The sequence below is a fragment of the Vigna unguiculata genome, chromosome 7 (genome assembly GCF_037176805.1).
Source record: "Vigna unguiculata cultivar grain cowpea cultivar isolate G323 ecotype 2 chromosome 7, ASM3717680v1, whole genome shotgun sequence".
Taxonomy (NCBI): Eukaryota; Viridiplantae; Streptophyta; class Magnoliopsida; order Fabales; family Fabaceae; genus Vigna; species Vigna unguiculata.
This window is the reverse complement of record NC_140798.1, coordinates 7701489-7773577: the sequence shown is the minus strand read 5'-3', so window position 1 is coordinate 7773577 and position 72089 is coordinate 7701489. Positions and strand designations below refer to the sequence as shown.

The 72089-nt window shown below is 30.6% G+C and overlaps 5 protein-coding genes and 1 long non-coding RNA gene across 8 annotated transcripts; 3 read left to right on the top strand and 3 right to left on the bottom strand.

The window, feature by feature from the left end:
• The first annotated feature begins 19635 nt into the window (after window positions 1-19635).
• On the top strand, window positions 19636-30319 carry LOC114190988 (uncharacterized). 2 transcript variants are annotated; one of them, XM_028080095.2, is made up of 4 exons: window positions 19636-20125; window positions 20404-21366; window positions 29357-29404; window positions 29496-30319. In XM_028080095.2, exons 1-4 carry the CDS (start codon window positions 19931-19933, stop codon window positions 29916-29918), a joined length of 1629 nt encoding a protein of 542 aa, XP_027935896.2. In that variant the 5' UTR covers window positions 19636-19930; the 3' UTR covers window positions 29919-30319. The 2 variants fall into 2 exon arrangements, with proteins under 2 accessions (XP_027935896.2, XP_027935897.2); XM_028080096.2 differs by having other exon boundaries at window positions 19985-20125; window positions 20396-21366.
• A 1529-nt stretch (window positions 30320-31848) lies between these two features.
• LOC114192552 (sulfite exporter TauE/SafE family protein 4-like) lies at window positions 31849-35076 on the bottom strand. The gene is made up of 12 exons (XM_028082305.2): window positions 34819-35076; window positions 34319-34478; window positions 33920-34120; window positions 33746-33807; window positions 33558-33615; window positions 33396-33451; window positions 33201-33287; window positions 33063-33113; window positions 32731-32970; window positions 32550-32643; window positions 32310-32450; window positions 31849-32203 (listed from the first exon to the last, which is right to left on the bottom strand). Exons 1-12 carry the CDS (start codon window positions 34969-34971, stop codon window positions 32121-32123), a joined length of 1386 nt encoding a protein of 461 aa, XP_027938106.1. The 5' UTR covers window positions 34972-35076; the 3' UTR covers window positions 31849-32120.
• A 10873-nt stretch (window positions 35077-45949) lies between these two features.
• On the bottom strand, window positions 45950-47958 carry LOC114189667 (uncharacterized). Of its 2 annotated transcripts, none has more exons than XM_028078297.2 (2): window positions 46488-47958; window positions 45950-46381 (listed from the first exon to the last, which is right to left on the bottom strand). In XM_028078297.2, the coding sequence occupies exons 1-2, from the start codon at window positions 47862-47864 to the stop codon at window positions 46139-46141; spliced, it is 1620 nt and encodes a 539-aa protein (XP_027934098.2). In that variant the 5' UTR covers window positions 47865-47958; the 3' UTR covers window positions 45950-46138. The 2 variants fall into 2 exon arrangements, with proteins under 2 accessions (XP_027934098.2, XP_085532376.1); XM_085676250.1 differs by having other exon boundaries at window positions 46506-47898.
• Window positions 47959-49833: 1875 nt separating this feature from the next.
• LOC114189862 (uncharacterized) lies at window positions 49834-52317 on the top strand. The gene is made up of 3 exons (XR_014996464.1): window positions 49834-50238; window positions 51459-51584; window positions 51679-52317. It is a non-coding gene; the product is annotated as an uncharacterized LOC114189862 (long non-coding RNA).
• Window positions 52318-56692: 4375 nt separating this feature from the next.
• Window positions 56693-58222, top strand: LOC146884586 (uncharacterized). Its single transcript, XM_085675932.1, has one exon. It carries the CDS (start codon window positions 56693-56695, stop codon window positions 58220-58222), a length of 1530 nt encoding a protein of 509 aa, XP_085532058.1.
• A 3795-nt stretch (window positions 58223-62017) lies between these two features.
• Window positions 62018-65124, bottom strand: LOC114190677 (putative glycosyltransferase At5g03795). Its single transcript, XM_028079653.2, has 4 exons — window positions 64878-65124; window positions 63531-63757; window positions 63052-63400; window positions 62018-62933 (listed from the first exon to the last, which is right to left on the bottom strand). Exons 1-4 carry the CDS (start codon window positions 65079-65081, stop codon window positions 62250-62252), a joined length of 1464 nt encoding a protein of 487 aa, XP_027935454.2. The 5' UTR covers window positions 65082-65124; the 3' UTR covers window positions 62018-62249.
• Window positions 65125-72089: the final 6965 nt, after the last annotated feature.

The window sequence follows — 72089 nt, the reverse complement described above, 5'->3', positions numbered from 1 at the left end:
AAGGCATACAACTCTATGATCATATCTTACAAAGGATTATAGTATGCTCATGTGATTTTTGAAAAAAAAAATGAAGAATGGGAAAAGCTTAAGGTGTGTTTTACTCGAAATCAACGAAGAATCAAAGGCATATAACTTTATGATCATATCTTACAAAGGATTATAGTATGCTCATGTGATTTTTGAAAAAAAAAAGAATGGGAATGGGATAAACAACATGAGTCAACTATATATGCGAGCTAAAATGGGAAGATGGTGAAAATGTTGTCTTGGAATAATATCTTGTAGAAGATGTTGTTGATGCACAATCAGATGAGTCTCTTGCCACTAATCAAGAAACTTTTGAAGGTCTTGTGAAAGGGAGGATTAGAAAGCAATTCGCTTAGCTAAAAGACTATGTGTACAGTGAAGGGTTATTTGGTGAAGAAGCACTACAAAAAATTGTGTAAGTTGTGCTGTTTATTTTTGTATATTACGAAATTTTTAAACGTCATTATTTACGTGTGTGGCGTTTGTTGAAATGTGTTTGGTGAAGGGTTTTCCTGCAACATAGCATTATTAAATAGAAACAACAACTTATCATATACCTTTGTCATGAGTGGTGTATAACACACATCATATCATGTAATAAAGTAGAAATGGATTTATTCAGTAAATTTTAATTTTTAATTCCATTCATTAGAATGTTATCCTAGAGTAAATGAATCCAAAATTGAGTTAATGTTACTTGTATTACAAAAATAAAATGTCTGATAAATTACCTAAACATGTGGTAAGCATAAAAATTATATTCAACTTATTTAATTAGAATTGTCCTCAACATACACTGAGAAATGTACTACTTGGCTGAAAGATTCTAAAGATTGAACTTTTCTAAAGAAACCACAATTATATGAGAACTAAAAGCCTCATTTTTTAACACTACTAATTTTGAACTAAAAACCCTAAAACCTTAAATCTTGTTCGCAGTGGAGAACTGAAAAATAGAGCAAAATAGTTTTTGAACATAGAAACCTTAAAATCCTAACACACATTACCTTGAATGAATAAGTAAAGCTAAACCAATGAAGAACACAAGAATAATGAAAGAAGAACTGGTCAATGTGTTAGGAAATGGTTGGGAGCAACACAATTTGGAAATGTATTGGGATGATAAAGAGTGATTGTGAACAGTTGGGGAAGAGGCAAACAACTATGAAACAGTTGGGGAGCGATTACAAACGACTATGAAACAATTGGGGAACAATTACAAATGATTGAAAATTGAAGTGAATTGGCTGAAGTAGACACATTGAATTTTGAAGTTGGAAGTGAATGTGACTTTGTTTTGAGAATTTCGAATGAAAAAAATATTGGAAAAAGGAATAGTGATTTTGGAAAAGGGGGGATATCCACTTTAACAAAAAAAGAAAAAGGGATACAAATATTAAAAATGGAAAACATTTCACAATATGAAAAACATATTTATTAAAAAATGACATTTCTAAATAACATATTTTTCAATAATAGTATGACATTTAATAATACAACAATTAACAACACCATATTTTACATGTAAAGTATGATAGTTTTCAAAGTATCATATTACACCGCAAAAAAACATTTTTAAAGAAGTTTCATATTAAAAATGTCATTATATACATGATTTTTTTGTAGTGAAGTTATATTTTACTCAACATTATTTGTGTTGTATATTGCTAGGGCCAACCAACTCAATTTTGAAGAAGTTGTGAAGATTGAAAAATGAAGAAATGCCATGGATGCATAGATTAAGGTGATTAAGAAAAATGACACTTAGGAATTAATTGATCGACCAAAAGGAGCTAAAGTAGTTGGAGTATGCCTGGTAGTGAAAGGATATGTTCAACATTATGGTGTAGATTACGCTAAAGTTTTTGCTCTAGTAGCTCATATGAAGAATGTGTGGTTGGTAATCACGTTCGCAACACAAAAAGGATGGGCCATACATCAACTAGAGGTGAATTCCACCATTTTTAATGGAGAATTAGCTTAAGATGTCTTTGTTGAGCAACCTTGTGGTTATGTGCAAAAGGGGAACAAAGAAAAAGTGTACAAATTAAAGAAAATTCTTTATGGGCTTAAACAAGTCCTAAATTCTTGGTACACCTGCATTAAAGCATATTTTGTCAATGAAGGTTTCAAAAAATGTGAATATAAGCATACTCTTTTTGTTAAACAAAAACAATAAGGGTAGAATGATCATTGTAAGCTTATATCTTGATGATTGATGAGCAGATAAAATATATGTGTATTCATGCATTATTTTAGGCAATTTTTATTCATTTGTGCATTATATGAATAATTTCATCATGCATTATCTTGTTTTGAATCATACATTTGGATTTGTGCATTGTTTATGCAAACAGGTTTAGAAGGAGTTAGTTAGACACAAAACAGAATGTTCCACAAGTGCCTGGTGGATTTTTCCACGACTTGTGAATTTGGCTTCAAAAGTGAAGGATTTAAAACAACATGTTCCACAAGTGCCTGATGGATTTTTTCATGACTTGTGGATTTAGCTTCAAAAGTACAGGATTCAAAACAGCTTGTTCCACAGGTGCCTAGTGGATTTTTCCACAACCTATGGATTTTGCTTCATAAGATCAAGCGCAAAACGGTGAGTTCCACACATGGCATGTGGATTTTTTCCATAACCTGTGAATTTTTCAGCGAGAAATCTTAAGATGACGTGGATTAACAAGGATTTAAATGAAAAGGAAAATAAAAGAAAGAGAAAAGGGGGGGAAACAATTAAGGGAGAGAAGTAACCACCTCAATAAGTGGAGAGAAAGTGGAAAGGATAAAAGGGGGAGGATCGTTCATGAAAAGCTTCTTCTTCCTCCTCTTCAACTTCGTCATTCTCTTCTTTCATTTTTTTTTTAGTTTTTTTTTCATTATGCAGAACTAATTTTTCTTTTTGTTGGAGGATTGATGTAAGACTCTGGATTTTAGTTTCTACTCTTTACCATTAATGTTTTGTTAATGTTATTTATCTCAGTGCTCTGTTTATGGTTTTATTGTTTATTCTATGAGCAATTTCACAATTGGGAAATTACGAATTATTTGTGATTATAAACAAGACATGTTAGGTTATGTCACAATTGGAAAATTGGGCATACCTAATTAGTTTGCAATAGAGATTATTATTGATTTTTCGTGATTGTATTGAATTTTTGTAAACCGACCTAAGGAATTGGGGGTTTGAATCCAATGAATAGATTTTACTTACTAAGGGATTAAGGGTAAAATAACTATGAGTAAACTCAAGTGGATGATTACATTGCTGACATCAATTGAAAAGGAGTGGAGTTATAGAGAAAAGGGTATGAAATCAATCTTCTGGCAGTTCTTATATTGATTGAAGTTTTTGTTATAATTTTATGTTCGCAAATCTATTGAATCACATTTGGTCAAAATTACGTAAATTAGGAATCTAGTATTCAATGAGTCAATCCCAGAGGACGATATTTTATTACTACTTTAATTATTGGTTCACTTGTCAAACGTTCATCAATGATCTTTTGTTTACAAGAAAGTGACGAGTTAATGTTTATTGAGTTTAAGAACTCAATAATGCTTGAGTTTGATATGATTGATCTTGGTAAAATGAAGTATTTTTTGGGTTTTGAAGTCTTGCATAAATCGGATGGAATCTTTATTTGTCAAAACAAGTATGTTGAGGAGATGTTGCAACATATTGGACTGAATTAGAGCAACCCAGTTCAAACTCCAATTGTTCCTAGTTTTGAGTTTTGTAAGGATGAAGGAGGAAAGTAGGTAATAAAACATATTTCGTGCAAATGGTGGGTTGTCTTATGTATCTCACTTTGACTTGTCCAAATTTGATGTTTGTTGTAAGTCTTTTGAGCATGTATATGAGGAGTCCCACTTAACTCCATTTAGAATTATCAAAGAAGGTACTGAGGTACATACAAGGAACTAATGAGGTTGGAATTTTATACAAGAAGGAAGGAAGTGATAAATTCATAGCACATGCTGAAAGTGACTATGCTAGAGATGTGGATGATAGAAAAAATACAATTGGAAATGTTTTCTTTTTTTGATCTGGAATTATATCATGGTGTTCTAAGAAACAACCAATTGTAAGTTTGTCAACCACAAAGGCATAACCATCACAGTGGCATCATGCTCCTCTCAAGCTATTTGGCTAAAGAGGTTATTCATGACACTTGATCAAACTGAACATGAGCCTATAACTATTAAGTGTGATAGTAGTTCTGCCATCAAATTATCAAGAAATCTGGTAATGCATGGACGTAACAAACATAAAATGTTTGTTTTCACTGTAAAATTGTTGTTGTGATGACAAAACATCTCAAGATGGATTTTTTTTGAAGTTACATGCAGCGCTTGGAGTGAAAACAATGTAAACTAACTTCTTTGTATTAAAGAATTTAGTTTAAAGGAGTAATTGATATAAATTAGTCTAATAAAATCTTGTTTTATTAGAAGCTCATTTTCTTAAGAATAAATAAGTTTTCAATTAAAAGTATATTTGCGGTAACTCTTTATTTATAAGCTTTTGCTTAGTTGTGTATGGTTATTTAATAGCCTAATACTTTTCATTTAATAAGACAACATATTCCTTTCAAACTCTCTCTCTCGTTATTGCTTTAGAGCTACTTTTATCGAAAAATATAGTAAAAAGATGTTTTAATTCTTAGGATTATAATAAATTAAAATTGAATGTTTGATATTTAATAACAAAATAGTTAAATAAGTCACTCATACTTTTGTTACCAACATTTTGATGTGTTTCTTTAAGTTAATTTTGTTCAAAATTTTGAAAATTTGGAAGTAACCAACAATAGTTTTTATTGTCATCCTCGTCCTTATTTCCATTATTTATACCAAACACGGATATAAAAAATATTATAACATGATAAAAAATAGATTGTATTGTTAATGGTTCCTTTTAAATATTTACTTATGGTATGAATTAATGATTATCCATTGATTTGATACATTTACTCATATGATTGATATGATTGATACTCTCTTTATGTAAATATTTGTATTAACCAGTTGATTTGTTTCCTTTATGGATTACATGTTCTATCTATAAATAGGATTCTTCCTATCAGTAATAAGATACTTAGAAAAGTTGATCCCTATTATCTCATTATCTATTCTTCTTTCTATTCTCTATTCTTTTATCTGTTATTAGTTTTATTTTATAACACGTTATCAGCATGATGCTCCAACCAGTTGAGGACTAGTGAAAGCTTTTTCTCTCTAACGACAGTGCTATGGGTGTCTCAATCCGGGCTCTTTTTAATCCTTTCTCCATTTACAATTTTACCTTATATTCTTTCTCTTGTGATAAGAATTGTTTAACTTTATCAATTTTCATCTTCATCTTCGTCTTATTATTTTTATTTTTATTATGATGGTGATTATTATTATTATTATTATTTTATGTGCTAGTTATAAATACGCGAAATGTTGCAACATTTGGATTTGTGACCTTTGATATTACAAGGAAGAATTATTTATATTAGATATTAAATGTTTAAATACATTTAGATGCAATGGGTCTTCGTGATACCATTAAAGAAAAAAATAAAGCATCTGAGCAACTAATTTGTTCGTGCGATAACAATATTGTGAATAGAGATTTCACAAATATTATGAATTTATTTCATGCCTTTGTATAACTGAATAAAGCAATGAAGCTTTTGATAAAAAAATCACGATATCCATCTAATATGCTCCATTCCCATAAGTAAATGGAACAATAAATATTATGAATTTATTTCATGCCTTTGTATGGCTAAAGCAAGTAATGAAGCTTTTGATGGAAAATCATGAGATCCATCCAATATGCTCCATTCCCAAAAGTGAATACATAAATAAATATTATGAATTTATTTCATGCCTTTTTATGATTGAACAAAGCACTGAGCTTTCGATGGAAAATCTTGAAACTTGTCCAATCGGTCTTGTTCCATTCCCAAAAGTGAATGCAACAACATTTTATTTATATTTTCATGATTGTGATATTGATTATGGACATGGTTATAAAGAAAATTTCAAAGACACATTTTGTCACCTGAAGTAGCACAATAATGTGAAAAAGGAAAGAGAAAAACGTGAAAAATTGGCAAATAAGATGAAAGTATATATTATCATTACGATGGTAAAGGCCATTTGAGTTGTACTTGTCGTACACCAAAGCATCTTACAAATAATGAGAAGAACATAGAAATACACTTTGCTTATGAAGATGCTGATTTTGATTATGACCATATAGATGTTACTCATCTTGATATTATTATTTTATTTGTTAAATCAAATGGAAGTATGAATCACCTCATTGCTTATGAGAGTGTTAAAAAATGGATTTTCTCATATTGATATTTATGTTTATATGAAGAATGAATGTTAGCATTAACACCAATGATGAGGATACATGTCTTATTAATAGTGCAACAACTTGTACAATTCTCAAGAGTAATAAAATTTCTCTTGTTTGGTAATGTGAGACATCAATGTTAGTATTATTTATAGTACTACAAATATATGTGAAGGCTATGAAAGAGTTATTATACTTATACCAAAAAGTTGAATATAAACTTATTAAGTTTCAAAGATATTTGTCTAATTGAGACAAACAATGAAAAAATATATGAAATATCTTTATATCTCTACGATTGAGTTGAAAAAAAATGTATTGGAGAAATTATCGAACTTCTCTCATGGTTTACACATATATTAGTACAATTGAGATACATGTCATGGTAAACCAAAAGTTTACGAATATATATATATATATATATATATATATATATATATATATATATATATATATATATATATATATATATATATATATATATATATATATATATGAATGCCTTGTTTGGCATGATCTGTTGGATGATTTGTACTACACATATATCAATACAATTAAAATGCATCTCATAGTAAAACCAGAAGTTTACAAATCAGAATGAATTCCTTGGTTGCCATGATCAGTTATTATGATGCGAAAAAAAAGGTTGAAAAACTCATATGGACACACATTTAAGAGTCAAAAGACTTCTTCAGACCAATGAGTTCTCATGTACTATACGTTCACAAAGGAAAGTTGATAATAGGACCATCACAAGAAAAATTAGAAATGAGTCAATCTCATTTTCAAAATGAATGCAGGGTGATATTTGTGGTCCAATACACCCACCATGTGGATCATTTCATGGTTTTGATTGATGCATCAACTAGATGGTCACATATTTGTTTATTATCTACTCGCAATCAAGTATTTACAAAGTTATTAGTACAATTAAGAGCTCACTTCCCAGATTATCCGATTAAAAAAATGTTTTGATAATATTGGTGAAATTACATCTCATGTTTTTCATGAGTATTGTATATCAATTAAAATTGAAGTTGAACATCTAGTAGCACATGTTCATACTCAAAATAGACTTGCGGAATCATTACTAGAACGTTTAAAATTGATTGCAAGACCATTACTTATGAGAGCTAATCTTTTGATGGTTATTTGGAGATATGCAATTTTGCATGTTGCATTATTGATTCGCATCAAGCCAACGAGTTATCACAAATACTTTATTATGCAGTTGGTTTTTGGTCGATGACCTAATATTCTCATGTAAGAATTTTTTAAGTGTGGTGTATATGTTTCAATTTCCCTACCAAAAGGGACTATGATGGGTCCTCAAAGATGATTGAGAATATATGTTGGATATGATTCTCCCTCAATAATAAAATATCTTGAACTACCAATAGTTTGATTTATTTATAGTTCAACTTTTCGACTGTCACTTTCATGAATAAGTTTTTCCAACATTATGGGGAGAAAGAAAACAATTGGAAAATAATAGTGGTTGGAATGAATTATCATTATCTTATCTTGATCCTCGTACAAAAGAATGCGAACTAGAAGTTCAAAGGATAATTCATTTACAAAATTAGTCAATCAATTACCAAATGTTATTACTAACAGAAAGGGTAATCAAATTATATATATCAGATGTTAATGCTTCGAGTGTATTTGATATTAATTCATAACATGCCTGAAGCGTGGTAGGCCTGTTAGTTTCAAAGACACGTTTGAAGCGTGGTAGGCCTATTGGTTCCAAAGATAAAAACTCTTGAATGAGAAAGAGAGTTAAAATGCAAGATGACCTAATCGAAAAGGTTGAAATCCCAAAAGATTCATTTGACATAATTAATGATTTGGTTCCAAAAGAACCTCAGGTACCTGAAATTGTTGAAAATGATGAGATCTAAATAAATTATGTCATGAATCATATAATATGGAACCAAAATAAAGTCAACATTGACGAAACTTTTACATATAATATAGCGATGAATGCTATGAATGATAATGAAGATCAATAATCAATGACCATTGAAGATTGTCGATAAAGAAATTATTAGCCAAAATCAAAATATGCAAAGAAACATAACTAGATTTGCTTGTTAAACGAAAGGTTTTTGGACTTATAGTTCACGCACCTGAAAGTGTCAGACCCGTTGGGTACATATGGATTTTTGCGCAAAAATCAAATTAAGAATGATAAAATTGTTAGATATAAAGCACAATTGGTTGCTCAAGGTTTTTCACAAAACCTTATATTGATTTGTGAAAAGACATATTCACTAGTATTGGATGCAACAACATTGCAATATTTGATTATCCTAGTTGCACAACAAGGTTTGCATTTACATCTAATGGATGATGTTACAACATATTTGAACGGTTCTCTTGAGAAGCATATTTATATAAAAATCCCTGAAGGATTTTATTTTTCCAACAAGACAAATTCTAAAGATGGTTATTCAATAAAATTGAATAAGCTCTTTTATTGATTAAAACAATCAGGACGTGTATGGTATAACTGTCTTATTGAGTAATTATTAAAAGAAGGATATACAAATGATCCTATTTGTTCTTGTATTTATATGAAAAGATCTGAGAATTAATTTGCCATAATTATTGTTTATGTAGATGGCATAAACATCGTTGTAACTCTTAATGAGCTCACAAAGGCAATTGATTGCTCAAAGAAAGAATTGGAGATGAAGAATCTTTCGAGGGCAAAGTCTTGTTTGAAATTAGAAATTGAGTATTTAAAAAGGGTTTTTTGTTTTATACATGAAGATGCTTATATAATTAAGGTGCATAAAAATGTTCTAAATGGACAAGTCACATCCATTATGCACTCTAATGGTTGTGAGGTCGTTAGAGGTTGATAAATGCTCTTCTTAGACCGAAAATGATGAAGATCTTTTTAATCCAGAAGCACCATATCTTATTGTCATAGAAACACTAATGTATCTTGCTAATTATACTCGACTTGATACTGCGTTTGTTATAAATTTGTTGAGCAATATATAGTTCTTCAACTACAAGAAGAAAATGGTTTGGAGTAAAACATATATTTCGTTACCTTAAGGGTACTACGAATATGAGATTATTTCATCCAAATGATTCAGAATCAGACCTAATGGGTTATGTATATGCATGTTATTTTACATATTCTCACAATGTCACAATGGTTGATCACGAACAAGATGTTTGTTCACATGTGGTAGCACAATGGTTTCATGATGATATATGAAACAAACCATAGTAGCAGCATTGTCTAATCATACAGAATTACGAGGAAAGTTGTGAATATGTTTGGTCAAGGTCTATAATTCAACATGTGCAATTGTGGCTATCTCCGACAAAGATGGAATCAATAACCATACATGAAGACAATAATGTATTGTTCAATTGAAAGAATGATATAGATATCCAAAAATTCATTCACGTGAAAATCTGACAGGTCTATTTATAAAGTCTTTGTCAAAAAGAACTTTTGAGCAAATGATTCACAAGTTCGGACTTCATCACCTTAATGATATAAGTTTACATGAGGTGGAGAAATAGAATATGTGATGAACAATATTGTATTAAAGAATACAAAATGTTGTACTTTTTTTCCTTCACTAGGTTTTTTATCCCAAAGGGTTTTTTCTAGTAAGGTTTTAATAAGGCAAATTCTCTTATCAATGGACACTCAAGGGGAGTGTTATGAATTAATTATTGTCCATTGATTTGATACATTTACTCATATGATTGATGCTCTTTTTATGTAAATATTTGTATTAACCAGTTGATTTGTTTTTTTTATGGATTAAATGTTGTATCTATAGATAGTACTCTTCGTATCAGTAATAAGATACTCAAAAAAGTTGATCCATATTCTCTCATTATCTAATCTTCTTTCTATTCTCTATTTTTTTTATCTGTTATCAGTTTTATTTTATAACAACTTACTATTTTTCAATTTCAATGAGATATATTATTTACTATCAAATATATGATATATGTTTTACATTTACATTTTATGTCTTTAATTGGTATTTTTAATATTACATCTAATATAAACGTCTCATTCTATTTAAAAAATTTGAAAATCTGTATATTCTATTGGAACTCGGTAGAGTCATAAATATTTACAAAAATTATTAAATACGAGGTAAGTTTAAGATAATAAAATCTCCTTAATTATAAATTTTGTTATAATTAATGAAAAAAATTTCAACTAGTATGTTACTAAAATTCTTCATAGGCATTCATTCACAATATTTATCTAAATAATATTATTTAATTTGTATAGTCATAATTTAATGTTGAATAGTTAGGTTTTAGTCTGTTATCAAGAAAAACAAATTTTAAATTGATCTCGAGAAATCGAATTTTAGCATAACTCTTAATGTTGAAAATGTTATTCTATATTTCATATAATTAAGTTAATAAATATATGTAACGATAAATGTTGTAAAATCATTAATTTAAATTTCCATTTTTTATCATCAAATTTGAATATTATTTACATGGAAAATTTTATTTAAATTTTTGCAAAAACAGATTTCAATTATATCTTAATTTAAATTTCAAAATCTAAACTCTAAAATTATTCTCAAATTTAATGAAAAAAAAAGTTGAGAATTTTTGTTAAAATTTAGTTCTCGGATAGCTGAATTATGATCTACTTTTGGTCATGGTGAACCAGAATGTAATTCAGAATTCAGTTCTTCATACTTGAATTGTGATCATAAACATTGATGATTCGGGAAAATACTCTTTTTTTTTTTTTATAGTTGGGAAAACAAATTCCACAGTGAATAAATCCATTTTAAAAAGTAATAAAGCGGTGGCAGGTGAACTGCTTCACCAACCAAGATCAATGATTAGTAGATTTGGCCATGACTGTTAGCTACATCATTCGAGATCTTTTTACTGTAGAATAATAAATCATAAATCATATATATATATATATATATATATATATATATATTCATGCACTGAAAAAAATAAATAGAGGAATATATAGAGAAAAGAGAAAAAGAAAGATAGTGATATTCTGAAATGAAAAATAAAAAGTTATTTTACATTACGAAAATGTACTTATAAAAGTTTTTTTGTCTCAATTGTTTAACGGATTGTAAAAAGCCTAGCAGGTTTTGCCAGAAAAGGAAGGGTTGAGTTTGAATGCAGCACAAATCTCACTTTCAGTTCAAAAAGGAAAAAAAAATCACTTATTTAATGGTTAATATTTGTTGGCGTTAAATACAAACCAAACCTAATTTATTTATTTGTTCAAGCAATAATAAAGTGTGTTTTCACGCATTTTAGGATATATATATATATATATATATATATATATATATATATATATATATATATATATATAAAAAGTTATACCAATATTTGACATATTTTAAATTTTGTATAAAAAATTAAGACGCAAACCACTATATAGACATTATTTTTCTTTAATAACTAGCATACACGCAGGCTATATAATTTTTTAAATATGAACAATAATATTTTAGTAGGTGATAAAGTGTAATGTTATTAAGTTAATATATAAAATAAATTTATATTTATTAAAAATGAAGTGAAATGTTAAAAAATAAAGTGAAATGAACAGAAAAATTAATTTTTGATGAATAAAAAAAAAGAAAAAAGATAAACAGTTTTATATAAAATAGGTAAAAATTATCATTAATTTTAAAAGCTTAATAAATAATTATATTATAAAGAGTAAATTTGGTATTATGAAATATAGACACAAAAGAATGAATCCTCTTTATATATTGTTATAGATTCACAAATATAAAAAAAAAAAAAATTAAATCAATACCCAAACAACAATTTTCTTAAAAATTACGTGATAGTTGACTTTTTTGTGAAAAGAAATCTCAGCTTCTATGAGGTTCACGGCAAAAATCTCAATTAATTTTTTTAAACTACGTCATCTTTAATTTTCTACCATTAATAAAAATAGGGAAAAATAGATTAATTCGGATCTAAAATTAAAAAACAAATTGCTTAATTTTTACATTATTTTTTTTATTTTTGAAAAAAGTTAAACATTTAAAAAAAATTATATCTTTTTTACATATTAAATTAAAGTATTTAATTAAAGGTAGTGTCTTATTAGGATGAACTTTGTAGGGTATTTTTTTCAGATCAAAAATTCGGTTTTCATAATTTTTCAAAATAAATTATGATGATAACTTCAAATATTTTTTTTATTCACTGTCTTGTCGTGAATTAAATTGTAAAAGACGATGATTCTAATGGAGTTGCTAGAGAGTTAGATGTATTAATTGAATATGTAAAATTGATGTGTTTATTTTTAGGGAATGTCTTTCTCATTGCTAAAGGTAGACGTTACTCCATTAAAACATGTGAGTCCTGACTTTTTAATCCTCCAAGCTTATGTTGTTTGACATCAATGCATATAGTAATGTTACTAAAGTAACCATTTGGAACAATTATATTCTTTAAAGTTTTGAGAAAGATATCCTTATTTACATTTGTTAATGTATGTATGGCACAGAGATATCTACCATTTTCATTAGGCCCAATATCAAGTCTAATACATCAAAGTTGCAAATCCTTTCATGCCTTTATATTGTCCTTACATTTATTTGAAATATCATTTAACAATGTAAACACCACATTATCACATACATTTTTCCAATATGCACATAACATCTAAATTGTGGTGCAATAAGTTGTCTACCCAATAAGGAAGTTAAAAAAGTATACTTTTATTCGCCATTGTTGAATGTCTAACTTGGTATGATTAACTCCTTATTGTCTTTTTGGTCATTCTTCAAGTATTTCTTCTTTCCCAAATTCAACATTAAGATTCTTAACTTGTTGTAAGCAATCATATCCTAAGATTGACAAAGGTGGAATTCTATTTTCTATAGTTCCATCAAATATGGCCTCCATCTAACCAATGATGATGACTTATGAAACAAATTTTACCACCTTTAACAAGCTTCATAAAATTTGTGTCAAAATTACATTTAGGACATGCCAACCCACTATGTGTGTTCCATCTAGATAGGGTTTCAAGACCATGAAAATCACTAATAGTCCACAATATGGCTGCATGTATATCAAACACTTCATTTTTATATGAAACAAAAGTTTTGGTGCTAGTGCTCTATAAATCTTTGAACTCTTCTATTAATGGCTATAAATATACATCAATATCATTTCTTGGAGCTCACTTTCTAGGAATGCTCATGGAGAGAATGAATGAACTTTGTTTTGTACACATCCAAGAAGGAAGGTTGTACGGTATGAGTACAACTGACAAAATATTATGACTAGTGCTTAGATTGCCATATGGATTAAATCCATCAGTACCTAAACCAAGTTGCACATTCGAGGGTTTGAGGCAAAGTGAGGATATTTAAAGTTAAATGTGTTTCATGATTTAGAATCTTTGGGATGTCTTAAAATGCCTTCATCTATACTTTCTTATGCATGTTGTGACACCCCAACTACTATATTAAATAATTATTATTTGATAAAAAGATATGGAATTTTTTTTTTACAATAAAATTTTCCTTGAGATAACATTAATAATAACATAACTTCATATATATATATATATATATATAGTTTACATCTTTGTAATTGTTCATGAAATATTACAATATATATATATATATATATATATATATATATATATGTATAATATTAAGAGTCATACATCAGAATAAAAGATTATCTATATTTTTAATATCTCCTAAAGATATTAATAGAAATTATCCATGAGTCAATCTTCAGAAGATCCACCAATAATATCCCGAACAACTTTCACTAAGCAGGTTCCTCTTTTGCTCATGCAACAGGTACATATGAAAGAAAAATATGAAATGAGTGAGGTCTTTATAAGCCTTAAATATCAATCTTAATAAACTCAACAAATAATACATACATTGGGGGCCTAGAATTGGACCAACAACCACAAAACTTGATCTTGTTTTACCAGACATATGGATCTATATTTCACTTCTGATGATCCAGTATGAACATCAAAAGTTATTTTGGGAAGTGATTAGATAGTTGAGTATTTCTCATAAAATATTGGTACAATCATAATTATTTCTTTCTTGAGAATATTAGCCATTTATCGGTCCACAAAAGAGATATATACTCACTACCTAACCTTGGCGATGTCGAGCAGGTATCGGACAGTCCCAAGTTTCGTCAATGAATATCCTAATCCAGTGCGCTATTTTGAACTATCCAGATATTCACCTACTTGGTAAAACTTCCTTAGACCCCCACCATGGTCCCTGCCTTTCATCCCGCAGTGTACCAAACTATGACTTTCCAAATACAAACACTCTGACATTGGTTTAATCTCAACTTATTAAAACAGACTTAACTTTTATTGAACTGACATACTCTTGGATATTTTCAAAGGTCATAAAATGTGATGACTATCAATCATGTCATTGTATAAACTATACACAAAGAATATAAAATAATAATAAAATGTGCATGTAATTTTCTTCTATCCAAGCTCACTGAATAAAATAATATTTACTTTTACTTTATTTTTATTATTGTTTTTTATTATAAAATAATGATAAAATAAGAATCAAAGCAAGAACTTTAAATAGATAACTAGATAAGGATTAGAATGTTATAAATAGATATAATAACAAAAATATAAATTAATCAGGACCAATGTGTAACTTGAGATAAGTTAAATGAAATAATTAAAGAGGACCAATATATAACTAGAGATTAAATAAAATAAATAAACATGATAAATGCATAACTAGAGATCAAATAAAAAAAAAAAAAAAATAGGACCAATGCATAACTGAAGATAAATAAAATAAAATAAATAAATAAGACCAATGCATGAGTGGAGGTAAATAAAATAAATAAACAGGATCTATGCATAACTGGAGATAAATTAAATAAAATAAATAAACAGAACCAGTACATAACTGGAGATTAAATAAAATAAATAAATAGAACTAGTGCATAATTGGAGATAAATTAAATAAAATAAATAAACAGGATTCATGCATAACTAAAGATAAATAAAATAAAATAAATAAATAGGATCAATGCATAACTGTAGATAAATAAAATAAAATAAATAAATAGGACCAATGCATAATTGGAGATAAACTAAATAATTGTAGATAAACTAAATAAATGAACTAAACAGGATCATCAGTGCATAATTGAAACTAAATTAAATAAAATAAAGGAACAAATCAGTGCATAAATAAAGATAAATTAAATATATATATATATATATATATATATATATATATATATAAGAGGATAATAAATGAGAATAAGTTAAAAGGAAGTAAATAGTATAATATATGATTCAAAAAGAAAGAAATGATTAATATAAAACTAATGAGTTTATCCAGATTGATATAAAAGAGCTTAATGTCACTCCCCTTACCTTATTGATTGAATGACACACTAATAATAATATTTGTACAAGACTATGATCTCTTTAAATCTTTACTCTAAACTTTATCTCTCTCTTCTTTCTCTTTCTTTTTCTCTCTCTTCTTCCTCTCTCTCTCCTTTCTTTCTCTCTCCTTTTCCTTCTCCCTCTTTCTCCTTTCTTTCTTTCTTTCTCACGTGCTCCTTTTTTTTTTTCAAATCACCATTACTTTCATTAATGAAGAGATAATGTTTATCTCTTCTTATCTTTTTCTTCTCTTATCTTCTATCTTTATCTTCTTATCTCTTTAGAATATATATATATATATATATATATATATATATATATATATATATATATTAATACATACACCTATTCAATAATATTTTAATTAATATTTTTTTACCTAATATTTTTTTAATATATATATATATACATATTTTATTAGTTTTGTTTTCTTCTTATTGTTATTTTCAATAAGTAAAAACAACATCATGATAAAATATATTTTTAATGTTTAAATTACATCATAATAAAATTCCAAACATTAGTAAAAATAGAAGATTTTCTAAGTGTTTTATTTAAAGTAAAAAATACAGTTTATTAAAAGTAGGGATGCTACACGTGTCATTGCTTATGTTTAGTTATTTTAGAGATATAAATATCCTTTGTAAACGTGACTTCAAAGGAAAGTACCTTAAAACCTTTGCATGAATTATTTTTTCGTTGTTGCATGTAACACCACCAATTGTACTTTTTTTTTTTGCTTTCCATCTACATGTTTTACATTTCTTACAAAATTCCTATTTTTGTCTTCTCCTATGTACAACCTTTGCAGGAATCTTTTTTTTTTTCGTTTTTGCTTATAACACCACCAATTGTACCGTTTCTTTTTTGCTTTCCATCTTGATGTTTTACATTTCTTACAAAATTTCCTATTTTTGTCTTATCCTATGTACAACATGAAATCATGGGGGCACGCATCAATTTTGATACAATGAAAATCAAACTTGTTAATGATTTTCTTTGCTTCATAGAATGATCGCGAAATTTTAACATGTTCAAAGACATATGCTACCAACTTTATTTTTACGAAGAACCGTGAGCACTGAAGAGTGAAACTATTTTTTTTTTATTCAAAGATGAGGGTTTGGAAATTTTTAGGTTTTACGAGCATTGAAGAGGGAAAATGAAAAAGAGTATGAATATATGAAAAAATGCAGACACCACAAAACCCTAAACACACTGCAAATGTAGAAGCAAAAGGCATATGAAAACAAAACTACCGCTAAGATTTAGGGAGTGAGAAATTGGAAAATCAAAAAGGGCAAAGAAAACCCTTTACCAATTGAATGTTGTGATTCAAAGATGCACAATCGAAAAATGGCAAAATTGATGACGAAGAACCGCAAACTAAAGAGTGAAATTGTTTTTTCTAATTCAAAGGTGAAGGTTTGAAATTTTCTAGGTTTTGCAAGCATTGAAAAGGGAAAATGAAAATGAGTAAGAGTATATTAAAAAAATGCAAAGGAGGGAAGTTGAGAACAATGAAAAAGAGGGAAATTGAAAATGGGGGAACGTGAAACTTTACTATTGTTCATTAAAAAACCATTAGCACTTATTGGGGTTTGGAATGGAAAATCCCCATTATGCGTTGGTCTTACTAGGGGTTTTTATAACCTCTTCTAAAATTCCTCGATTACACTTTTTTGTAGTGAATTATTTACATTTGATTTTATTATGGGTGAATGATATTTTGAATAAATATTGGTGACGATAATTGAATGTATGCCATTTTATAAATCACTAGCTTACCATGCTTTTCTTTTGTGGCTGTGATATTTGTTTGCTATTGTGTGTTACATGGAAGCATGAGATGATATAGGTAATCGTGTGCAACAATGAGGTATGTTGAAGTATGGGTAGAGGAGATATACGTATATAATATGTTTTAAAATCCTCAAATGATGTAGATTCTATCTTTTTTTTTTTTACTTTATAAGGAGGACTATAATACATATACACATTAGATACAAATGAGAAAGATGACTTCAATATAAGTAGAATGATTTGTAAACCTATTACTTTAATGTTTTGAGTTGGAAGTGGTATCTTGGTCTCTTTTATAGGCTTGCTCACAACTCATTGGTATCGAATCTCCTGGTGTCTCCCTCCTAAAAAACCTCACAATGGTATCAGAGCCAATGATTCATCCTACTGACGACTTAGACGAGTCTGGTATAAAGTAGGTGAAAGATCCTAAAGTTGAAGGGTTGGTTACCTTTAAGATACTCGTGTTAGAGAGGAAGATGTTCCAATGTGGAGATACTCACAGTTAAGGGAGAGATTATTAAGAGTTCAAGGTGAGCTAGAAGTCCTATATTGGAAAAATATGAGAAAGATGACTTCTATACAAGTAGAAAGAATCATAAATCTATTGTCTTAAGGTTTTAGGTTGGAAGTTGTGTCCTTATTTCTTTTATAGGTTGTTCACAACTTATTAATACCAAATCTCTCGGTTTCCAATTATGAAAAATTTGACAAATAAATGTATGTTTTTTTGTCTCTAATTAAAATATAAGAAAAATATTATCAATAATTTATCTACTAATTAAAGTCATTACACTTATAACTACTTTCAATTAGACTCCTTCACTCTTATATACTTTTTTTTGTCTATATATTGTTAATTGAATTTTGTTTCACTCATTTTTATTTAAATTCGATGCTATTTGATAATAGTTATATGATAAATAGGTAATACAACAAATACTATTTTATGCTTAAAAATTATGTAAGATTCATATATGAATGATCATATGTTTATCAGGTATATATATATATATATATATATATATATATATATATATATATATATATATATATATATATATATATATATATATCAGGTTGCTATGTATATAAAGCTGTGCATGATCACATATAACAGAAACAAATGTATTAATTATTTTAAAATATTAGCCATATAAATATATCTTGTGTATAAAATCATTATTTGCAAAATTTAGTAATAATAATATTGTTTGCAAAATTTATACAAATTATTTTTGATTATATTTTGTGGGTGTGGGAAAACCCACATAACTTGCGAGCTTTGTAGAATAGGTATGATATGTTAAAATTGAAATCTCTTTAAAAGGTGAGTTTGTTCACTTTGAACTTCGAATTTTGTTAGGATATAAAGAATTTAAATACATTTAAAATGAGGATTATAAAGTGAAAATATGAATATAAAATATAATTATAAATATTATAATTTTTAAATATAATTAAAGCAAAATAAACTGTGAAATATGTATAGGAAAATTGTTCATTATATACTATCATAATTAACAATTTTAATATTGTCAAACAATTAAAATTTACCTTCAATTTATTTTTTAAAGAACCTATAATAAAAACTTAAATAAAAAATTAGAATGAAAGCTTAATTTAATTCAAAGTAATTTTTATCAAACATTTATTTAACATTGTTTTTAATTAGTTGATACAATAATGCATAATAATTTAACTCATTATAGTATACTAATACACTTGTGATTATTGCTCCAAGTCATTTGTGGAAAAATATATTTACAAAAAGAACTTCTCAAACATTCTTGATTCTCAAACACGACATTTCTAAAATATAATTTCTAAAAATGGAATATATGATAGCATCTTAAAGCAAAAACAGAATTAAACATTTCACATTAAATAATTATGAAAAGCAAAGAAAGACAAATAAGAAAAACCAAAATGAAAGAAATGATTTAGTTTTGTGTATCTTATACTAGTGTTTGTGAGTGGTAGGACATGACCATGAGAATGTAGTAGTGGGATGCAATGAAAAAGAAAAAAAAAAAAAGGAAAGAAGAGGGAGGAATGAGAGCATACACATAATCCAAGTCATTATGAATGGATGAAGATGACACCTCACTCAAGAATTAAATTAACCGGGAAGGAAGGAAGGAACTGAAAGAAACCCTTTTCTTTTTTCTCTTCAACCAAACCCCTTCTTCTCAACTTCTATCTCTTTATTTGTTATTTTTGTATTCTTTCGAACAAATTCACAAACACATACAGTGCTTCTTTCTTCTTGCAATCCTTGTGTGGTTGATGAAATGGGGGACAAACACCATCTCGATGATAGCAGCGATTTCACCTCCGAGGACGAAGGCACCGAGGATTACCGCCGCGGTGGCTACCACGCTATCCGAATCGGCGATACCTTCAACGCCGGTCGCTACGTCGTTCAGTCTAAGCTCGGTTGGGGCCATTTCTCCACTGTCTGGCTCGCTTGGGACGTCAAACATTCTGTCTGTTCCTCTCTCTCTCTGTTTACTCTTTTTTTATTTTTTTAATTTTTTTTTTATCTTTCCCCACATATGTTTGTATTAGGTTTATTCTTGAAATGGTTTTGTTTTTGCCTTTTTGAGTTCAGTTGCGTGTTAGTCTGGTTAATTTGTAATCTAGAATCAGTGAAAGAGATTATTGGCGTTTTAGCAGCGGTTGGCAGTAAATTGGGAGAGTTTATGGTGTTTTGGATTTTGTTGACTTGTTTTGCTTTTTTTTTTTTGTGTGTGGAGATCTGCAGAGGTATGTGGCTTTGAAGGTTCAGAAGAGTGCTCAGCACTACACGGAGGCGGCCATGGATGAGATAACGATTTTGCAACAGGTTGCGGAGGGAGACCCTGACGATAAGAAATGTGTGGTGAAGCTTTTGGACCATTTCAAGCATTCTGGTCCCAATGGGCAGCATGTCTGCATGGTGTTTGAGTACCTTGGGGACAATCTTTTGACACTTATTAAGTACTCGGATTACCGTGGGTTGCCTATCGCCATGGTTAAGGAAATTTGCTTTCATATTCTTGTTGGATTGGATTACTTGCACAAACAGCTTTCCATCATACATACTGACTTGAAGCCTGAAAACATCCTGCTTTTGTCGATGATTGATCCATCTAAGGATCCTAGGAAGTCTGGGGCGCAGCTTATTCTTCCTAGTAGTAAGGATAAGATGGTGCTAGAGTCGTCAGGTGTGAAAGATACGAAGATGTTGAATGGGGATTTGGTTAAGAATCACAAGAAGAAGATTAAGAGAAAAGCTAAACAAGCAGCCCATGGTTGTTTTGAGAAGGAAGTTTCTGAAGGAGTTGAGGGTAATCCTGAAACTTCTGGGGCTGTGGAGTCATCTCCTAATGCGAGTTCTACAAGAGAACAGGCTTCCAGTTCTGCAGGAACTAGTAGGTTAACGGATGCTGATGGAACCAAGTTGAAAGAGCAGGGTAACAAAAGAGGAAGCCGATCAATGAGACAGAAGCTGCTGGCATCAGTTGATCTCAAGTGCAAGTTAGTGGACTTTGGTAATGCCTGCTGGACATATAAACAGTTTACTAATGATATCCAGACAAGACAGTATCGGTGCCCAGAGGTGATTCTTGGGTCAAAATATTCTACTTCTGCAGATCTTTGGTCCTTTGCTTGCATTTGTTTTGAGCTTGCAACTGGAGATGTGTTATTTGATCCTCACAGTGGTGACAACTTTGATAGGGATGAGGTATGTGTATTTTGTTTACTTTTTTTAGGTTCTACACCTGATCATTCTAATGAGATTGCGATCCTTACCAGTTGTGGGAATCAATCTATGTATTTTTGGTTTGTGCGTATCCTCTCCCCAAAAATAGAGAGAAAAACAGTTTTTTTCACTATGTTTACTCACAAACTTTGGGTGTTTGAAAACTGCAGACTAGATAAAACATATGCTAGTATGGTAAGGTACATTTGATTGGAGCTGGATAAGATCTATTAAAGTCCGGCATTGTTCATGAAATGGGCTGTAAAAGTTTTATGGTATTATTCATGTTGATGAACTTCACGACTCCTATATTTTTGGGTTAGAGATGTTTTTTGGTCTTTGTAAATATGGATAAATTTGGTTTTGGCCTTCCATTTTCTTGTTGCATTTAATCCTCATAAAGTATTAAAATGGTCCTTGTCACCAATTAGTACTAACATGATATGCATGTAGTCTCGGCATGTTAGCTACCATTCTAAGGTGGCATGCAATGTGTGTTGAATGCTGCCTTAACTGTGGTCACCCTTAGCTTGCCTTAATATTGGCTTATCAGAGTTTGTTGTTAGTTTTAGAAAAGGGCTAACTAAAAAGGCCAAGCTAAGCGCTGTACTGTACAATCACCAGGATGCTGACTCTCAATGGATTGAAATCCTACTTTGACTAGATATATGACCTGTGTAGTCCTTATAAATCATGAGTAGTGTTCACCTTAGAAGTAACTTTTGTGAGGTTTATTGAGGCCCTTAACCCAAATTTTAAGATAATATCAAAACCTATTCTAGATCCACTTTGAGCCACTACATGCCACGCTTTATGCCCATTGCCTTGGGCATGAAGGGGCGTGTTGGAAGAAGGCCTGTTCACGTTAGTTGTGGCCTATTACAATTAGTTGTCGGTGTTTCATAAAGGGCTACCTATTGAGAAACTGGCTAGGAAGGCTGAGTGATCATAGTGTGAAACCACTAGGATATCAACTCTTAGTGGGTTGAGATCCCACATCCACCAGAGTACTAATGTAGTTCTTATAAAATTGGGTAGTTCATTTTACAAATCAATTTTGTAGAGTTGAGTTAGGTCATTAGTCCAAATTATAAGAACATGACATGTTTAGATGCATGTCATGTTAATAAGTGGTGATGGATACCATTTTCAACAATTTCAAGATTTATGAGGACCAACAACAAAAGTCTTATCCCACTAGGAAAACTCGTGTCAATCCAAATTTACAAAAGTGATTTGGGGGATGATAACTAAATTTAGTCCTATTTACATGGAGTATATTTTACCCTTTCATGATTCCAACTTCTTCATTCCTTGGTTGAAGGGATAAATATGTGGACCTTTTTAAGTACAACTTGTTGAAGGTGTTCTGAATTCTAACACGAAATTACTTGATGAGGATCATCATCACTCACAGCTGAAGTTTTAAATCTCAAATATAAGCTCAAACATCATCAAAACCATAAATAGGACCACTGACTGAAGTAATAAAACCCCTTCGCTAATAAACCATTTTTTAAAACTACCATTAACCAAAATAAGACATTTTGACTCACGGAATGATACATTTATTGCCCAAGTCAGCATCAAAACCATTTATGGAGCTCAATGAGTGCAAGTGCAACACTTTATCTTAATTTTTGTGTAACATTCAGTATATTTTTGATTTAGAAAAGCAAATTCTTTATGCATCAATGCATGGAGCGTTGAGGGCCTGATTGTATCTTCCAGCTCTCATAACGGCTATTCGGATCACTGATCTTGGTGAGCCTTCAGTGGAACATAAACTGACTAGCTCAATGAGCAGTCTTGGTAGATGATTCTTCTGTTTGTATTTTAACTATATTCTAAGGTTTTTGTTTTGTCATAAACAAATAATTTTATAAGAGAGGATAAGTTGCGCCTTGCCTTCTAAAATATAGAGAAATGTGAAAGGAAACAAATTTACAACAAAGTTGCCCTGTTTTACTAGGCAATATAGGATTAGGAATGTAAGCATTAGGAAGAAGGTTGGGGTAGTGCATTGCTGAAAAGATGGTAGAATCTTGTCTTAGTTGGTTTGGGCATTTATGGAGAGATTTGTAAAAGGAGATTAGATAGATGGAGGGTAGTCCAGGCCTTAGAAGTAGAGGAAGACTGAAAAACTGTAGGAGAAAAATATAAAAAAGGTATTTAGAAGTCAATAATTTGCTTTTATTTGTTTCGGTAAACAAATATTTCAGTGCTTACTGAATAAGTTCTTATCATAAGTTGGTTTTATTAAAGAGTAAATGGGGTTAGCCTTTTTCTTATGTAAGTTACCTAAGCTATCATGAAGAGCTTTCTAAAATAAGCTGAGAATAACTTTTGGACGTATGAAGTGTTTGTATCATAAGATAAGCCCAGATAAGTTGTAAATAAGCTATTCAAAACACATCCATAAGTTATGATAGAATATGATGACATCATTTCATACTTTTAGTCAACCCTAAGGAAAGGCTTTGCTATTGTTTTTGTCATAATTATCTAGTCTTGTTGAATACTAGTAATAGAAAGTAAATACATTTGCAACACCATGGGTTAAACATCAAATAAAACTCAAATCCAAATTCTAGCATAGAGGTACTTCAGCTCTTACATATTCTTTTCATGAGTTTGGTTTGCCATTGAACACTAAAACACTAGAAAGGATCTTGGATGTAGACAAATATTCCCAAGATCCTTTTGTAAGATGGAAGAAACATACATTCTTCGATCAATTTCACCATCAAGGTCAATCTTCTTCGACACCCAGTGTTTCAACAACTTGTATTTCTCAATCTAAATGTCTATGGATACTTGACTTAGGTGCTTCTAGCCATATTTTTGGCAATCTCTCTTCATTCTTATTTGTCTCTTCTCCAAAAGTTTCCCATCTTGTTAATGTCACTAGTGGATCTAAAGTTACATCCGAAGGAATTGGTTAATTTATCTCCTTCCTAAATCTTAATTTTGCCTCATACATTCCACATTGTCATTATAATTTAGTCTCTTTTAGCCAATTAACTCACTATAAATTGTTCTATAACCTTTGAGTCCTTTGTCATAAGGGAACATGGTACGTGTGTTTGATTGACAAAGGACATGAATTAAAGGGACTTTATTATTTGAAGACAAGCCCACTTGGGTCTTGTTTTTTAGTGCCAAGTTGCCAACCCCAAAGCTTTTGCATGATCGTTCAGGTCACCCGAGTCTAGCCAAGTTGAAGATGATAAAGAAACTTCAAGTGTTAGACTGTCTAGCCAAGTTGAAGATAATAAAGAAACTTTTTGCAATATTTATGTCTTTCTTTAGTGAGATTAAGAGCCAATTTCGAAAAATAATTAAGGTCTTGAAAAGTGACAATGCTAAACAATATTTTTCTGTTTAACTTTCTTCCTTATCCTTATAGGGTATTTTACATTAGTACACTTGTCCTCACACACCACAAGAAAATGACATTGCAAAGAGGAAGAATAAACATCTCATTTAAACATCATACTCTCTAGCGTTAATATAAATGTTCTTGTAAATCATTGGGGAGATGCAATTCTCACTACTTGTTTTTTGATAGAGTGTCTTCTTCCTTTCTTGAAAATCAAATCTCTCCCTCCATTATTTTTCCAAATGATCCCTTATTTTGTATCTCACCTAAGGTATTTGGTTGTACTTGTTTTGTTCATATTGTCTCTCCTAGTTTAGACACTCCCTGCAAAGGCTATTAATTGTGTTTTTTGGGGATATTCTCAACTTTGAAAAGGATAAAATTGCTACTCTCCAGCTACTAGAGGATAATCTTATGTCACTTGGCGATACCTTTTTTGAGGACACACCTTTTTCTTGTCCTCCATGGAAGCTCTTCCATTCAATATCTTCTACTTGTTCCAAACTTTGGTCCTTCAGTGATTTTGGCTTCTTTTGCCTCCAACACAAATGAAAACTAGTCAAACATTGCTCCACCACCTTTCCTTACATACCAACCCAAGTCACAACCCCTCCCACTCTTCCTTAAGTCTCTTATGATTTAGATTCCCCTCCAACATCTTCCCTTGCCTTGGATCCTTCTGCATCAACTATTTCGCATGACTCCACTTCAAATTGGTCTATTGCTCATAGGGAAGGTATTTGGTCCACTTGTAATCTATATCCTATTTGTAAATTGAGTTATCATCATTTGTCTTCATTGTATTATTTTGTTTTTCTTTGTCTGCCATTATTGTTCCTAAAACTATTGAATGGGGCACTTGATAATCATGGAAGATGACAAGCCATGATTGATAAAATGTGGGCTTTCTGGTAAGCAACGACACATGGGAGGTTGTGCCTCTTCCATCTAGAAAGAAGATTGTTGATTGTAGATGGGTCTATGTTGTTAAAGTTGGGTCTAGTGGTGAAGTTGGTTGCTTCAAAACTTGATTGGTGGCTAAAGAATATACACAAATTGATGGGCTTGACTACTGTATACTTTACTCCCGTGGTCAAAATCACCACAAGTTGGCTTTTTCTTGCAACGGTTGCTATTCACTATTTGCCTCTTCACCAGCTTGATGTTAAAAATGCTTTCCTCCATGGTGATCTTGAGGGGGAAATTTACATGGAGCAACCTTTTGGATTTGTTGCTCAGGGGGAGTTTGGTTTAGTGTGTAAATCATGCTGCTCTCTCTATGGTATGAATAACATTTGCCTGAAGCTTGGTCTGGTAACTCCATTCATCTTTGTAGGCTTTTGGATTGGAATAACGTGAGGTAGATAATTCTGTTTTCTGTTGTCATACTTCTCCTAGTATGATGAGATAGTTACAAAAAATTATACAACTAGGATCTCTCAAATAAAGATGCATTTATTTAGCCATTTTCAGACTAAATATTTTGGGTTTCTAAAATATTTTTTGGTATAGGTGTGGCTTAATTAGAGGAAGGTGTTGTTATTTCACAAAGAAAATATGCTCTTGATATTGTAGAGGAGATAGGGTTGACAAATTCCAAGCCTATTGATAATCCCTCGGATGTAAATCAAATGTTGATGGTGGACCAAGGTGAAACATTTTCAAATTCAGAAAAAAATAGGAGGCTGGTGGGAAAACTCATTTATTTGAATATTATAAGCTTGATATTTCTTATGTTGTGTTGGTTAGTCAATTCACGCAAAATCCTCATATCGATCATCAGAATGTTAAAAGCTCCAAGACAAGAATTGTTGTATGAGGACAAAGTAAATGCTCAAATTATAGGGTATTTTGGTGTAGATTAGGATTTTTCCATTTACAAAAGATCCACCATGGGATACTATGTATTCATTGGAGAGAATATTGTCTCCTGGAAAAGAAAGATACAAAACCTTACTGCTAGAACTAGTGCAAAATTTGAATATAGATTTATGGCTTTGGCCCCTTGTAAACTCGTGTGAATCAAACAACCCCTTTAATGGTTGAAATTGTGACGTTGAGCAAATGAAGTTGTATTGTGGTTGTTGAAGATCCACATTGACTAGACATATGACCAAAGTTATAGTATATAATAGGGTGCAAACCAAGCTAGTTTTATTAGGCTTAAATTGTACTTTTTTAAGGTGGTATTAGAGCCATTCGGAGCTTGTCCGAGTCACGTTTGTTGGGGCCAAAAGTATCAGTGTTATCGAGTACGTGAGTTGTGTTAGAGATACCCCATCGACTAATCTATGACCAAATTATAGTATATAAGTGGGTGCAAATCTCATCTTACTAAGCTGGTTTTATAAGGTTGAGTTAGATATAAAGTTCACATTTTAAAAATGGTATCAGAGACATTTAAAGTGTATCCTAGTCAAGTTTGTTGGGTGTAACGTGTCATCCACTATCGAATTCCTCCCTAGTCCCACACTCAAGATGTCTAGTCCTTGACATGAGGGGATGTGCTGAAGATCTCACATCAACTAGAAATATAGTTAAATTTACATTATATAAGTAGGTGTAATCTTCATCTTACCAAGTTAGCTTTGTGAGGTTAAGTTTAAATTTCACTTCCTTAAGAATATTACTAGTACTTGTGTTGCTAGTGTTGTGGATCATTGTACACCATTGTCACGAATGTTAGAATAAGTTCTCTTGAATAGAATTTATTGAAAAGCTATTGTATGCATTGTGATGTGTATACATGTTTTCCTACTCTCTTACCTTCCCTCTCATACATTGTATCTAGATTGTATCTGAAATCTCCAAAGCTATTATAAATATGAGATCCCAAGAGAGGGAAGATCATCCTCGTAAATTCATTCTCCATTCTTTTGTATTTTTCTCATGTGTTGGATTGTGGAGAAAGAATAACATAAATGGAGCAATGCATGATATTGTGTATTCATTGGAGAGAATATTTTCTCATGGAAGAGCATGAAACAATGTGTTGTTGCTAGATCTAGTGCAAAAGTTGAATATTGCTTTGGCCACTTTTAAACGTGTGTGGATTAAACAACTTTTTCTAGAGTTGAAATTCTGTGAAGTTGATTAGATGAAGTTGTATTGTGATAATAAGACAACCCTTCATATTGCTTTGAATCTTGTGTTTCATGAAAAAATGGACCAAATACATAGAGATCCATTGTCATTTCATCATGGAGAAGCTGCTGTCCAATGAACTATGTACTGGATTTATCAGCTCTAATAACCAACTTGTAGACATTCTCACTAAGTTCTGAGAGGGTCTAAAATCAATTTATAGGTTCCAAGCTTGATGCCTACAATTTATATGATTTAGCTTGAGGGGGAGTGTTAAGACTATGTTCGTTATAATAGTGTACAACTTACATAAAGCTGTTTTTGGGTGTACCTATCATTAGGTTATGGAACATAGACCGTAACCTTTCTCTTTGAGACATTCTTGTCTCACCTTTTTATATATACACACATACATCAGCTGAGCATAGACTGACTGATTTTTCATCACATCGAAATCCAAGTGTAACCATAATTTTACATTTCAATTTGATTAGCATGTCATCCTTCTAGAGAGTCAAAGTGGTGCATTTTGAAAATTAATCCACGATGGATTACATTTAGTCATGATGCGTATTTTGGATAAGCATAAAATAAAGTAGATATGCATTTTGAGTTTATGACATGCCGGTAGCATAATCTTTCCTAACCAGGAATTTGTGTGCTTTCAGTTTGTTGACGTCAACTAGACATTAGGTAAAGTTAAATCTGGGAGGTCATATTCCTATGTAAAAGCATCAAGGCCTCTCTTAATCGGACTAACCTCATCACCTATTAATTTTTCTTATGAAATTTCAAAGCATTGGAATAACCCCTGCACGAGAACAAAAGCAATATACAAAACCCATGCTTCCAGAGAAGAGAGCTTGGCCCAAGCACATGTATGATAGTTGCTTTTACACAGTAAAACACCTATGTCCCCTTCCTACAATATCAAGACGTACAACAATTGGGACATGGAGAGAGTCAACCTTTATAGATACTGTAGTGATTTTCTTTAGATCAAGATACAGTAAGTTGTTTGGCGAAGACACATGAATGCTTTTACTTTATTTTTGAGTTAAATCTCTAACATGCCCCAAATGTATAAGATATTTGCGCTTTAAGCTTGGAAAATACACAAACCAGCAAGGAATAGAGCTTAGCCTCGTGGGTTGTGGCACCATATCCCTTTTGTATAATGTCTAGATAAATTTAACTTTTTTAGCCTGCCTAATCGTTTTTAGGCAAAAATTCTATAAAAAGAATATATTATTAGGCGAATTGATTGATTCAGGTAGGTTATGTTTCTGTTGGCGAAACAGTTTAGTTTGCGTGCTGTTTACTTATGCAACTTCTTGGATGTTCTTATTATTTCCATGGACGATATAGTAATTTACTTTCTTTGGAAATGATTGGTTAAATCTTTATATTATGTTAAGTTAACTTCAGTGCTGCTGACGTTTTGAAATAATTTTTACTTGCATTTGCGCTCCAGTTTTGATGTGTAATAATTTTATTTTATCTCAGGACCACTTAGCATTAATGATGGAACTTCTTGGAACGATGCCACGTAAGGTAACAATATTGTTCTATCCATTTCTTGGGTCTTAACCGTTGTGGTTCATTGGTTCATGATTAACTTGAGTGTGCGAATTATAATTCCCAGATAGCTCTAGGGGGGCGTTATTCCCGTGATTTCTTTAATAGATATGGTGATTTAAGGCACATCCGGCGATTGCGATTCTGGCCCTTGAATAAAGTCCTCATGGAGAAATATGATTTCAGTGAGAAAGATGCAAATGATTTGACGGACTTTTTGGTTCCTATTCTTAACTTTGTTCCTGAAAAGCGGCCTACAGCTGGTGAGTGTCTTCTGCATCCTTGGATGAATGGAGGTCCACGTCTTTTGGAGCCATCCGTGCCTTCTAATCACAACCCAGCTGCTGAAACTGCTGTTTTGGATCAGAAGAAAAGGGAAAAAGATGAGAGGGAGGCCATGGAGGCAGGAATGGGAAATATTGTTATCAATTCAGATTCTAAATCACTGATGCAATCACCATCAAAGAAAGCTTTCCAATCCACCCAGTAGTAGTTCATCTGGCAAGAGCTCTTTCCTGTGTGGCTGTTTCTATTTTCTAAGCATGCCCCTGCATCATTTCTCTCAATTATTGGTGCTCATGGGAATTGTTTTTGGGGGCATGTTTATTTCCTGGGTTTTCCCGAACTTCTGATTTGGATGGGGTCGGAGATGTTTGAAGCCAGGTGCCAGCTAAATCCTTTCAAGTCTTTGTCACTACTAAGAGCTCTCACTACTAAGAATACCGCTATCATATACACCCTGCCTTGTTTCTCATGCCTATAATAGTTCATAGATGAGCCTCTGTCAACTGGTTCAATTGACTTGTTTGTGAACGTTGTTCATTATCATGTGCTCTTGTGCTTTATGATATTCTTGATATTAAAACAATATAGACATTACATTTTCAGGAATTTCATTGACTAATTTTTAGTTTTATAGTGTAACTGGAATGTTGAAAAGTCAAGGAGTAAACAGTTTCGTTAAAATCAAGAATAGATTTGGTGGTTTTATTTTATTTTGTTTGGACCAATGGGAAGGGAAATTACTCTCATACAGAGGTTACGGTCTGTCATAGAATCTAGTAATGAAAGAGTGCAGAATCTTTCAATGAATGGGCACTAATTAAGTAAATTTTGTTTTTATCTGATTCTGCCTGTTAAATCAACCATTTTTATTATTTGGTTTTCGATACTGTAACTTTAAAATTGCAGTTGAGAGACCAAATCCTCTTGTTAGTTGGGTCAGCAAAACATAACATGCTCGTACTTCAAAATAATAGCCAATTACGAAAAAAAGCCAAATTCTGGTGGATGCATTTTAGTATGTTTATGGGAAGTGTTTTAACAATTGTATGTCATTTATCTCTGATTTTAATTTAATTTCAATCTTTATTGTACATATTTCAAAACGAATACACCTGCGATTAAAAGAGACATTCTTTTTGTTGTCCATGTGCATGCACATTCTTCTTCTAATTCATCTGATTCTCGTGCTGACATAGTGAAAAACGTCCCTGAAGACGAAGAGGGAGACAGAAACTAAAATATTAATAAATGAAAATGATTAGAGGGAAAAAATTGAACAAAAGATGAAACAATATTGTAATGTATGGGAATACCATTATTGGTGCTAAAAAATAATTATTAATCTAGTCAAACACGACATGAATGACAAGCTGAGAGACGTCTTTTAATTGTTTTACTCTAAGATGTGTTTCTTTTATTAATTAACGGTCATTTATTCTTAAATCTTCGGCTAAACATAAACTCAACCATCATCATTCGACGTTCAATTATTGTCTAAGAATTTTGTTTATGCATCGCGGTTTCTTTCTAAAGTTAAACACATTATTCAAAGGATCCAATGATGAGGTGAGGTTAGGCAGTACCTCTTATTACTTACGTAGAGGAACTGAGTGATGTCGTAATTCAAAAGGGACATCTTACTTACAAAAACATTTTCCAATATATAATAGTAGTCAAATTTCCTTCACACCCAAACAAAATTTTGAACTGATGTAAATAAAGTAATTTTTTTAATAGAATTTACCTTTGTAAATTTTTATCGTAAAGGGACAAATTTAAATATCATTATTATATTATTGTAGATACTACTACTGATCCCAGAACGTGGTCACGTGATGTTCTTTGACGATGACACCTCTGTATGCAGTAGCCGACAACATTCCAACGAAGCACATTCCGTATTCAATTTCCACACTCTTCACACCAAAATTTTCAGTTCATTCAATTTATTCAAAGAATCCAACTCCAAAATATAAAAAATCATTATTAAAGCATCCATACATTTATGACCAAAATCCGTGACTACGACAGCGATATTCATTTATATACCCAACAATATTTAGTATATTGGTTATCCACTCATTTTTATACCTGAATATCTGAAGAGGTATCTTCATCTTTCGAACATCCAAACATATAAAACAAACTGATATCATTTCCATTGTTTCTTTTTTCTTTACACAAAATTTAACAAATCTGAAACCACTGTGATGTATGTGTTAGCGAGGAGCTAACACTCATTCCACGTATTTATTCTCACAAGCCTTATTATTGACACCGATGTTCATGGTGGTCAACTAGGCATTGACCAACATTTGTCAGTGCCATTGTTCTTCACACTTCAACTTTATTCACACCAAATTGAATTTTTCTGTTCTTCATGCAGTCTAAGATAATATAAGACATATCACTGGCTGGAACAGAAGCCCAAGAATCCCATGAACTCGTGGTTGTTTATCATTTCAATGCTGTTCTCAATCCCAACAACACCTGAAAGAAAAAAAAAATGTCAAAATCACACACTTCCATGCAAGAATGTATTAACTGTATTAACAACAAAAAAATGTTATCAGCAACTTGGGTTGGTTTTCTTTACCCATTGTGAGAGCACTGGCAAAAATAACACCAGAGAGGATGAATACAATGATCGATGCTCTCCCAAGAAATGCAACAATTCTTCTAACAAAAAACTGCCCCCAGAAGCCAGCCAAAATAGAAACTGAGGTGAGGTATAATGCTGCAAAAAAACACAAGCAAACAGGCTATAGTTATTATATTCATGTAACTAGTAACAAGATAACATCATCACAAACTGAGAAGAGTTAATGTAAATTACCATAAGGAATGGGAAACCTCTTGAGCAGGTAGAATTCAACCACAGACAAAGATGAGGAAAACATCATCACAAATGTTGCTGTTGCACTAGCAACCTACAAGAAGAAATTATCAAACACCTTGCAAGGTGAGTATCTTGAATTGTGAGCAAAATTTAACTGTGTTAGGTCAATTGAATCTACCTGAGGAATGACACCAATCTCTAGAAGAAGAGGGCCCAAAATAAATCCACCTCCAGAACCAAGTAGGCCTCCAACAACTCCACCTACAATGCCACACAATGCACAGAATGCAAGGTTCACAGCAGTCCATTCTATAGAAGCTCCACAGATGCATTCAGAGTTCCCTGTGCTCATTCTTCTTTTGTGCTCCTTGTACAACTTCACTGCTTCATAGCCAAACACCAGAAGTGCAATTGGAAACTGCAAGAGAAAGATAGAATCACAAGTGCTAGAGAATTAGTCCAGTTGCATCAGAAGTTGAGTTTATGTGTTTATGAGTTCTATAATCTAACCTGCAAGCCAAAAAGCACCCAATACCATATACTGCAGCTTTCCACATCATTCTGCAGAACAATAATAGATATTACATTGAACACATTTTAATGGAAATGTGAGTGATAAAGAGAAGGAAAAAGGGGTGGGGCACTTGCCTTGATCACTTGAACTAGTAGGAAACATGCCCACACCACAACCAGTACCAGAATCCTCTTCCACCTAAGGTTGAGACATAAAATTTCCTGAACATTTTCATTGGAGAAAAAAAGTCAAGTATCCGAAATTTGCAGACTCATTTCTGATAAAGCAGAATGAATAATCTGTGAAATGTGTGCTACACGTTTGCATACCACAGTTGACTTCTCTTCTTTAGGAATCAAAGGCTCACATTTTGTGTCGATTCTAACTGCATAAACAAAGACAACACTCAATTCAGTCATAGAAACAGTAGCATGAATCCTTAGTGAATAGAAAATTTTCTGTACTATTTACTATTATGAAAGTGTACATGCCTGTCTTATCTCCATCATGGGAATTAATCAGAGTCGCGCGTTGCTTGGTCTTTTCTTTCTGCATAATAGCAAACAAAAATTAAACAGGGAAAGTTAGTAAGTGACTTTTCCCGGAAAGTAAAGTAAAAGACTCAGGTTGGTGGATTAAGAGAATTTAAGTTCATAGTATCAAATCATGAAAAATTGACCTTGTAAATAGTCTCTTCCTTCCACATCCCGATTCCTTTGAAGAAAGACCTTGAAGAAGTTCCTGCAGAAAGAATAAAACCAATATATTAAATGAGACAAAAACAACACTCTTCTATGACTGTGATCTAAAACTGATTCATTCAATGAAAAATGTTGGTTTCTACCGCACACACCTATGAATAGAATGATGATAAGAACAGTGATAAGCCAGTAAGGGAAGACAACACTGAGAGCAACACCAACTGTGATTCCAAGCATGAGCATAGGCTGAAACAGAAGCGCCAAATCATAGTCTAATATAGGCACCTCTTTCGTTGGATGAGGCACCCTCAAATTGAACCAAACCGATGATGCTGATGCCCCCATAATCATACCTTAACATTTACAAAAGACAAGTCAGCAACACAAAAAACCAGATTTTTACACAACTCAAAACACCAACCACAACCCACAATTATCACAGAAATGACCCAGATGTGACAACAAATTTTAACCATGTTTGATAAACCAAATCTAGAAAGTAACACAAAATATAAAATGTTGGTTCATAAGAGAAAGTGTTAACTGTGTACATTTAGAAACAGCCGCAGCAGATTTAGTATCAAAGCCAAGAAGAAGATTTAACATAGGAACGAAAATGCCTCCTCCTCCAACCCCACCAACTGTTCCACATGCAGATCCAAGAAACCCAATAACCGTCGCCAATACAAGTCTCCAACTTGGCTGCAAATCCTACATACAGAAAAGCACAGCACAAGTCAGAATGATTATTACATAAAAAAACCATCTTTCTAAGTATCAAAAATAATTAACAGTAGAAAAAAACTCAAATAACTTTTCATGATGACAGTTAAACAGCAAATTACCAGTTCTGATTTTCACTTCATAATTTTGTAAAGTGTGTAATAAATTGTAAAACATATTGTTCCGCACACAGACTTCATGAGTTGAACATCTCAGTACATACTAAATAAGACAGCACAAGTCATATGATTAAACTTTGTTACACCATGTTGGTACGCATTAACCCTTTTGTTCATAAATCACATACTGAGAAAAAGAAAGTGCTTACAGGCCAAACTCGAAGAGTTCCAGACAAACTGGAGGCTAGCAAAGGTGAATTTTGACCATGATGGAAATGGTTGGTGAGAAAAAGCACAGACAGAACAGCACAAGAGAAACCAGATACGAGATAAGCTATGAAACCTCGTGAAGACATCAGCATGGTGATAAACACAAGATGAAACGACAATGATTAATGAAAAATGGTATACTGTGTGTGTATGTTCTGTGATGTTTTAGTTGTGTTCCACATCAAACATAATAAGTGGAGGAAACAGTAGCAAATTTATAACTGCTTCTATTTGTCACACGCGGCACCTTATTACTGGAGGATGGTTCACAATATCACTTTTGTCTCCATCTCTGATTGATTGATTACTTTTTTTCCTTTTATTTTCTTTCCATTTTTATCAAGATTTGGTGTAAACCAGAATATCCTCTTAAGTATGAGGGAGGAATCATAATTTATGAGACATTGCACTGGTTGGTAAAAAGGGAAAATTTTTGTTTTTAAAACAACCTCAATATTTTTTTCTTCCTTTTTGGTTTATCATTTGAGAAAATAAAACTTATAAATTATATTTGTTAAAGAACGATTATTTGGGTAATATTTCAAAAAAATCAACATTTGAAAAGTATTTTTGAGTTTGATATGTGTTCTAAAATCATAACATTCTTGAATTATATTTATCATGACTGATCTTCGGCCAAGTTATTGGCATAAGTATATTATCGAGAAATGTAAATATAACTTTTTTTATTATTACTTTTTTTAGATAATTTAATTTAGAAATAATTAATGAAAATATAATATTATGTCGTTATTTAAAGAAAACTTATATAAATTAGTGTGTGCACTTTTTAAAATATATTAAAAAGTATAATTGAAACATTTATTATTTTAATAATTATTAAATAACAAATATTATCAAATTTACATTAAATTATGTAAATATATACATAAAATATTATATTTTATTAATTTTTAATTTTATAATTTTCATTATAATAACTAATATTTACGGTTAATAATTGTTTTACATATTATTAAATCAGTAAAATTAATTATGTTTGTAAGGATATAAATAGTAAAAAAAGTTAATTATATATATCATATAAGCAATTAAAATACAATCTGTATTAATTATGATAATAAGGAAAGGATATACAGAAAATAACAGTTACATTCTTTTATATTATATTGTTTTTAAAATTTTATTATTTAAATTAAAAAAAATAAAAATACACAGGTTCAAGTATACATGTCTACTTTTTTAATTATAATCTAATTAAAAATTAAATATTATAGTAATTATTAAATAAATGTATCATTAAATTTACATACAAATTATATAGAAAATAGGCATAAAATAGTTATCTTTTATTAAGTTTTATAATATTTTTATTTTTTTATTCTAGTATAACTAATATATAATGTGAGTAATCATCAAATCAATAAAATTATCTATGTTTATAATAATAAAAAAAGTAAAATAACATACAAAGATCAGTTAGATAATCTAATCTTTATTATTAATTATATTTATAAGGATAGAAAAGGTAAAAATAAACATAGTTTACACTCTAAGAATTACAAAATCCTATTACTTTTATATATACAGTAATTATAAATATAAATTTGTTACTATTATATATTAATATGTACAGTTAAGTTAATTAAAAATATTTTCCAATAACATCTACCAACCTAGTAGTGTAGTTATTTTTAAAAGTCATTATTCCTCAAATTTGTGACCATTGTTTATTGGTTTAAACTTTTTTTCTCCATTTTGCAACTCATTAGGTTAAATATTTGATTCTTTCATATATTAATTTTACTTATTATACTCATGCCACCTCTTTCAAAAGTTTTATTTATTTCTTATTGCACAAATTGAATACAATATTTTTTAATATATAGTCTCTATGGCACAAAAATGTCACTTCACCTTTTGATTATATCAGAGTGAGGAAGCATTATATGTACAAAAAGCTTTGTATGAAATGATTGACGGCCAGAAATAATTGGACAAAAACTTCAAGTGGAGTTTATTTGTTTTTTTAAGCATTTATTTTAAATGACCAAATCTAATAAAAGCAGAACAAATCTTTAAATAAAGAAATGTCAATAAACATATTTTTTAAATTTATTTAGATGATCTCACTATTTAAATTGGAAGTGTGTCACCTTGATTTCTATTTTTCAAAAAAATTCAATTACATTTTAATTTTTGAAAAACAATATTTTCTTAAGAAAAAATACTAATAATATTAATGACATATCACATATCAATATGTGATTTTTCTTTTATAGATGTTTTTGAGAAAATAAAACTTATAAATTACATTTGTTAAGAATGATCATTTGGGCAATATTTCAAAAATTCAAGATTGAAAAATAGTTGACATTGATTTTTGTTCTAAAATCATAACATGTTTATCATAACTGATTTGCATCCATGTTATTGGCTTAAGTATATTATCAAGAAATGCAAATATAATCTTTTTTTTTTCTATTACCTTTTTAGATAATTTAATTTAGAAATAAATTAAAAAATTAACTAAAAATAAAATATTATGCCATTATTTAAATAAAATTTTTAAAAAATATTGTGTACACTTTTTAAAGTATATTAAAAAAAATATAATTAAAGCATTTATTATTTTAATAATTATTATATGACAAATAGTATAAAATTTACATTAAATTTATAGTTAATAACTGTTTTACAGAATATTAAATCAGTAAACTTAATTATATTTGTAAGGATAAAAATGGTAAAAAAGTTAATTGTATTTATCAAATAAGCAATTAAAATAAATTTTTAATAATTATGATCATATTATATCTTTTCATAAGGGTGGGATGTACAGAAAACAACAGTTACATTCTTTCATATTATATTTTTTAAAATTTTATTATTTAAATTAAAAAAAAAATACAAATACACATGTACATGTAACGTCCCATTTAATTAATAAACCAAATTAAAAGGAAACATCACATAGAATAATATGTTAAGCAATCATGGAGTACAATCACAGCTCTGTATAGTAACCAAGGCACACCACAATGCCAAAATAAAACATAGAGGAATAACGACAAAGTTTTCAAAAAAAGAAGCCGAAAGGCTAGACAATACATGGGCCATTGCCCTAAAAGAAAGCCCAATCGGCACAAGAAGTCCAGCCCAGGAAGACTATGCAGTGGATTCATCTCTCCCTTGTTGACCACGATTTCCTCTCGTATATGCTCCCATCAATAAATTGATGATCATCGCAAAAGTAGGAGAACAACATACAAGCAATCAAACAAGCAAAGGGTAAGCTAGAGCCAAAAAGATTTTCATCATGCAATCAGGTATACTTTCAGAGTCCAATATACATACAATACCCAAACGTGTTATGACTTTCAAATCAATACACTAAGACTCGATTTGACTCATCCGGATACGTATAACCTGGTCGGATTCAGCGGATGCTTGCACTTGTGGTGGATACCTCTGCTCACCCCCGAGTTGCTCACCCCCGAGCTATGTGTTACAAGTGTTACAATGAATCAATTCCCTCACACACAAGGTTAGCCCTTAATGAGTTTCAGGCCTCCTGCTACTCTCATCACAAGAGTTAGTCCGCTCTAAGTGAGACTAACTGACTCCTTAGAGTGTCAGGATGCAACCTTACCTTGAATCTTTACCAGACTATATAGATGGGGCACCACCATGGACACCCACTAACAAAGGCTATGGAATTACGTCCCGACCACTGAAGCACGACCCTGAAATCTCACCTAGAGATTCCAAGGAATTACGCACTGACACAGACCAATCATACTCAATCAATAAAGAAAGATTTATCATGCACATAACTCTCATGTCAACCTTTATAACTAAATCCTCATTCATATTCGATGTTGAATCCATTCCAACTCATCATTCTCAATCCATGAATATAGAATTTCACCTCATACCAATACCATGCCATTTTGATACCAACCATTTCATTGAAATCACATGCCAAGATTTATCCAAGCTCATCATTCACAACTCATACACCCTCTTACTCATGCATATTCACTCATCTCATGCTTTAACATAGCAATCCAACTTAACATCACATTATGCAAACGATTTAGGGATTTTAGAAATAAAACTGCAACTTGTGTAAAGCTCGGAAAATTTTTGTATTTATATTCAAATTAAATATGATTGAATCAAGAACCAAATGAAACAAGAACCAAATGAAACAAGAACCAACTTAATTGAATAACCATAAAGAAAGTTGTAAACCAAACAAGCAACAAGGTCAATGTTGTTAACAACTAAACTACAGTGATCTTGCGATAAAAACTGCTCTCACTACAGAGCTCCGATTCAAGATCGGACCGTTCAAAGTCAAAAACTATGTGTTAAGGATAAGCTTTTAAAATATCATCACGATCCAACGGTTAACGAAGTAGTAACGTTTATTTTACGCAGTGCTGTCAACAACCAAACTACAGTAACCTTGCGATAAAAACTGCTCTCACTACAGAGCTCCGATTAAAGATCCGACCGATCAAAGTCAATAATTTTGTGTTAAGAATAAGCTGTTAAAATTTCAGCTCGATCCAACGGTTAATGCAGTAGGAATCATCATTTTACGAAAAGTGTGCAATGCAGAAAAAGAGTAGCGCCACATCAATCAAACATACTCGCACACCATACATTTTTATTCGACAAACAACCTCATTCAAGCATCACAGCCATACAAACAGACCAAAAATCGGCAAAATAACTTTAAATACATAAACCCTAGCTTCCCTTACCTGGAAAATGCTAACTCAAGCGAATGGGATCCTTAGCGGACTAGCACCTAAAGCGGAAACAATCAACGAAATTGGAGTGAATTGTTCAACGGAGAGGAAAATAGGGGAGCTCACTCAAACCCTAACAGGGCTTCTGTTAGAAGGGAAAGAGTGTAAGAGCATTGTCTTTGCAAAGTGTGGCAGAATGAGAGGGGTTAGGCTGCCTTAGGGCTTTGGACACCCTATGGGTCAGCCCAAGGTCCAACTAGTTTAGGACAGTCCCTCTTATATAAGAAGCAGATAAAGTTGAATCTTACATTACCAATATATATGTCTAATTTTTTAATAATAATCTAATTAAAAATTAAATATTATAGTAATTATTAAATAAGTGTATCATTAAATTTACACACAAGAAATATATACATAAAAGAAAGGCGATGTTGTTAGTCAAAGGAGATGACACAAATGACACCGAATGTTGCTACTCTGGTGATGAGTTTTTTTTTTTTTCCTAAATATTATATAAAAATAAAAATTCATAAATATTTTATTTTAAAATTTTAAATTAAAAATAATGTCAATATTATATCTCTCTAATTATATTCCTCCCTCTTAAACCTATCAGATACGCTAGGAGCATTGTCACTTAAGATTATCATTTTTAATCTTTACAAAACTCTACAGATCTAATTTATTATATACCTTTTTAGTTTCGGAAGAGATTTGTTCGCTTTTAAGAAAATGAATTCTGAAAAGTAAGAGACAAAATAAACAGTGCAGTTACTATTAGAAGTATATATTAAGAAAGTAAAAATAAACCCTCACAGGTAAACTTTGAAAAGTTATGATGTATGTTGTTGGAGTCTGATATCTTGTATTAGATGATATAAGGATGACAACGGGTCAGGTCGGGCATGGACAGTGTTTACTCGCAATCTGACCCGTAAAAGAAAAATTTGTCCGCTACACGCCTGTTTACTCGTCGGGTATCCGTTTAAAAAATATTCGTGGATATTTTTAAAATTCACGGGTACTCGTGGATACCCGATACTCACAAATATTCAAAAAATATATATTTTATAAATTTTTTAATATAAAATTATAAAAATAAAATATAAATTAAATTAAATTATAATTATAATTATAATTAAATTTGACATAATAAAATACACTGTTAATTTTAATTATAATTAAATTTGACATAATAAAATATACTGTTAATTTTAATTATAATTAAATTTAACTTAATAAAATATAAATTAAATTTTAATTTTAATTTTTTGTGAGTAACGGGTACCTGCGGGTACGGATAATATGATACCCGTACCCGACCTATTTATAAGCGGATATTAAAATACCCGCTATCTGCTACCCGCGGGTAATAAATACATGCGGGTAGTAACTATCTGCCGCTGATTTTATCTGCGGATATCCGCAGACGCGGATATTTTTGCCATCTGTAATATAGATCCATATCTGTTTCATAGATGAGGGACCATCTTAACCTCATAAAGAGAGGACCAGAGAGATTATATATATATATATATATATATATATATATATAATATAATATGAGTCACATTGTAATAATTAGTTTGATTTGTTCTCTGATTATTCTACTTAGTTTTACAATATTAATGTCTAAACTATAAGATTAATGAGTTTCTTCTAGTTGAATATATATATTGAGTTTGCAATTAATTTTCTCTAAACTCTTGAAAAAGGTTGTGTCGACAAACAAGTCACTGTAGTCATAGACTATTTTTAATTACCAATATTTTTCGTCTGACTTTTAATTCAATCTTTGGCTATAAAGAAAGGACAATTCAGAAGAAAGAAGGTTCAACCCTATCCTCCTAAAAACATTACAAACACTCCTTGATTTGTCTATTTAGTTTTTTTGTTTATCTGTTAGGTAATGATATTTTAACAAACAAAATTTTAAGAAAATTTGACAAATTACTTTTTTAGGTAAAAAATACTATTTTATTACTTTATTTTGATTAAAAATAAAAAATTATCTATTTAATTCTATTTATCGAAAGTTGTCAAATTTGTAAAAAAAAAAGTTTGTTAACAAGTAATTTCCCTTATCTGTTTGGTCTCTCTTTTCTCATTTCCCTTTCTGCATTCACTCATTTCTTCAACAATTTGGGCCATGGTGGTCCAGAACTTCCCTGAATTGGGCCTCCCAACTCCGAACTACGTAAAAGTCTGTCTTCTAACTACATCAAATCTCATATGAAAGAGATCACACATCAACCAATAATTTCTATAAAAACTAACATTTCTCTAAATCAAACACCACACATAATGATCAAAAGCTAAAACAATGTCGTTTTCTTACCATAATCTTTAATCAAAAAATTATTGATTAGTTTCTTAACTAATATGTTTACTGTCTTATATTGATTAACACAAATAATAAAGTAAGATTAGGAAGCATAGAATGATAGTCACATCATCTGATTAATCAAAAAATTAAATAATAAGAACTTAACTAAAAAAAAAAATTCAATATACAATAAATTAAAAAACGTTAATAAGAAGTCAATTAAAATCCACAAATAAACTTATTTTTTTTATCGGCATATACTTAAAATTTATTAATTATATTTATTATAATATATCTTCTAACATCTAAGAATTTTTAAGTGACATTTTACTATTTATGATGATACTATTATTTATTCAATAATGGTTTTCTGATGTTTGACGTTCAATTTTTATTAATTAATTTGGTGTAAGATAGGTTTGAGGCTGTTAAATATCAACATTTTGAACATGAGTTTATTCATTTCTGATAAATTAATTTTTTTTAATTGAGAAAATATATTTAAGTTGAAAGTATATTTACACGTATTTAATTATTTTCATCACATTGTTAAAACTTGTGGTTATGCATCCGTAAGTCGATATTTAATTATTTTATCTCTACACGTAATTGATCATTTTATCGTTTGATTTAGATGTGACGTAAAAAATAAATAATCATTTTAATGTGTAAAATGATTTATCAATTTTTTATTTGAACAAATTTTATTTTTAATGAACAAATCTTGAATAGATATGTAAAAATACATATCAATATATGGAAGGATTGAACATATTTTTGGACTTTTTATTTACTAATAGCAGTGTGAGGAAGAGATAGTATGTTTATGTTCGAAAGTAGGGACAATATTGTGAAATAGTGTATAACAACACTTGATTATCAAACCTTTTTCCAAAAAAATATATGGCTTCTACATGAAAAGAGAAGATGAACAAATGTGATAAATGAAATACATGTAATGCCGAAAGAAAATGATGAAATAATTCCTACTAATAATCCAATGTGTGAGTTTTTTACGTATCTAAGGGTTTTTAAAATCTTTATTAGGTTTCCTTTTTTACTAAATATTATTATAACTAGTGATGTCAACAAGATGGGTAAGGTACGAGTAATAGTTCTTTTGTACACTATTCGTTGAATAAATATTCGTCCTGTATCCGCACTCATATTCGTGCGAGTATCCGTTATGCGGGTATTTGCATAATTTTTTAATATCCATGGATATCTGCAGGTACCCATGAATATTTAGAAAAAAAATATATTTAACAACATATTTTAACCATAAATTCAAATAAAATATAATACATAATATTCATATATTTCAATATTTCAAACAAAGCTTAACTAACTCATTTAAATAGTGTTCAATGATAGTTTACAAAGAAAATGAGATTGTATTTCAAAACCAATTGATAAAAAAAAATCAATGTGTTAATATTTTAATCATGTTTATTTTTTATATTTTTTAAATTTAAATTAGAGTATAGTGGGTACATGTATCTATGGATACGAATACTATGATATCCGTATCCATCCCGTTAATAAGCGGGTATAAAAATTACCCGCAAATATCTATTTACAATATTCATTTTCTACCATTTGCAAGTTTTATTTGCTAATATCCGCATACGAATTTTTTTTACATCTCTAATTATAACCTCTAACATCTAATAATAAATCTGATTAAAATTAAATATTTTCGGTGTATAAAAAATAAAAATGAGATATTTGTTAACAGTTCTATTATCAAAGATATTTTTCTCATATGCTCTCGTTTCAGTCTATATTTCCTTTATTCCACAGTAATAAATATATAATAATCTAATAGTATTAGATTCTTTTGTATTTAACAAGGTAAACTTATTTTTAATTTTAAAGTTTAAAAATTTAATTATATGTTAAATATGTTTTTAGTTCTTTAATTTAAAATTAATTTTTTTTAAATTTTGGACCAATTTAGTCTTTCATCTTAAAAAAATATGTTGATTGATTTTTTCAATTAAATTTTGTTAAATTTATTTGATGTTTTAAACGTAATTCGAATGTGAATTTTAACTATGTAGGGAAATGTGTCAAACAATGTAAATAATGAAATGTTATCATGAAAAAAGTGTTTCAAATGTTAAATAAACTTAATGAAATTTAGCTAAAAAAATTAAATTCATACATTTTTAAAATTAAAAGATTAAATTGGACTAAAATTTTGAAAGAAAGACAATTTTTAATTTTTGACTAACCAACAAATAAATATATTTCTTTTAAAGAATTTAGAAATGAAAGTGAATGAATTTAAAAATACAATTTGTGAGTAATATATAAATAAAAAATGTTCTAGATTAAAATATAAAATTACTATTTTATACTTATAATTAAAATTAATATATTCTTTTATTTTGTTATTATTATTGAAACTATTAAAACACAAACACTGAATAGATTTCATATTCAAGGAGGGGAATCGTTTCCTACAATCCAGAACCGATTCCTTCAAAGCTGCGCCTTTCCATGTTTGCAAATGACTTAAAAGAAACAAACAATCTGCTCAGAGTAAATGAATAAAAAAGACTTCAATTGTCTTAGTGGTATGTTCGTTTGCGCTAATTTATTGCGCAGATGGATTTGCGCAAATTTATTGAGAAGATAAATTCACATGAGTCCATTTATGATGTTGGTAACTGTACCTTCTTACTAATCTATAACAAATCTCATAATTTAAAAAAATTAACGTTAGTTTTACGAACCTTTTTATAAAATTCTCTATTTTTTTATTCTCTTCTTTTTCTATTTATTATTATCATCTATTAATATAATATCATATATATTTAAACAAATCATACACACAAAATAAATAATATCTTATCAAAATAAAAAAAGTTTCAAAATGAAAAAGTTTATGAGACTAAATTAAACTTTTATTGTATCCTATAATCCTAAATTCACGTACTATATCCTAACAAATTCATGTAATATATATTTATTAGTTAAATAAACCAGTTTTCACATAATATATATATATATATATATATATATATAAATATAATGATTGTATTAAATAATAAGAATAGTATAATATATATAATAGTAATAATAATTAATAATAATTTCAAATAATAATAATAATTTATATAATACTTATTATAAAAATTATAATAATTTAATATAATTTATTTTCATTATCTTTTATTAAAATTTATTAAATAATAATTTTAAATTTAATAATTTCAACTAATTTAAAAATCATTTTATATACTTTTATCTTATCACCAAAAATATTTTAATAATTTTTAAATTTTATCTATTATAAATTTTTATTTATCTATTAATCACTCAAATCATTTATTAATTTTTACAAAATTCATTATTTTATCTTTTAAATCCATTGAAAAAACACATTCATTTAAATTTTCACAAATTCTACTTCACACCCTAAAACTTACTCATGCTGTTCGCCGTTTTGAAATTTGTGACATCCGTTGTGTTAATTTTAGTGTTTCAAAAATCATATCTTAAGACTAAAAAAATAGTGCTTCAAAAATAGCAATTTAGTATTAGTCATTGATTAAGAAATTTGAGATTGATATGAAATATAGTAGAACTTGTTTAAATAGTTGAATATTATATTTACAAATTTTAGAAGAAATTAATAGACGTAAGTGTTAGAAGATAAATTTGAGAATGGATAAACAAAGTAATAATTACTTTGATTGAAAAAAAATTATTCAACTTTCATAAACTTCATTATTACCTAATATACTCGAATAAAGTATTACTCAATTTGATGGAAAAAAAACTTCATTCAACTTATATAATTATAAACTTCATTATTCTTTATACACTTGCTAGTTAGCAGAATTATTAACTCTAGTAATTTGTAAAATTTTCATTGAATTATAATTTCGCACTAAACATGCCAAATCAGATTTGACTTTCAAAGAGTGCTAGTTGAGACCTTTTTCCTCAATTAGACCATGCCAAACCTAATTAACAGAAGGGCTTGCATTGAACTGATATTCTGACTTCTACAAAGAACGCGAACAATGTTTATTTATGTAATAATGGTTCCATGGTCACTACATGAACCTATACAGAACCAATATTCAAAACCATACACATATTTTGGAAGAGAATCAAAAGAAGAAAACCAGAATTTAAACACAACAGTACATAACATATACTCCAAAGTGATACTATACACTAAGTATCACATTAATATTTCTTTCTTACGACCCCCTCTTCATCCATGCGCCCCACATCGTTGAAGGTCTGCGCCGCCATCTGATCCGCCGCTTTCAGTGTATCCGCCATTGCCCCCGGTCGACTCTCTTCCACTTTCATCACCACCTTATCTTTATGTCCACGCCCCTCCGATAAATCTTTGAACCCTTTATCATGTAGCCTTAGCTCCTCCATTTTCCTCCTTGCATCTTCATCTCCACCTCTCACATTCTCCTGTGTCACATCATAAGGACAATTACTCACGTATACACAAACTTTACAACATTCTAAGACATGTTAGGCTCAACAAATTTAAAAGTGATGAGAATGAGAATGAGACCTTGGTTCTGTCCCTTGCCTGTGCAGTTCTCTGTTTTGCAGCCTCTGTGGTATCCGCAGCCTTGTCCTTCATCTCCCAAGCCTTGTACCTTGCCGCATCAGTTGCTTCCGAGGTCTTGTTCTTTCCTGCCTCTGCACTTTCTGCAGCCTTGTCCTTCATCTCCACCGCCTTATTCTTCGCTGCCTCAGTCGTTTCTGCAGTCTTGTTCTTCGCTGCTTCCGCAGTTTCTGCAGCCTTGTCCTTCATCTCCCAACCCTTGTTCTTTGCTGCCTCGGCCGTTTCAGCAGTCTTGTTCTTCGCTGCTTCAGCAGTTTGTGCGGTCTTGTTCTTCGCTGCCTCCGCGGTTTCTGCAGCCTTGTCCTTCATCTCCCTACCCTTGTTCTTTGCTGCTTCAGCCGTCTCAGCAGTCTTGTTCTTTGTTGCATCCGCAGTTTCAGCAGCCTTGTCCTTCGCCGCATCCTTCATCTCCGCCGCCTTATTCTTGGCCGTCTCTGCCGTTGCCGCCGCCTTGTTCTTGGCGACCTCGGCGGATTCCGAGACCTTCTCTTTGGTTTCCTCTGTCTTGCCGCTCAGGTATTCCACAGCCCTCTTAGCAGCATCCGCAGCAGAATCCTTCAGCTCCCCAAGCTTCTCCATAGCACTGTCTTTCCCTTCTTTCGTCTTCTCCGCAGTGTAGTCCTTGTACTCTCCCAACTTATTCACCGTAGCATCTTTTCCTTCCTTCGCCTTCTCAGCAGCGTAGTCCTTATACTCCCCACCCTTCTCCATAGTCTTGTCCTTCGCTTCCTTTGCCTTCTGAGAAGCATAATCTGTGTACTCACCAGCTTTCTCCATTGCTGCATCCTTTGTTTCCTTCGCCTTCTGGGCAGCATAATCCGCGTATTCACCGACCTTGGAACCGGTTTCCTCCGTCGCAGAAGAATCATAGATCCCAGGAGACTTCGTTACTGATATGTCTCTCACCTCACCACCAGTCACGTCATCCGGTTGGAAATTAATATCATGAATCACCTCTGTGGTGTGTGCTTTCGCAGGAACCGATTCTTTCTTCCCAACCACCGCTTCTTGCACCGCCCTTATCATGGACCCTATCACACCACGCTTTTCTTGATCTTGATCGTGTTGCTGATCCACAACACCCACATCATCCGCAACAGCCACATCATCACGAACTCTCTCTCTGTTGGCTTGTTCATCACGCACTCTCTCTCTGTTGGCTTGTTCATCACGAACTCTCTCTCTGTTGGCTTGTTCATCACGAGCTCTCTCTCTGTTGGCTTGTTCATCACGAGCTCTCTCTCTGTTGGCTTGTTCAAGCTCTTTGGCAGCAAGTTTCGAAGCTGCCTCAGCTCGAGTCTCGTGTTGCCCAGATGCCATTGAAAATCTGTTCTTTTTTTCTCACACTGTTTTCGTGGTGGAAGTTTGATCTGTGTATAGGATATGATATAGAAATGTTGAGGAATGGAAGTAGGATTTGATGGTTTATATACACGAGTGAATGGATTGAGAAATGGAAAAGGAAAAGGAGAAGGTAAAGTGACACGTGGTTGCAGGCATGGTTGCAAAGTGACACGTTAGCGTGAGATTGTTCTTGGTGGTGACATCTAATGTTACGTAAAGGATGTATATTATATATGATATGCATGCATTGGATTAACCTAGATATATGAGAGGATTATAGGAGGTTGTTCGGTCGCATAGAAACCTGACATCATCATCACATGTCTGATGAAGGTGTATATTATAGTTATAACTCAAAATCGTGGCATCATGTCAGGGGAAGGAGTAACCAAATCGAAGAGTCAAACGATTCCTCTTATGACTCGTATACAGATTCTTGTTTAATTGTGCAATGCACTGGAGTGGTGAAAAATCAGAAAATTTTATCACTGTTCTTTATCAGAGATTCTTAGTGATTTCTAGTCTTTTTCTTATGACACACTAATTATTTTTTGAACCTTCTGTGCGATTTAATTAATTTAAATCATAAATAATATTTTTTATTAATTTATTTATTGAGTATAATAATTTATTGTATGAAATTTGCCTTTGTTTATAAAAATTGGTTGTAAAAGGACATTTTTCTTAATTTTTTTTACATTGACCAAATAATGTAAGGTGTAGAAAGACATTTTTCTATTTTCGGAGAGTAATAAATTTTGAACAACAAACTGTTTTCTATTAATATTTTCTTCTCTTGTTATATTTTAGTATGACCTTCAAATGCATTTTCTTGGACTCGTTATGTCCTATAAAAAATAATCACCCAAAATACTAAGCATTTAGAGGGAGAAGAAAAATGATGAATATTAGTTGAGCATTTAAAAGTAGGAAAAAGATATTTGACACCGTTTAACACTCATTTCGTAATTTATATAAGGATTAAATAGTCTTAACAAAAATTAATTTATATATTTTTAAAATAAAAAAAAAGTAAATAATAATAAAGAATAATATGAAATAATAGTAAAAGAAAGAATAGCGTCGAAATACCATAATCCTTAAAAAAAAGTAATATACTTATTTAATATCAGTATTTTATTTTATGTCTCTTTTTCTTTGTTACACCGTAACACATGTGTTATTTTTATCTGTAGGAGTTATTTTTATAGTATTTTAGAATATTTTATGTCTCTTTCCATTTATTTGTTTATGGTCAAATATCAGTATTTTTTTTTTCAACAGTAATAAATATATTAGTGAAACAAAAGATATTCTATTTGAAAGGTTTATATAAAAAAGCACAACAATAATTTCTATTCTGATCATTAATACTTTCCAAAACAAGAGCAAGTAAAAAAAAAGACTATAAAAATATTGTATTATATGTTTTTGTTGCAAATATATTAATGCTAGAATAAAAATGTAAAAATGATGAGATAAGTTTCGTTTTCGAAAGTTCAAATTACTTTTGACATGCCCTATTTATATCTAGAAAAAATTTAACAAATATCAAGAACTTAATTTTTATAATTACAACTCAGGGACTCGTTTAAACTGATGGAAAAAAAATTACAAAAAAATATGTTTTTCTATTCCAGAAAAAAAAAATGTTCTTGATACCTATGTTACATCATCAAACCAAATAAAAATGCTGTAACCAAAATTTTAAGGTTAGTAAGAAATCTGGATAACTTGAAAATTTATATCTACACGAAAATTCATAAATAAAAATCAATTTAATAACAAATACTATAATAGCGGAAACAAAGAAAGAATACTATGCAACACTTTGTAAGTAGCAAAAAAGATAATGACACAATAACCTTTTTACCCTTTTGTTACCATATACGTGGCATCTTTTTTTTTAATATTTTTTTAAAGTGTGAATGTCATTTGAGGCAGACCGTAAACGTAGGTAGTGTGGAGTTCATGCGCGTGAAAGGCAAAGAAGAGATTGAAAATATTAACTGATGTGTTCGCGTAAAATAAGAATACTTTGGAGAGACGTTTTCCCTCCTTCTTCTTCCACAAAGTTTCTTATTTCTTCATCGTTGATATTTGGTCTTGGTAGCAATCGGAGCGGAGAGCGGAGAAGTCGAGAGTGAATTAGGTTGTTGGACGCTGTTGGTTCGCTGGAAATTGGTCGCTTCCGTTGGACGCTTTCGTTGAGCGCAAGGCTTGGCCGCGGGCTTTGTCACTATGTTTTTGCTTCATTGAAGCCTTTTCACAGAACCAATCGTTGGTCACTAGGTTATCCTCAAAAACCCTCTTTGAAGTCTGTTATTCCCGAAATGGTTAGTGGATGAAGGTAAGTGAAGTTAAGCTTGTTATTCCATAGTCGAACGAGTACTCTACATTTGGCATGATTTTTTTAACAGAAATGTGCGGATGAATCACCCTCAATTTGGCGTTGAAGTTGTGTTCATTGTCGTGTAATAGGGCTTTCGTAGTAGAATCAAGAATTTTTTTGACTTCGTTGCTAGTACATTCTTCATTTATGGTTGAACATGTTGTGTTTCGTTGTGGTTTAGGCATAAGTATTTGTGCCTTTTGTTTTACATTTGGGATTGTATGTACTTAGTTGGGTTTTATAATGTAGTATTTTGTGATTCCTTAATTTCTGAAGTGATTGTTTTGTTGATTGTTGGACATTGTATGATTATGATATTTAATAGGTTGTTATTGAAACATGGGTGGAAAGTGTAGAAAAGAGAAAGCCGTAGAAGAGGTTGAATTGATGGTTTGCATGAAAATTTTCAAATTATGATATAAATAGTTAATAATTCAGTGTTTGTTGTTGCTTTCATTGAAATGTACGATTAATTAATTTTGTGGACAAAATATATTGTTCAAATGAATAATTTGTTGACGGATGCACACCGTTCACGGATTGGAGTTACATCTTTCAAATGGTGTTTGGAGATGGAGAGATCTTTAGATATATGTACTCCTTTAATACAACAGATGGTTCGTCGATGAGATTCATGTGAACAATATTTTCATATTTGGTAGCGTCTTGATCCTTTTGGTGTAGTTGATGTATGTATGAGCTTGGGTTTGAGTATAGTTGGGGAATATGTTGAGTTTGATGCTTATGGTTGTGGTTGTGTTGGTTCACTTTTTAGTGGTGAAAGTATAATAATCAAAGGTATTATTAAATTGATTAGTTGTACAATAGGTACTGAGCAAGATGATGTTGACAATGTTTGTCGGTTGTATATATTGTTGTGTTTTGTTGTCCTGTACTTTTCAAGAAATTCAAAATATGTGTGTAACATGCCATTTAGGATATTAGACAATATTAATACTTTGATGAACTACAATTAGGGTGGGGTAGTTCACACATTTTTGGTTAATGAACTAAGTCGTGCACATTTGGTCGATTGCAAGCAAAAAAATCAACATAACATAATCTTACCTGGTTGCGTCGTGGTCTTACAGGTAATATGTTTTTATGTATTCTTTAATTATGAGGTTTAATAATTGTTGTTTTGTTTAGATTTAATTATTTTATATCTTATGTTGTAGATTTGGGCGTTTGAGCGACTTGGATTAGGCGGGCCCAATAGGAAAATTGTTTTCCCAAGAATTTTGCGATGACCAAGTTTGAAGTTAAGAACAACAAGCATTGAGAGACTTTTAATTAAACCGAAGGTAATGAATTTTGTGATTTAAAAGTATTTATTTGGTTATATTCATTATTTTGACATCATTGATTATGTTGTTTTTTTTTTTAAATATTTTGTAGATTATTATTTGGGATTGGACATTAACGGTTGAATGTAGATCAAATCCAATTGTTCGGGTTGCACTAAATATTGACGGTGAAACAATAAATGAAGATGATGATGATAGTGGTGAATCTAATTTTGAGGATATTTGCATGAAGAAAGTGAAAATGAATGAGATGGAAATAATTGCCATGAAGAAGTAGTTGAAGATACTGCAGGATGAAGTATTGTTACGTGGTAAATGGTCATCCCAAGAAGAGCCTAATGTTAGAGATGATAAGGCTGATATTTTTAAAGGAAGCGGAGAAAAGTCTTCTTGTTTTGATGATGCGACAAAAGGTAGTAGAGATAAAGTTCATGATGATGTTCATATGAGTAAGGTTTCTGAAGCCTGTGGAGAGAAAGGTGTTAAGAAGGCACAAGTTAAACAAGAATATACTCCATTTAAAGTAGTAACTGTTAACTTTGATGGATATTGTTACAAGACTACTGAGTTTGTTCTAATAGCAGCAACAAGTGAACCCATTCAAGCGCATTATAATTCATTGGGTGTGGATGCAATGAAGTTGTACATGATGTTGTATGCCATTTCTTTTACTGTTATAAGCTTCATTTACTTTATCTAAATTGTTAATAGTCATAAATTTTATTTTGTAGTGTTGTTTGTAATATAAAGGGTCAAATATTGACGACCCCCAATTGTATGGATTTTCGACCAACGGGTCACGTATGCAACATGGTAATAACCTAAATTATGTCTTCATGTTAGTAATTCATTTATAATGTACAATAATTTAATGTAGACCAATGTGTTGTTGTAGGTTGTACTGTTTGCAACAAATATTATGATGTATAATGAAAGGAAGTTGCATCAACGGCTGCAAAGAATCTCAATGAATCCCATGTACACAATATTATTATCATATTTAGTTGAAATTGATATATTCATAAAAATTCTTTGAAATTGACAAAGTGTTTTGTCCAATGCAAAATTCTGTTGTACATGACAACAATAAAAGAGTTGCAAACAGACGTGTTTGGAAATTAAGCGACTACAATATATTTTTTTGTAGTAAGTTGGTTGCCATGCAAGAGATTCTTAGCGTTGATTTTGTATAATTTTTATTACTCTTATACATTGCGTTGTTGTTGCCATGGAAGTTGGTCCATTTTGTTATTTATGTCTGACAAACAAATAAATTTTGTATGTGTTTTGTAGTTGTTTGCTCCAATTGTCCATAATGATCATTGGTGGTGTTATTGTGTGAACTGTAAGACAATGATATTTTTTGTGTTTGATTCCCTTGGACATAGTAGAAAGAACTACACAAGGATAAACAACTGTATTGTAAGTAGAAATTGTATATCTTGATTACATTTTGAATTTCCTATACTATTGCCCATAATATGACTAAGTTATATTGCAGGCCCATAACATGAAATTGTTTTTCTCTATATTATTAAACTGTGATTCGGACATCAAGCCATCTTTTAAAGTGCAGACTGTGGACACTCTAATTCAACCTAAAGGATAACTTTTTATATTTTATTCTTTCCTGACATCATTTCTCTGCTAAATAAGTTCATTATAGAGCACCACAAATACTTCTGAAAAGTCAATATTCATGAACTGCAATATCACAGTACAAAAACATCTTCTTACACAACAACACAAATTTTTCACAACTACATGTTTCATACATTTGCACTACAATTAATCGTTTTTAAATTACACAAATCAAAATGATATTTCATTTCCATCAAACAAAAAAACCAGACACATATTGCTGCAACTACAACAACTATTTTGGTATCCTTTTCTTCTTTGGACCATATCCTGCGAACGGAGTTTGGATTACACGACTTTTGAACCGTTAGCGTGGATGATTCCTCATACACACGTACATATTGTTGTTGTTTACATTTTTGTCTTCTACATTATTTGAATCTTGTATTACTTCAGCTTCAACTGGCTATTGTATTCCACCTTACAACGTTGAGAGTAACATAATACCTCAGAACTGTAAATTGTTGAAAGTAAGTCGTTCTTTTCAGTTCTAAAGGCATTTCGTTTCACATGAGTTTTCCATCGTGCTTGTTGTTCAAGGATATGCTGCTCTTTACTTGGAACATGCGCTTCATCCAAATTAGTAGGAGAAACAAATTCATCTTCAGTTCTTTTTGTTTTCCTCTCATCCAAAGTTGATTTTAACTTACAAATGGCTCCAGCAAGTTCATGAATATCACATTATTGCCGTTCAATTATACCCATAAGCTGCTTCTTCTTTTTTATTCCACCAAAGATACAGCCTTTTCTCTTTCTTTTGTCACACTCACCATCACCTTTTTATAAAACTTCTTTCACAACTAACACACCTAGTTCTTCCTTAGAAAGACAAACATCATGCACAATTTGAAATTTAATTTCAAAGAAACAACATCATTAAATTGCTAAACTACTAACACAAAAAATATTAACAAAAAAATAATATAAAGTACAACATTATTTTTGAAACTATTTCTTATTGACACATCTCCAACTTTGTAATCAATCTAACGTAGCAACCTTGAAAATTTGAATTTCTTAGCTGCACTCTTTCTCTTCACAAACAAGAAGTGATCAAAAGTCCATAGCTACAAGATATAATAATACAATTAATTTAAAACTAAGTAACAAATTCATAACACAAAACAAAATGCTATAACATAAAATGTTGGAAAAAGTAAGTTACTATGAATTACCTGCAATAAATATACACATCCCACAACATGAAAGTGTTTTCGATGTAATTGCTTATTCAAAACAACTGACGCACTACACAAACTACTAACCAAGTACTCATATACGACACCACCCCAGTTATTTTTAACTAGACTAGTCAAATCATCTACAATTTTAAAAAGTGAAACAAAGACGGTTCCATTTCTATTAGGCAAAAGAAACTCAGATATGCCTAACAAAATGTACAGTCGGCAAAAATCTTCTACATCAAGACACTCACACTGATTCAAGAGATAATCATATATTATAGTAACTATTAGCTTTTTTTTTTTTTCAGAAAATTTCTTCCTACAAACACTATCAAGGTCAACCTCCTCTAAATTAATTTTATCTCCATAAACCCTCAACCCTAGGCCTACACATACGTCTAATAACTTAAACACTACAAATTCGAAGTTAATCATGAAACCTCCTCTGCTTTCCACCCACACATTACTTAACTCACATAGAAGCTTTCGACTGATCTTAACTCTTTCATGCAACTAAACAAACTACCAAAACGGTGTTCCTTCAATAAATTGTTTTTGCTCCACACTTAACTTCTTATTCAATAAACCAATATACTGTGTTCTACAAGAATGCCTGAAATTAATCTGCAAATATTCATATTACAAACCATAAGTTAAACTTACATTACTCAAATATAAATAAACTGACAAAGGAACAAAAACTAAAATACATGACTTATATCACTACAATCTCCAACTTCACAACCTTCACTACCTTCGCAACCTTCACTAACGTCACTCATGTCAATTGAACTGAAATTATCAAACACATTAACCAAATTAAATTAACATAAATTCGGTACAGATCAATCAAATTGCACACAACAAAGTCAAAAACCCTGAAATCAATAGCAAATAATCAAACTCATTGCAAAACAGCTTTAATCAAACAGGATACAACAAAAAATCATCAAAACAACAACTTACACACACGAACAAGTAGTCGTCCCTTCACTTAATGTTAAACAAAAAATCAAACTTGGCTTTAATGAAAGATAGAGGACAATCAAACTTCGGTCCAAATCTTTTTACCAAAAAATAAAATTAACAACTTTCCTTTCAATGCATCATATGTCACACACCAAGAACTTAAAACTTCTTGCCAAAAAATCCTAATAACAGTAAACTAATCGTGTTCTACGACAGATCTACTAACCGTGTTCTACGACAGATCTTTTTACGCTCCAATATATTCACTTTCTAACATCCAACATTACAAAACCACTTCGCTTTTTGTAGCCACTCAATCCTTCGACGAAACGCTTCTTCTTCACAACCCTTCGCACATTCAAACCATTTTTGGTTAGAGAAACCCTCTCACTTTTTTTAAACAGTTTCAAACTGATATTTTGGGGAACAAGATACATTTTTTTGGGGGGCATATTTCACAACTAAAATTACTTACCTTTTGGAACAAATTTTAGATTAACAGACCACAAAAGCATTTTAGATTGAGAGAGCAACGACACACCCTTTCATTTGGGGAAGAAGAAGATATGAAAATAGCTTTTCATTTGGGGAAGAAGAAGATACGAAAATGGGCTTTCAATCGGGGAAGAAGAAGATACAAAAATAAAAAATTTCAAAATGTGTTATCATATGTTTTTCCATAACCGCGCTCTTTCTTTCTCTGTTTTCTCACACACGCGCGTAATGTCAACACGCCTTTTCACCTCACACATCCAACAACTTTAAAAATTAACAAAATATGAAAAAAAAGGATGCCACATAGTGGGTAAGAAAATGGTCAAAAAATGAGGTCATTGTATCATTATCCAGCAAAAAAATAAGAAGTTCTGAAGTAAGTTTATTATTCTAGCTGGTGGCCCATAGAGAAACTTGTGAAGATGAGGAAGTGGAAAGCCAAGTTAGGGCTTCTTATAAATTTCTACATTAATTATTGTGAAAAAGATATCAACATCTAATTGATGTATGAACTAGTTGTAAGTAGTAGCGAGAGCAAGATTACTCTTCTAGTGGTAAGCTTGACCACAGGTGAAAAAGTCTCAAAGTAGTTGATCCTTTTGGTTTGTCTAAACCCTTTAGCAACCGAACAAGCTTTAAATCTAACAACTGAACCATTTGCTTTATGTTTGATTTTATAAACCCATTTGCAACCAATGGTCTTCTTACTAGAAGGAAGATAATCCAATGTCCAAATATGGTTTCTGTTGAGGGCATCTAGTTCAGGAACCATTACTTCTTTGCAACAGTCACTTTGAGCGACTCCTTTGAAGGAAGATGGCAAAAGTTGTGAACGGTATGACGGTGCTGCAATTGACGAAGAAAACCAATTATGATAATTGGTGTCTGCAGATGAAGACCCTTCTGGGATCCCAAGACATTTGGGATATAGTGGAGAGCGAAAACGAAGAACCCGCGGAGGACGCGAATAAGACTGCGACCCAGATTACTACGCTGAAGAAGACGCGAGTGAAAGATAAGTCGGCTTTGTATTTCTTGTATAATGCGATGGACGAGTCAGGCTTCGAGAAGATTGCAAACGTTGCATCTTCAAAGGAAGCATGGGATATTCTGGAAGTTGCATACAGAGGGAATGATCGGGTCAGACAAGTCCGACTTCAAGCTCTTAGAGGAGAGTTTGAAGGGTTGAAGATGGAAGATAAAGAGCAGGTAACCGAGTACATAACTCGGGTAAAGAAGGTGGCTAACCAACTCGACAAGAATGGAGAACCAATGCCAACAAGCCGGGTTGTGGAGAAAATCTTGAGATCATTGACAAATGATTTCAAGAGCATTGCATGCGCCATCGAGGAGTCGAAGGACATGTCAGTTCTCTCTGTGGAAGAACTTGTCGGGTCATTGGAGGCCCATGAACAAAGGAGAAGGAAGAAGCACGAATCGCGTGATCAAGCACTAAAGGCGCAACTTGATTTGGATGAGACTCGGAATACTCAGAGCCGAGGTCCTGAAGACAGAGGACGAGGTGGCCAAGGTGGCCAAGGTCGAGGTAGACAAGGTCGAGGTGGATGTGACCGAGATGATGTTGAAGAGAGCACAGATCAGACTAGGCAGCAAAATTGGCATGGTCGTGGTCAAGAAAAGGGCCAAGGAGATTGGTCTAAGTCAGAAGTGGAATGCTTTAGGTATGGCAAGTACGACCATTACGCAAGACAATGTAGATCGGCATGTTGCTACAACTGTGGCAAGATCGGTCATATAGAAAAATATTGTCAATCAAAAAAAAAGGAGAAAAATCTTCTCACAGAGGAAGACGACGAGGAAGAGATTGGGATTTTAATAATGATGCAAAACTCAGATGCCAAACTCAAGAGCGGTAAATCGAAAGTTGAGTGGAGTTCAAGCCATGTAAAGGAAAGGATATTAGGTGACGAGCTTAGTCCGGGTTGTTTAAACTCGGTTTGGTATCTAGACACTAGAGCGAGCAATCACATGTGTGGACATGAGAGTTTCTTCAGCGAACTCACCAAGGTGGAGGCCGAATTAGTGTCATGTGGAGATGATTCCAAGATGGTGATAAAAGGGCGTGGAACAATCCGGCACATGCAGAAGGATGGACGGGTTGGAGAAATCAGGGATGTCTACTATGTTCCTGAGCTGAAGAGTAATATTTTGAGCATATGTCAGATAGTGGAGAAAGGAAACTCGATTATGATAAAGAACCAGGTACTGTATTTGAAGGACAAGCACGGTCAGCTAGCAGCCCGGGTAGAAAAGGAGAAAAACCGGATCTACAAATTGGAGTTAAGTATCCTACAGAAAAGGTGTTTGAAACATGTGGACAGTTAAGGCAACATGGGATTTGTTCAAAATGACATGATGGAGAAAGAGACAGGTAAGAAAATTAAAGCAGTGCGATCAAAAACAGAAGAGACAATCAATCTTGCGAAGAAGTTAAAGGAGAAGCAGTGTTGTTGATGATAGGATGTAGCTCAAGGGATGAGCACAAACAAGTGGAGAAGTCGGCAAGAAGGTTGAATGTCATAAATCAGTCCAGTAGCATGGAGAGGTGGTCAAGATGTGCAGATAGCTCGAATAGCTCGTGGAGTGTGGACAACTCGGATCTTGAAGAAGACGAACAAGAAGTGTTAAGTTTGCAAGAGCAGTTGCGTGTCGAGAAGGATCTAAGAGTTGTACTAGAGGTGCAAGATGAGAAGTGGCGACTTGGAATGGATGATAAGTTTGGTGTGAAGAAGGTGTGGAAATTTTCTGATCTCTTAAAGAGAGCTCGGCCTATTCAGAGGGTCCCGATTAATGGCAAGTCAGCCACAAAGATCACAAAGAACCCAACAAAGGGTAAGTCAGCCAAGGTTAAGATGAAGTCGGTCAAAGAGAAGATGAAGTCGGATAAAGAGAAGATCAAGTCGGTCAAAGAGAAAAGCAAGTCGGCTATGGAGATGGAAGATTGTTCGGGATGAGAGAAGAAAAGAATTTAAGATTATGGGGGAGTTTTGTTAGATAATCTTTAATTTTGTTAGATAATCTTTAATTTTGTTAGATAATATTTAGATTATATTTTAGATTATAGAGTTGTTTTTATTTAGCAAAGTGATTGGGTATTTTATATTTGGTTAATTAGATTTAAGTTAGTTGTTATTTTAGTTAGTTAGAGTATATAAGATTTAGTTTGATAATATGGGGTATTAGATAAGATTAGATTAGATAAAGATTTAGTTTGGTTTGTTATTATTTGGTTTGTAATTGGCTATATAATAGCGCATTCTCCAACAATGAAAAACACCACAATGAGTTACATTGCATATTCTTCTAGTGTGTGTGAGTTTTTTCCAACAGTTTTGAGATACCACAATGGACTTTGAATGAATATCATACAAAACATAACCTTTGGTTCTAGGTTTAAAACCACAAAAGACACATTTAACCCAAGTAAATCTGCTATAGTTAAAAGTACTTGTATCCATCCATAGAAATAATAGAAATCGATTCCCAAATATCAATGTGGATTAATTGACAAGTGTTTAAATTTAGTTAATTTTGAGATGAATTTAACACTTATTTTGTCTTAATTCTATCTTATCTATATGAAATTCACCCCAATTTAGCTTGTTTTGAAGATTTCAGTGCAATCAAAGAGTCAAAGTGGGAAAATAAAGAAAACAACAAAGATTCAAGCAATTATGGACAAAAGTGATACATGTGCGACTGAGCAACATATTGAGGCTTGAGCCACACAAGAAAACCCACTAAGGAAACCTCAAGCACTAAACATGAGGTTAAGCCATGAAGATTTCCTTCCTTTGAAGTTATCTCAAGAGCTAAAGCACCAGAATATAAACACTTGAGTGTCTTGGACCGGAGATCATTGTAGACAATATCATGTATTTTCTTTTCATGCACAATCTTAGAGATAAGTTATAAATACCTAATAAAATAGGCTGACAATTTTTGTTTATACTTACATTATGAAACATATTCATTCCATTTGTAGCTAAACCAAACCTAAGATTTCTTAATTCTTTATCAAACTCAGGGAACTTATGATCAATGTTTTTCTATTGCATAGAATCAACAAAATAACCAGTCTGTCACGTCTCTCATTTGCATGCTATCTAAAGTTTTAGTGTCTTTTGGGTTCTACAAACAAAATGGTTATAAAGGCTTGGAATGATTGGAAGTTACCAAACGACCTTCATGGAGGGTCCATCCTTTGTCATCTTGAGCATTATCTTCACTGTTGTCTTTCTCCTTATACTATGATAACTTAAACTTCAAACATTTTTAAGCCATTCAATTTCTTTACTATATAATATCCAATCATTGATCGCCTTCAAATTCATCAACCTTAAAACTACTAACAATCATGTGAACTTAGTTGATCTAATATACAATATGGAGTCTCGACATCACTAGACATAGTTTCATACACATGCACTTCGCCAAAATTTCTACACCAACATCGAGAATTATATCCTCTAATCGGTATTCCTCAAATCACTCTTCTATGAAGGAATGGAACAAATCTTTAGTTTGTGAGACACTTGGCAAGTTTATTAATTCATCGTGTCATGTCCAAATTGTATAATTTTGAAAGAAATCATCACAAAAAAGGTGTTCTCTAATTTCAATTGCATACAACCTTGTCTCATTCAAAAAGTCAACATATGGACATCTAAACTTTATTTCATCATTGCCATTTCTACCAACATTAAATTTTGCAAATTGTATAAATTCTTCTACTTGTTGGATGAATGAGTTATCATTAGCCAAAAGTTATAGCCAATAGTTAAGATGTAAGTCTTTCTACTTAAGAGCACAACATCCTAAGTGTCATGATTTGATTATGACTTGACCCACCCAACCTCTGCTACAAGACATTTGATACACCCTGCAACAAACTCCCCTTCTGCAATTGTCTTATTGGGAATCAAAGTCGTGATCTTGATTCTGATACCAATTATTGGATTGACCTCTTAACACTAGGTCAAAGCTATAGTTAATAGTTAGGACACAACTCTTTCTACTTTAGAGTGTAAGAGCCTAAGTCCCACTATTTGATTGTGACTTGGTCCACCTTATCTCCACCACATGACAATTGATGCACCATGCCACACAACTCTATCATACTCAACACTAATATGTGATGAGTTCATTCAAGCTTGATCCATATGTATGTTCTTAAATTCTATCAATAATTTCAACATTGTTTTAATGTATGGAAACCTCACTTTTGAATTCACTTTCCTAATTCATTGGTACGTGTAAATTTTAAACAACATTTCTTAATTTTCATAAAATTTTGCCAACATTTCACATTGATTTTCAATTTATACAAAATAAAAGTGGAAATATTAGTCGCATTCAAATATGCACTCAAAAATCAATACAAAATACAAATAACAAAAAATCATGAAATATAAAAAAAAATGTAGATTTAAAATATACATGCACTAATAAACTATTAAAAAATAATTAATCTTCTTGTCTGATAATTCAATATTTAATACATTCATAATTAATACTACCTCTTATTTTAACTATAAAAAATATTTGAATTTTTTGAAATTGGAAGTAGTACATAGTTTTGGTATTGAATCTCAAATGAAAAACTATGGTTCATTTCATACAACAACTTAATCTCAACGTTATACTAAACAACAATTTCAAACAATAAAATTATCACAATCCAAATAATAAAAAATAATTCAAACAATATACAAATAATATCATACAATTTTTAAATGAATTTAAAATTGAGTGGAAAGAAACAAACCAAGGAGCGTGCTTCATAAAAGGGAAAGGAGGCTGAAACAAAATGGTTGAAGAATCCAATCCAAGAGGGTCAGGGAACCGGGAAATAAAATGGAGGAGGAAGAGACTCAATCAGGAACGAATAATGGAGAAAGAAAGGAGGAAGAAAATGGGGTATGGGAAGGCCAAAAAACGAAGAGGATATTATGTTGTCCATAACTTTATTCTCACAATGTGTGAAAGGAGATTTCTCTCGCCATGCATTTCCTTAGATTCACACACATAAAAGCTTTTTGTGGTACGAGAGATAAAGAAATGACAACAAAAACAAACCCACAAGTGTTGCGATAAATAAAAGAAAGAAACTAAAGAGAGTAAAGGAAATCCAAATATATTAAGATAAAAGAACATCAAAGATAGCTGAAGTTCTTACAAAACACAATGCAAACATATTAAGATAAAAGAACATCAGAGATAGCTGAAGTTCTTACAAAACACGACCGAAGCAAACAAACAAACAAACACTATAGAAACAGACAATACTAACTCAATACATTATTATAGTGAAACTGAAACTGTATTGAGTAATTCATCAAACATCGCCAAGTTACTGAACCAAGGCCGTGTGATCATCGTGAACTTCGAAGTTGAGTCTCTTAAGCCACACAGAATGAAGGATCATGTGAAACACATCGAATCGCTTGGGTGGAGAATGTACTTCAAAGTGCCTTCGGATTTGTTCCACTCCTCTCTGCATTCTCACATATTGTCTCGGAGAAATACTCATCAAGATGTCCTTCAAGTTGGGAATGTCCTTAGCTGAAAGCTGAACTGAAAATGATTTCCAGTTCAAAACATCACTGAAAGGAGGAACATAGTGGTCGGAAATGATCACAGGAACACACCCAGTGTAAATTGCCTCCACCACTCTAGGGCTAGCCACCTCATTCCCACTAGGACAAAGGCAAAACTTGCTCTTTCTCATCATCTCATGGTAAGAAGTACCCTTTTGGAGATACTCGTGAACCTGAATATCTTCATCCTTGTTCTCCCAGTGCTTGAGAAGAGCTGGTCTAATGGGGCCATGAACTCCCCCAGCAAAGAAAGCCAGAACTGAACGTTTAAATGCAGATGGCCCACCAATGAAACTGTTTGTTGAACCAGTCTTGAGATTAATTTCAGGAAATGAAACATCTTTTGTTGGCTTAAATCCTTCAGATGTGTTGGCATTACAAAGCACACGAATGGAGTTCTTGAGCGGATCAGGTGAGGATAATGATGTCCTTCGGCACTAAACACACACAAAGAAAAAGATGAACTGGTGCATGTAATCATCTAACTATTATAAACAAATTTTAACTGTAAAAAATTAATGGAAAAACACGAATTTGAGGTACTGTAGTGTTTACCATGTCATGGCAAGAAAGGGTGAAGTGATCTGCTCCAAGACTTCGATTCCAATAAGGATATCTTGCAGCAATGACACTGACATAATCTGTCACAGTGTTTCTCTGGGCACTAGAATCTTGTGAGACTTTTTCATACCCATATCGAAGATTGGTTATTACACTAAAAGGGAGGAAAAACACATGTGCTTTCTCGGGATCTTTGGTTCGAAAATGGTCATTCATTGCAATAGAATGCATGAAGTTACCCTCCATGGAGTATACCCTTTTGCATGGTGGATTGCGGAAGATTTGAGGCTCCCCTTCTCCATACACAAAGACTTTGAACTGTTTCTCCATTTCTAAGTAGCTCCTGTCATAGCAAGTTTTTAACAAGAGAAAATGAGTAATTTGTTATGAACAATGAACATTTGGTCATTCTCCAGATTACTAATCACATTTAATGGGTCATTATAATCAGCAACGCATGGAAATAATTGTACCTGTGAAATGTCTTAGGATTCAGATACACTGGACCCATGGGAACATAATCTGAATCTAGTGTTGGATAATTCTCATTTCTGACTTCTCTGATTGCAGCACGAGCTTGTGCCAAACCAACTTCGGTTTTTTCTAAGATGTTTGACTTTGTGGTTTGCTTCAGTAGTAGGTGTGGTTCACTAGTTTCGTCCACATAAGGTTTGGAGACATTGAAAACTTGGGTTTCATTCTGTTCAAACAACACAAGTGAGTGATTTAGTTAAACTATCAAATATTAATATTTCAATTGCCAGAATTATCTAAATGTTGATATAAAAGCTTAAAAAAAGGTGTTTGAAACTTGATGATCTGATAATCATTGGAGTTTATTTAGAAGTGTTAGATGTATGGTTTCGTTTTAACCAATTAAAGTTTGTTTTAGTATGTTAAAAATAAATATAAGAGAGTTGAGTTTATAACATTTTTTAACCCATTAAAATTCTTCTCTTAAGCATTCTAAAGTGTGGTCTAATAAAATTACTTTTTTTAATGAATTAAATTAATATTTTAATTTGTTAACTTAGACTTTTAGTAAAAAAATAAATTAAATAGATAACATTGTATTAACATTTTTTTCTTAATGTTATTTTCTGTTCTTTATATGTAAGTAATGAATATATAAAAAAAAAATCAGTAAAATATTTAAAAAGTAGTTATATTTTAATTATGATCAAAACTGAACTATTAAAAAATAATTAAAAGTGAGTAGATTTTAATTTTATGTAATAAAAACAATTTAAAATACTTAGAATATATTTTAAAGATTACTAGCTATATTTTAATTACAATATATTTATAATTATTAGAATATAATAATTTATTTAAAAATTATAGTATGTCTTTTCAATTAACATTTTTTATTATAAAACATTTAATAGTTTTTTGCATGAAAAAGTTACATTTTGTAAAATATATTGAATAATTTATCAGTAATAAAATTACAAAATCAATATAAATTAACATAGAAAATATTGGTTTGTTTTAAATTTTATATTAAATTTGAACTGAACAAAAGAAGTCACTTTAAAATAGACCAAGTACATAAAAAAACTAACTTTGCATTAGGTAATCTTTCATATGCAAACAAATATTTGACAACTGCATTAAATATGCATCATTAAAGCAGCAACAATGTTGTATAACGATAACAAATATGAAAGGCCTAAAAACTCACACCAGAAAGATTATTTTTCAAGCATAGCATTGCAAAACTTATTATTATTACGATAATCATTTAAAAGATTACATGAAAGAAAATGAACACTGTGCAAGACTGAAAACAGAAAAGAGTGAAAGAAGTAAGGTCTTACAAATTGAGACGGAGGAGGAGGAGAAGGTGTGGTATCATCATCCACATAACAATTTGCAACCAAACTCCATCGGCAAATGTGTGAAGTTTTTGCAGTAGCAATCCATGTAAGCACGAACAGAGGCACTATCAGTATCACCAGCTTCATCATTTGGAATTCCTCCGATGAAATCCACCATGAACAACTCCATTTTCCGCTACTCATTTTTTCTCTCTATCTCTCTATCTCTGTGTGCAGCAAATGCACAACATAATGTCTCTATTTAAGGACCCCAACAGCTGTCTCAGATTCCTTACCGCACCACTTACATTCGATGGTAGCAGCAGAAATTTTCGCATGAAACAGTTTCGTCTTGTCTCTTTCTCACACAAAATTCTGAAAACAGATGCGTTCAAGAAAACTAGTAATCCAAGGTGGTTTAGTAATGTAATCTTGAGCTAATATTAGAGAGTGAAACAGATAGATGAGTTTCATTGAAACAGATAGATATTAATTCTTACATAAGTGTAATTAACCTTGTCTTGAGTGAAAGATTCTTATATTAGGATTCTTCATACGTTTGTTTCCACGTGTCATTTCTGCATGTATTATTCTCTTAACGTGTCATTTGAGAATAATTAACAAACATGCATTGAGCGATCAAAAAGAGAATTCAGAATTTATTTAACGTATTTATTGTTTCCTTCTCTGCCTCGCATCATCTGATCTTTCATGCAGTGGTCAATTCTCTTAGCGCGAATATATTCTTCTGAAAAGATGCAGGTTACTACTTATTTAAAATATTGTTAAATAATTTTCAGAACATATTATGCCAAACGACGCCGTCTAATTTTAGAATGTGTATATTATATTCTTTTAATTATATTTTTAATGAAGCAATATTTTCATCTTACCTTTTGAAATTTTAATAAATGATATTCACTTATTCTTTTTAGCAAAATGACACTCTGGCTCAATTATTTTATTTAAAGGCTACTGTATTCTTTAGTATACCATTTTTATTATTCTGTTACCTAATCTTTGTTATGCTCCTCTAATCTAATATCATCTAAGTTATTCATGGTTCTGTAGGTAAATGTCATGTACCTAATTACTTATCAATAAAACCCTAAAAACAAATACCATCAATATCATTATATATATAAAAAATATATATTATTGACACTACAAAATTTTATAATTTAGACCACATTAAATTAAACAACAACTAAATAGATATGATCTAAACATATAATAAACAACACTTTAATAAATATTGCGTAAATATCATGAAAGTTTATGATTATATAACTGTTGCTTTAAATTATATGGACAAAACTGATAAAAATATGGTCTAAAAATATATGTGAGGTCTAAAATCAATATGAAAATACGTTCTCTTGTGAGAATTTTAAGCAACAATTTTAAGAGTATTGTCGGACTAAAAATCATTATCTATTACCTATAGTTACACTTACCTATACCACGCCTAAAAAGTTGTGATATCATCTTTAGACCACAGTTTTTATCATTTAGATCACAATTTTATGTCGTTATTTAAAATGATTTTTGTTGTAATGTGAATATATATATATATATAATAAATTTATTACAATTAATATCACTAGAATATTGAAGAACTAAACTTTTAAATCTAAGTCAATCTAATAAAATTGACTTGTGAAGTGAAGTTTGTAATAACTTGTATATTTTAAGTGAGTCTTATCAACTAAAAAAATACAATTAAAGAACCGAAATTAGCAAGGAAAAAAAATTGGTCACAAATTGTTATTAAAATAACCACCAAATAGTAGTAGTAACAAATTATTGGCCAAAATAGCAAGCAAATTAGTGTATACTAACATTTACTTGTAAATACCTTTTGGTCACTAATAAAGTTTTAGTCACGAATTAGCGATAAAAATAATATTATATTAGTCATAAAAAATATGTTGATTGCTAAAATATATTTAATATGATAATTAGTGACCAAAACATTTTCGTCACTAAACGTAATGTTTTAATATCAAAGTAGTGGTTGAGTTAAATATTGTAATAGCTATAAAAAAAAAACTTTTATCATGAAATATAATGTTTAAGCCACAAACAACCAAATTAAATATGTTAGCCATCAAAATTTTGTTAGCAGCTATGTTTAATATGTTAATTAGAAAAAAAAAATGATCACTAAATATAATGTGTTAATTGTTAAAAGAAATAGGCCAATTTTTCACAACCAATAAATAGGTGAATTGATTTTGACAACTGTTACCCAATTTTAACAATTTTGAAATTGTTTCAAAGGCAAAATAAATCTAAACAATGTGAATGGATGCTTAATGATTAGATTGTTTATACCATGTCAAAAATAGAGAGGAGAAGAGATAGATCACACACAAAAGATTTATGTTGGTTAGATTTCTTAGAATCTACATCCAATTTTTCCTAGCAGACTACAACTAGAGAGTCTTTTTCAATATATCTCAAAGATTTACTAAATTTACAAAGACACTTAGCAAATCTTAATTCTAAGACAAGACAATTATACAAGCAAGGTTATACCACACACTTACTTCAAACAACAATCACATATACAATGAATTACAACGTACAACAGTATATCAAATTGCAACATAGTAATTAGATTGAATACACCTTTGTTCAATTATGATTTTCCTTCATCTTGCCAAGCCAAGATCCATGTTGTTGAAAGCCAATATTGATGAACCTTGATGAAATTCAATTTGATCTTTCAAAATGCTCCAAGAAAGCCCTCTCTTAGTCTTTTCCAGAGTATCATAATTCAATTGCACAAGAACATGATAACAGAAGGCTGGACTTCAGGTTTAAATGGTTGTGCTGATAAAATTAATCAACTACATTAATTTCCTAATTGATTATGTTTCTAATCAACTATAGATTACTGACCTAATTGATTATATTTCTAATCAACTAAATTGGTAACCTAATTGGTTATGTCTTTAATCAACTAGATTAATTACTTAATTGATTAGTATATCAATTTTTCAGCAAATCTTTCAAAATATTTGTGTCAGAGATCCATAATAGGCAATGTCAAGGTTAAGGTGATCCAATATATGTTCTACTGTGGCTCAATTCTAGTTTACCTTAATTTCTATCTACTCATAGAAACATACGCATATCATAGTTATTTTTCCCAAAGATATTATCAAAAATATAATATTATGCTATTCAACCACACGTACAGATCACTGCCAGGGATAAAATTAACACCAAATTAACAAATATAACTTTAAGTTCAATAACACAAATCGACTATGACATATTTGAATTGAATTAGATCGAAACAAGATCTCAAGTTATCTCACCAAATATCTATAATATTTGAAAGTATAAGACTAAAATATTTTTAAAACTAGAGTCTAAAAATATTAATTTAAGTTTATAAAATAATGGTAAAAGTTGTTTCAAAATTTAAATAATTAAAAATATATTAATTTTTTTATAAATTAACTTTTCTTTTTAACTCTTTTGTTCTCATGTGTCTTTTAGGCTCGCATTTTCTCTTGACGTGTTAATTTGAAACCGAATAAAAGAATTACGAAGCATGCATTGAATAGACCCGAAAGAAGTTATTGCCTGTTATTGCTTTCCACCAAGAATGTGATATATATTAAATAAAAATTTATACGACTTTATGATATAAAACTTTTTTTTTATATTTTGTAAATATTTAATAAATGTTATGTAATCGATTTCCCCAACCTCGTTAATTCAGATTCCAAAAATCTATAATGCACTCATACTTTAATTTGAGTCACATATTCGTGTCTGACACGTATCCGTATCCGATACTTTAGGATACTTTATCGACACTTATTAATTAAGTATCTCATTTACAGAGTCGTAGTAAACTATAAGAAAATATTTGAATAATGACAAATTTTACTGATAAAAATTAATTAGTCATTATAGTAATCAATTTATGTACCAATTTATAAACGAAACATTATTAGTAACTAAAATAATTCAAAAAATTAGAATTGGTCTCTAAATTGATAACTAAAATAGTTTTTATCACAAATTAGTTTCTAAATTGGTCACTAATATTAACTACCAAGGTTTTGACTATTAAACTAATTTTTCTTTAATTAGAAAATTAGTCTCTAACATATGTTTTGTACTAAAATTGGTCATTATTTAAAAGTTTTCTTATAGTGATATTTTTGTCATGATAATAATTTATATTTTTTATGTTGAAGAATTTATTACATATGGTTTTAATTTGGATTCACACAATAACAATCATATATTTATTATGTTTGTAAGAATTATTATACACTTTTCAATATTCATATATCACGTATAAGATAAACGTATCGTCGTATCCGATACACGTATCGTATTCGTGCATCATAGGTTAAAATTATTATGTTCATTTAAATAAGAGTTAAATGTTTTTTTGGTCTCTTAATTTTCAGTGAATTTTGGAATTAGTCCATTTCGAAACTTTAGACCAATTTAGTCCTTCATCTCTCGAAATACATGGATTTAGTCCTTTTAATCAAATTTTGTTAGAATTATTTGATATTTCATACGCATTTCAGAATTGTATTTGAGTTGTTTATATTGTTTAACACATTTTTGCTTTAATGTTAAGTCAAATACTATTATGAAACGTTATTAAAATATCAAATAAATTTTACAAAATTTGATTAAAATGATTAAATCCACGTATTTTGAAAGATGAAAAACTAAATTGGTTCAAAGTTTCGAAATGAACTAATTCCAAAATTCACTTAAAGAAAAAAGCATATTTAACACTTTAAATAAATGTTAACTATTTATTACATTTATTAGTAGATCTAACCGTCAAAGTAAAAACAAATTAAAACAATAAAAAATAGTGGAAACTTAAAATGTCTAAATTAGTGGAGATCTGTGTTGATTACTTTTTATTTAAACGCATGTATATTAAATAATAAATGCAAAAACATAAATAAAATTTAATAATCATGTTTTACACAGTAAACATTTATCGAAGTCCGCATTTTGATCTTGAGCATTCAATGCAAACTTAATTAGAATGCGAATTTATGAAAATTTAAGAGTCATATTACAATATGGAATATTATGAGTAATATAATTACAATATGAAATATTATGATTGTTGATAATTTGTAAGAATTTTGAAAATATGAGAAATATGTATATATATATATATATATATATATATATATATATATATATATATATATATATATATATATATAACAAAATATAAAGTCAAATGACTTTACTTAATTTTTTTTCTGAAAATAAAGTCACAAAATTATTGATCCAAGAATTTTTCCTTTCCAATTGTGGATTTAGGCAAGATGTAGACTTAAATGAGTAGAAATTTAAGCAAATGTTTATTGTAATATTAATCATTAATTGCGATCTAAATTCTTTATAGGTTGTGTGGACTTTTATCTCCAATAGGTACCAATGTTTTAGTTTAGTCAAGTACATTCAATAGTCTTCCTCAAAAGCATATAATACTTTAAATGTGACTGCTCCCGTTAATATTTTGGAGGCTTTTTTGTATTTTAGGATCTCTTTGACTAGAAAATTGTAAAATATGGTCCGTTGATTTTTTTTTTTTTTAAATTGGGTCAAGTCGTTATTGGGGAGGACGACTTCTGGCTGAAGTCGTCCTACCCAGGCCGGTTTCTTTTTTTTAATAGAAAGTAATGTCGTTGCCTCACAGAACGACTTTTGTTTAATAGAAAAGTGAAGTCGTCCTGTCACATGACGACTTCACTTTTCATTTTTTTTAACTTTTCAGTTTTTCAATTTTAATTATTTGTTTTTTCTTATTTTTTTATTTTTCTTTTTTCATTATTTTATTTTTTAAATATTTCATTTTTTTTCTTTTTTTTAATTTAATGGTTTTGCCTATTTTTTTTTTATTTTTCCAGTTTTGATTAATTTTTTTATAATTTTTCAGTTTTCGTTATTTTTTTTAACTTATGAGTTATCAATATTTTTTGAATTTATAATTTTTCTTTTCAAATTTTGTTTGATATTAAAGAAATAAGAAAATGAAAAAAAAATAAAAAAAATAAAAAAAATAAAAAAAATGAAAAAGTGAAGTCGTCATGTGTGAGGACGACTTCACTTTTTACCTTTCAAAGAAACCGTTCCTCCGCATGACGACATCATCTTTTTTAAAAAAATAATAAGAAACCGGTCAAGGAGATGACAACTTTACCTCTAATGTCGTTATCCTCTGAAAAAAAAAATAAAAAAAATTAACGGACCTATTTATACAAATTCGAATTCCAATAGACCCTAAACTACAAAAAAGCCTATTTTGGAAGTGCATTACAACACACACAATAATAAATAAGGAGAATGTTAATGAGTGTCATTTCTTCATAATATTTTTTTTTCACTTCTATAAATTATTTTTTTTACGTTTAATTATATTTTAATTTTTAACAATAATAAAATATAGTTATTTTATTATTTAATTATTTTTTAAATTTTTATAGGTGTTGATTAAATAAATTATTAATTAAAGTTGTATTTACTTGTGGTCACTTTTTTCTTTAAATAAAGTAAAATTATATTTATGATAGTTAGATCAAAATCTATATTTAATATTACAGTTAACTATACGCACTTTTATAAAATTTAAGATATATTAATTATTCTTTAAGAATAGTGCTTAAGGTGTAAAAATTTATAATCAACTACAATATTAAATGAATTATGAACTTAATAATTATTAGTGTTATTTTACTCAAAAATAACCATAAATATTATACATATATAATCGATAATTTATTTCATGCAAAAAATGTTAAAAAGTAAACAAAATAATTATATTTTAATGTTACTAAACATTAAAATATAATTAAATGTAAAAAAATTAATTAACAGAAAATAAAATATTGTTTTTTTTCTAATATAGACAATATTATGTTAATTATTTTTTATTTTCTTTACTAAAAAATCAATACTTTATTTTTTATTTAAGTTTTTTTATGTTTAATTATATTTTAATTTTTAGCAACATTCAAATATAGTTATATTATTATTTATTTATTAACTTATGAACAATTTGGCCCTCTAAATAAATTAAAATTTCATTAATAATTATTAAGATTAGAATTCATTTAATATTATAGTTAATTATGAACTTTTACAAAATTTATTGTTCACTAATTACATTCTAAACAATGTTCTTAGGTACTGGTTAGA

What these genes read in the sequence shown, in the direction of transcription:
- LOC114190988 (XM_028080095.2), top strand. Translation starts at nt 19,931, where the DNA reads ATGGGGGACAAACACCATCTCGATGATAGCAGCGATTTCACCTCCGAG. An exon ending in ACAACTTTGATAGGGATGAG is followed by an intron (nt 21,367 to 29,356) that starts GTATGTGTATTT and finishes ATTTTATCTCAG; the next exon opens with GACCACTTAGCATTAATGAT. An exon ending in TTGGAACGATGCCACGTAAG is followed by an intron (nt 29,405 to 29,495) that starts GTAACAATATTG and finishes TATAATTCCCAG; the next exon opens with ATAGCTCTAGGGGGGCGTTA.
- LOC114192552 (XM_028082305.2), bottom strand. Translation starts at nt 34,971, where the DNA reads ATGCTGATGTCTTCACGAGGTTTCATAGCTTATCTCGTATCTGGTTTC. An exon ending in GAACTCTTCGAGTTTGGCCT is followed by an intron (nt 34,479 to 34,818) that starts GTAAGCACTTTC and finishes TTCTGTATGTAG; the next exon opens with GATTTGCAGCCAAGTTGGAG. An exon ending in GGGTGCTTTTTGGCTTGCAG is followed by an intron (nt 32,971 to 33,062) that starts GTTAGATTATAG and finishes TTTCTCTTGCAG; the next exon opens with TTTCCAATTGCACTTCTGGT.
- LOC114189667 (XM_028078297.2), bottom strand. Translation starts at nt 47,864, where the DNA reads ATGGCATCTGGGCAACACGAGACTCGAGCTGAGGCAGCTTCGAAACTT. An exon ending in AGGCAAGGGACAGAACCAAG is followed by an intron (nt 46,382 to 46,487) that starts GTCTCATTCTCA and finishes GATGTGACACAG; the next exon opens with GAGAATGTGAGAGGTGGAGA.
- LOC146884586 (XM_085675932.1), top strand. Translation starts at nt 56,693, where the DNA reads ATGGCAAAAGTTGTGAACGGTATGACGGTGCTGCAATTGACGAAGAAA.
- LOC114190677 (XM_028079653.2), bottom strand. Translation starts at nt 65,081, where the DNA reads ATGAGTAGCGGAAAATGGAGTTGTTCATGGTGGATTTCATCGGAGGAA. An exon ending in AATCCTAAGACATTTCACAG is followed by an intron (nt 63,401 to 63,530) that starts GTACAATTATTT and finishes TTGCTATGACAG; the next exon opens with GAGCTACTTAGAAATGGAGA. An exon ending in CCCTTTCTTGCCATGACATG is followed by an intron (nt 62,934 to 63,051) that starts GTAAACACTACA and finishes GTGTGTGTTTAG; the next exon opens with TGCCGAAGGACATCATTATC.